The sequence below is a fragment of the Silene latifolia genome, chromosome Y (assembly GCF_048544455.1).
Source record: "Silene latifolia isolate original U9 population chromosome Y, ASM4854445v1, whole genome shotgun sequence".
Taxonomy (NCBI): domain Eukaryota; kingdom Viridiplantae; phylum Streptophyta; class Magnoliopsida; order Caryophyllales; family Caryophyllaceae; genus Silene; species Silene latifolia.
In genome coordinates this window covers 377,994,772-378,066,860 of record NC_133538.1, presented here as the reverse complement: position 1 = coordinate 378,066,860, position 72,089 = coordinate 377,994,772, and the positions used below count along the sequence as shown (strand labels likewise).

At 39.6% G+C, this 72,089-nt stretch overlaps 1 protein-coding gene and 2 long non-coding RNA genes across 3 annotated transcripts; 2 read left to right on the top strand and 1 right to left on the bottom strand.

Moving 5' to 3' along the window:
* The first annotated feature begins 24,913 nt into the window (after positions 1 to 24,913).
* LOC141634119 (uncharacterized) lies at positions 24,914 to 32,353 on the top strand. Its single transcript, XR_012538842.1, has 3 exons — positions 24,914 to 25,199; positions 30,929 to 31,212; positions 32,052 to 32,353. It is a non-coding gene; the product is annotated as an uncharacterized LOC141634119 (long non-coding RNA).
* Positions 32,354 to 33,342: 989 nt separating this feature from the next.
* On the bottom strand, positions 33,343 to 35,475 carry LOC141634120 (uncharacterized). The gene is made up of 2 exons (XR_012538843.1): positions 34,489 to 35,475; positions 33,343 to 33,504 (listed from the first exon to the last, which is right to left on the bottom strand). It is a non-coding gene; the product is annotated as an uncharacterized LOC141634120 (long non-coding RNA).
* Positions 35,476 to 37,882: 2,407 nt separating this feature from the next.
* LOC141631914 (uncharacterized) lies at positions 37,883 to 40,714 on the top strand. The gene is made up of 3 exons (XM_074444521.1): positions 37,883 to 38,453; positions 39,768 to 40,037; positions 40,395 to 40,714. The coding sequence occupies exons 1-3, from the start codon at positions 37,883 to 37,885 to the stop codon at positions 40,712 to 40,714; spliced, it is 1,161 nt and encodes a 386-aa protein (XP_074300622.1).
* Positions 40,715 to 72,089: the final 31,375 nt, after the last annotated feature.

Sequence of the window (72,089 nt, the reverse complement as noted above, 5' to 3'; positions counted from 1 at the left end):
TCCAATTCTCCTTACGAATAGTCAATTAAAACGAATCTCGTTCTTAATCAACCCTAACTATTAAACAACCCTAACAATCCAGTTCAAAGTTTATTTCAACAGCAACAATATAATTTAGAGAATTCGATAGAGAATAAATAGCGCATACAATCCAGTTGCACTTTAGATATTTATGTGAATCGCTTCTAAGTACTAATATCAACGTATCCCGTTCAATACTAATTCTTAGATGTTAATAGTGTAAAGTTAATCAATAAATCATATTCAATTAACAATACTAACAATAGAATGAAAAAATCGACTACTAGTTGCGCACCTAGCAATTATCAATCAACATTCATATAATTAAAAGCTAAGAAATTCACAATAATCAAGAAGAGAAATTAAAACATTCAAACTCACAACCGGATTAGAGTGCTTAAATCGCTTGAATCCAAGATGAAAGATTAGTTAGACATCGTCTGCCAATAATAATAATAATAGGGTTTTTGTCTCTCCAAGTTGTGTCAAAATCTTCTAAAGCTCTAATAATAAGTTATATAGTAATTAGGTAAGATAACTAGATTAAGAAATACAGTATTACTACTACTAATAATAATCGGAACAAACCGAGTAAAATAAATAAACAAGCACGAGTCTAACTATGCTGAATTACGCGACCAAAGCACAAACAGGTGTCAAATGTAGGTCGCGCCTCAGTCGCGCCTCGGCCGCGCCTCTGTTGAACGTGTGTCGCGCATCGCTGCTGCCTACTCCTTTTCTCTTTGTCGTATACACGCATGAATAGTGCGACCTACCACCAACACTTGCGCACACATCTCAAGGTATCTTAATAGGTTTTCGGGCCTACTTATCCTCAAGCTTAGCTTCCGTCTTTGTCACACAAAACCGACCCACAAGCTCTTCTTCATCGTTTCCAAGCTTCATCTTCAATATTTGGATCCAAATTCCGCCAACATTACAACTTCAAGCATTGTACCATTATAATTCATTAAGGACCGCCTTTGTCACTTGAACTTCACTAAATCGACCCTCTTAATACATACTAAAACCGTCTCATCAACTTCCCCACACTTAGATCTTTACTCGTCCTCGAGTAAACTCAAAGGACCCAATAAAATCAAACCAACACCGATCCACAGAAGTAAGGGAAAAATCAACAAGACCCACAACGAAACTTATAAAGATGGGTCTCTAGTATTGTAAAGGGACATCAATTTTTTTTCATTTTGCCTAGGTCTCTCATTTTGCCTAGAGTGCCCGCCCTTGCGGGTTTTCACTCTAGCTTATCATTTTTTTTTCAATCTCACCTCTACTCTTAGTGGCACGCAACTCGATTCTTCATTTTGCCCGAAGCGCCCATTCGGGTTTTCACTCCGTCCTCAGCCACATCAAAATCTTGCCTAGGCGCCCTTCCGGGTTTTCACCTAGCCGGGATCCATTCTTTTTTTTTCACTTTTTTTCATTTTTAATTTTTTTTCAATTTTTTTTGGAATAGAAATAACTGAAATAAAGCATACCACACAAGTACAATGAATTACAATCAGAACGATTCTCCTCCCCACACTTGAATGAAACATTGTCCTCAATGTTGCATAGGACACAATAAAAAAAGAAGGAGAAAACACACCTTACGGAAAATATCATCCAGACGACTTCACAAGTACATCTATCCTTCTGCAAACCACATAAGCATGTCAACCACTCACCACACCTCCTCCCCACACTTGACCATTAGCATCCACCATAAAGCACAAGAACAACATGGCCAACAAAATAAGAGTAATCAAAGAATACAAACGCCCCTTATTACTCCAAATCTAACCAAAGACCAAATAACACAAGTGAAACAAAAATAAGACACCATCGTATTTGGTCTAACCTATACTCCTCTACTCCAAACCACAACTCCATCCAATCGTAATAATGAGGTGCCCACAACATCACACCGCGATTACACCTCACCTTAGCCACTAATCTACCCAACCATCCTTCGTTGTCTCCCATCTTATGTTGCCAAACACCAGAAGTCAAGGCAGTTTCGATTTTTTTCCTTTTTTTTCCCTTTTTTTTTATTTTCGATTTTTCGGTTTTTTTTTTTTTTCTTTTTTTTGCAGAAATAACAATCTACGGGTTGCCTCCCGGGAGCGCTTTATTTAACGTCGTTGGCTCGACATCTCGCGTAATGGTAAAACCACACGACTTAAGCTGAGATAGAAAGCTTACCGTAACTCACCAATTGATGACCATGGAGAATGAGTGAAATGTCAAGTCACGTGCAGAACAATTTAATTCCCTTAGTAACCTATCAAACATGTCAATAATAGTTTAAGAGCAGTCGAAGCCATATATGTACAAAAGAGGTATAAACATTTAACAAATAATTTTCTTTACCTCTATATGATGAGGTTGATATAGGGATAGTCAAGTAAGGAATGAGGATAATATAAAATTTTTGAGGGACTAACACAGATTGAGTCTCAAAAGGTGGAATGGGTGATTCCTTCTTGTGAATATAAGATTCATTAACTACCTTGTCCTCTCCTTCCCCCACATTTTTTATCAAACTCCATGCTAATGGATTCAACAAGTGTAGGAAGGTCATCTTTCATATTATGAAAAACAAGTATCTCCTCTTCTTCCACCCCGCTCACTATGGTCTCTTCATATGACACAAACACCCCCTCTTTCTCATGCTCAACAATCACATTTGAAAAATCATCAATGATCTAAACATCACTCAAATCACTTTGCATCAATAAATTATCAACATGTGTCATCTCAATATTAGTGCAAGATGAGTCAACAAGCATAGAAACAAGGAAAGGGGGTGAAGAATGTATCACATCATATTCATCTTCCTCATTATCCAAAAAACCATCATCATCACTGTCAACATCACATTCTTTATAAGAGTGCTTCACTTCAGGTTCAATGGGAAGGGGGTCATAAAACTTATCAACATGCTCAGTTTGCCACTTAATATGATAAGAATCAAGTTCTTCTTGTGTCACAAGCATATCAAAGTGGTTAGTCACTTGTTCAGCACGGTCTTCTAAATCTTGACTAACTAGGTTAGTCTCACATGGAGAAGGTGTAACATTAGCACAAGAAGAATCCACATCAGCCATTAAGACACGTATCATGTCTTCAGTAGACATAAGTGAGTTGTCATGATAATTCAAAGCACCAGAATAAAGGGGCTGGGGTTGTATAGGAAGTGAATTGTATCGCGCCCATTTTTCAGTGTCATGAGCCAAATATTGAAAAAGTTCCCACTTTTCCTCATAGCTCAACCGATTAATGAAATTTCCCCCACTTAAAGAATTCACATTGTCAAGAGTCTCCTTATTTAGACCATTATAGATCACATGACAAAGCTCCCATCTTTGATAAGAATGACGACATTTTATAACATATTCATAGAGACTATTGAAATAATTATAAAACAGTTCATGCTCATATTGGGGAAAATATTTAGTAGCCATCTACCTATCAAGTAAACTAAGACAAAAGTAACGAACTAAACCTCTCTACACTAATACACAAAAATTAACTATTGCCTTCCCCGGCAACGGCGCCAAATTTGACGGGCTAAAAGTCGTATGCCTATCAAATGTAAATTTATAATCACTTACTTACTAAACTACTAAAACAGTAATATAGCTAAAGTAAGGGTCGAACCCACAAGGAAGGACTAAGTCAATTAAAGTGTCTAAAAGTATCGAGTAAAGTAACTAGTTTAGGGGGGGATTTGATTTGTTTGATTAACTAAAGAACTAAGACTAAGAAAATAATAAAATAGATGAATTCAAATGGTTTAAGAGGTCTTAGACCCAAGCATATATATCCACACTCAATAACAATTGATCATTGTAAGACGGTTTCAACTAGTAATCTTGATTACTCTATCGTGAATGTAAAATTCCAATTCTCCTTACGAATAGTCAATTAAAACGAATCCCGTTCTTAATCAACCCTAACTATTAAACAACCCTAACAATCCAGTTCAAGGTTTAATTCAACAACAGCAATATAATTTAGATAATTCGATAGAGAATAACTAGCGCATACAATCCAGTTGCACTTTAGATATTTATGTGAATCGCTTCTAAGTACTAATATCAACGTATTCCGTTCAATACTAATTCTTAGATGTTACTAGTGTAAAGTTAATCAATAAATCATATTCAATTAATAATAGTAACAATAGAATGAAGAAATCGACTACTAGTTGCACACCTAGCAATTATCAATCAACATTCATATAATTAAGAGCTAAGCAATTCACAATAATCAAGAAGAAAAATTAAAACATTCAAACTCACAACCGGATTATAGTGCTTCAATCGCTTGAATCCAAGATGAAAGATTAGTTACACATCGTCTGCCAAAAACAATAATAGGGTTTTTGTCTCTCCAAGTTGTGTCAAAATCTTCTAAAGCTCTAATAATAAGTTATATAGTAATTAGGTACGATAACTAGATTAGGAAATACAGTATTACTACTACTAATAATAATCGGAATAAACCGAGTAAAATAAATAAACAAGCACGAGTCTAACTAGGCTGAATTGCGCGACCAAAGCACAAACAGGTGTCAAATGTAGGTCGCACCTCGGTCGCGCCTCTGTTGAACGTGTGTCGCGCATCGCTGATGCCTGCTCCTTTTCTCTTTGTCGTATACGTGCATGAATAGTGCGACCTACGACCAACGCTTGTGCACACATCTAAAGGTATCTTTATAGGTTTCCGGGCATACTTATCCTCAAGCTTAGCTTCCGTCTTTGTCACACAAAACCGACCCACAAGCTCTTCTTCATCGTTTCCAAGCTTCATCTTCAATATTTGGATCCAAGTTCCGCCAACATTACAACTTCAAGCATTGTACCATTATAATTCATTAAGGACCGCCTTTGTCACTTGAACTTCACTAATTCGACCCTCTTAATACATACTAAAACCGTCTCATTAACTTCCCCACACTTAGATCTTTACTCGTCCTCGAGTACACTCAAAGGACCCAATAAAATCAAACCAACACCGATCCACAAAAGTATGGGAAAAATCAACAAGACCCAGCACGAAACTTATAAAGATGGGTCTCTAGTATTGTAAAGGGACATCAAATTTTTTTCATTTTGCCTAGGTCTCTCATTTTGCCTAGAGTGCCCGCCCTTGCAGGTGTTCACTCTAGCTTATCATTTTTTTTTCAATCTCACCTCTACTCTCAGTGGCACGCAACTCGATTCTTCATTTTACCCGGAGCGCCCTTTCGGGTTTTCACTCCGTCCTCGGCCACATCCCAATCTTGCCTAGGTGCCTTTCCGGGTTTTCACCTAGCCGGGATCCATTCTTTTTCTTTTTCACTTTTTTTCATTTTCAATTTTTTTTTTCAATTTTTTTTCATTTTTTTTGGAATAGAAATAACTGAAATAAAGCATACCACACAAGTACAATGAATTATAATCGGAACGATTCTCCTCCCCACACTTGAATGAAACATTGTCCTCAATGTTGCATAGGATACAATAAAAAAAGAAGGAGAAAACACACCTCATGGAAAATAGCATCCAGACGACTTCACAAATACATCCATCCTTCTGCAAACCACATAAGCATGTCAACCACTTACCACACCTCCTCCCCACACTTGGCCATTAGCATCCACCATAAAGCACAAGAACAACATGGCCAACAAAATAAGAGTAATCAAAGAACACAAACGCTCCTTATTACTCCAAACCTAGCCAAAGACCAAATAACACAAGTGAAACAAAAATAAGACACCATCGTATTTGGTCTAACCTATACTCCTCTACTCCAAACCACAACTCCATCCAATCGTAATAATGAGGTGCCCACAACATCACACCGCGATTACACCTCACCTTAGCCACTAACCTACCCAACCATCCTTCGTTGTCTCCCATCTTATTTTGCCAAACACCAGAAGTCAAGGCAGTTCCGATTTTTTTCCTTTTTTTTCCCTTTTTTTTTCGATTTTTTGGTTTTTTTTTTCTTTTTTTTTCTTTTTTTTTTTTTGCAGAAATAACAATCTACGGGTTACCTCCCGGGAGCGCTTTTATTTAACGTCGTTGGCTCGACATCTCGCGTAATGGTAAAACCACACGACTTAAGCTGAGATAGAAAGCTTACCGTAACTCACCAATTGACCATGGAGAATGAGTGAAATGTCAAGTCACGTGTAGAACAATTTAATGCCCTTAGTAACCTATCAAACATGTTAGCCCACAAAAACGAGAAGTGACAATAATAGTTTAAAAGCAGTCGAAGCCATACATGTACAAAAGAGGTATAAACATTTAACAAATAATTTTCTTTACCTCTATATGATGAGGTTGATATAGGGATAGTCAAGTAAGGAATGAGGATAATATAATATTTTTGAGGGACTAACACAGATTGAGTCTCAAAAGGTGGAATGGGCGATTCCTTCTTGTGAATATATGACTCGTTAACTACCTTGTCCTCTCCTTCCCCCACCTTTTTTTTTATCAAACTCCATGCTAATGAATTCAACAAGTGTAGGAAGGTCATCTTTCATATTATTAAAAACAAGTATCTCCTCTTCTTCCACCCCGCTCACTATGGTCTCTTCATATGACACAAACACCCCCTCTTTCTCATGCTCAACAATCATATTTGAAAAATCATCAATGATCTAAACATCACTCAAATCACTTTGCATCAATGAATTATCAACATGTGTCATCTCAATATTAGTGCAAGATGAGTCAACAAGCATAGAAGCAAGGAAAGGGGGTGAGGAATGTATCACATCATATTCATCTTCCTCATCATCCAAAAAACCATCATCATCACTGTCAACATCACATTCTTTATAAGAGTGCTTCACTTCAGGTTCAAGGGGAAGGGGGTCATAAAACTTATCAACATGCTCAGTTTGCCACTTAATATGATAAGAATCAAGTTCTTCTTGTGTCACATGCATATCAAAGTGGTTAGTCACTTGTTCAGCACGGTCTTCTAAATCTTGACTAACTAGGTTAGTCTCACATGGAGAAGGTGTAATATTAGCACAAGAAGAATCCACATCAGCCATTAAAGCACGTATCATGTCTTCAGTGGACATAAGTGAGTTATCATGATAATTCAAAGCACCAGAATAAAGGGGCTGGGGTTGTATAGGAAGTGAATTGTATCGCGCCCATTTTTCAGTGTCATGAGCCAAATATTGAAAAAGTTCCCACTTTTCCTCATAGCTCAACCCATTAATGAAATTTCCCCCACTTAAAGAATTCACATTGTCAAGAGTCTCCTTATTTAGACCATTATAGATCACATGACAAAGCTCCCATCTTTGATAATAATGACGACACCTTATAACATATTCATAGAGCCTATTGAAATAATTATAAAACAATTCATGCTCATATTGGGGAAAATATTTAGTAGCCATCTACCTATCAAGTAAACTAAGACAAAAGTAACGAACTAAAACTCTCTACACTAATACACAAAAATTAACTATTGCCTTCCCCGACAACGGCGCCAAATTTGACGGGCTAAAAGTCGTATGCCTATCAAATGTAAATTTATAATCACTTACTTACTAAACTACTAAAACAGTAATATAGCGAAAGTAAGGGTCGAACCCACAAGGAAGGACTAAGTCAATTAAAGTGTCTAAAAGTATCGAGTAAAGTAACTAGTTTAGGGGGGGATTTGATTTGTTTGATTAACTAAATAACTAAGACTAAGCAAATAATAAAATAGATGAATTCAAATGGTTTAAGAGGTCTTAGACCCAAGCATATATATCCACACTCAATAACAATTGATCATTGTAAGACGGTTTCAACTACTAATCTTGATTACTCTATCGTGAATGTAAAATTCCAATTCTCCTTACGAATAGTCAATTAAAACGAATCCTGTTCTTAATCAACCCTAACTATTAAACAACCCTAACAATCCAGTTCAAGGTTTAATTCAACGACAGCAATATAATTTAGAGAATTCGGTAGAGATTAACTAGCGCATACAATCCAATTGCACTTTAGATATTTATGTGAATCTCTTCTAAGTACTAATATCAACGTATCCCGTTCAATACTAATTCTTAGATGTTACTAGTGTAAAGTTAATCAATAAATCATATTCAATTAATAATACTAACAATATAATGAAGAAATCGACTACTAGTTGCGCACCTAGCAATTATCAATCAACATTCATATAATTAAGAGCTAAGCAATTCACAATAATCAAGAAGAGAAATTAAAACATTCAAACTCACAACTGGATTATAGTGCTTCAATCGCTTGAATCCAAGATGACAGATTAGTTACACATCGTCTGCCAATAACAATAATAGGGTTTTTGTCTCTCCAAGTTGTGTCATAATCTTCTAAAGCTCTAATAAAAAGTTATATAGTAATTAGGTAAGATAACTAGATTAGGAAATACAGTATTACTACTACTAATAATAATCGGAATAAATCGAGTAAAATAAATAAACAAGCACGAGTCTAACTATGCTGAATTGCGCGACCAAAGCAGAAACAGGTGTCAAATGTAGGTCGCGCCTCTGTTGAACGTGTGTCGCGCATCGCTGCTGCCTGCTCGCTCCTTTTCTCTTTGTCATATACGCGCATGAATAGTGCGACCTACGACCAACGCTTGCGCACACATCTCAAGGTATCTTCATAGGTTTCCGGGCATACTTATGCTCAAGCTTAGCTTTCGTCTTTGTCACACAAAACCGACCCACAAGTTCTTCTTCATCGTTTCCAAGCTTCATCTTCAATATTTGGATCCAAGTTCCGCCAACATTACAACTTCAAACATTGTACCATTATAATTAATTAAGGACCGCCTTTATCACTTGAACTTCACTAATTCGATCCTCTTGATACATACTAAAACCGTCTCATCAGAAGGATTGGAGAAGAAGACTGTTTAAAGAAGACGGTGGGCCCCAAATGATATCTTAACCGGAAAACTCCCGGTCAAAAAAGAACTCCAAGTTTAGTCTTAAATGAGGGGGGTTATTGTTAGGTTTATTGTGGGTTAAACTAGAGTTGGGATTAATATGAGAATACGACATATTGTATGGATTATTCTTGATAAATTTTCCTTATTATTATCGGTTTTTTATAACCTATGCAGCGGTCCTTCCCAAAATACTCTAATCTTTGTTTTAACTATTAATATTCCCTACTATTAAACCCATTCACTTATTTTACAATTAGACCTGTCAAAACTCGACCCAACCCGAAAATCCGATCCGTTCGACTCGTTTTTTAGGGTTACAAACCCAATTTTTTTCGACCCGTGACCTGTTTGACCCAAACCCGAAATGACCCATTTTTTAGGGTCGAGATCCGACCCGAACGGGTCGACCCGTTGAGTCTAAGGTAAATCAAGAATTTTATTAAAATATTAATATTTATATATTATATTTGAAAAAATAGTTTAAAAAATTAGATTTTTTATTACTTAAAATTTCAAACACAACTAAAAAGTCGATTTTATTTAACTTTTATAATTTTTAATAATAAAACAATTATTAAAGACAATTATTTTAATAATTATGTCAATATAATTAATGTAAACGTTGAATATGATTAAAATATTAATTTTCAATATGTTTTATATTTTAAAAAATATTTTTTTAATTAAAAAAATCGTTTAAAAAGCCGTTAGAAATTATTTTCTGACCCGTATTCTGACCCTAACCCGACCCGTGACTCGTATGACCTGACCCGTATTCTGACCCGACCCGCCCAACCCGTTTTACATATCTAATTACAATAGTGTGACCGGTGACCTGATAAGCGGATCACTTTTATTTTAAACCCTTTTAACCTATCATTTTCTTATATTTCTCTTTAATATTTTTACTACTTCTCTCTCTCTCTCTTTCTCTCTCTCTCTCTTTCTCTTTCTCTCTCTCCTTTTCCCCTTCTTCTCTAAGACGCCATGCCTAAACCTTCTTCCCTCTTTATTTTTTTCTCATTGATAAGCTGAACTTGACCATTTTTGTTACTCATGGATCAGTTCTTCAATTCATCTTGTATTACTCGCATTTCTTCCCTCTCTATTCTACACTCACCCCTCATAAAACTCTCAAAATTGTTTGGCCATGTAACACCCCCATTTATTTAGGAGCCTTTAGCAAGATATTCCCAATAAATAGGAATGTTACCATCTCGGTTTCCCGAGGCAATGAATAACAAAGGTAAACAAATTCAAAGTACTTTATTAAAATATAATGAAAGGTTTTATTACAACTTTGCCATGTGACTGACATAAAATAATAATTACAAGTTTATGCAGTGGAAAAAAATATAATCTATGCATGATATAAATATCGTTTGAAACTAAGTGATCTAGACTCCTGTAGGTCCGAAAGCTCACACGCCCAAACTCCCCATATCCAGCTAACACAACACCTGTTATTTAAATCTCCTCCCCATTAACTGGAAATATTAAATGGTTCACCACAGGACGCCATCAATTAAAGCAGACATCAATTTTATTTTGACACGGAACCAAACACACACGTCAGCCAAAGGGTTGAGTAGAATAAGTAAACAACATTAAATAACAAGAATAATATGATAATGCATGATATGATATGGTATGATATGATATGATATGATATGATATGATATGATATGATATGATATGCAAATGCAGCTGAGCTCATCACTCGAAATACCCGTTCATCCCGCCAATCTCTGGCCCGGGGTATCTAGCATCCCAACACAAGGCTGAGGTATCCATCATCCCAACACAAGGTTGAGGTATCCATCATCTCAGTATAAAACTGAGGTATCCAATGCAAAAGTCATGCAAATATAAAAATCATCTCAGACATATCCAATGCAATGATATGCCAATTATACAACCAACAATAACCATCCTGTAATCATCCCAGACACTAAGGCTGAGGAAACCATTGCAAATGATATGCTTATGATAAACAACCACTCAATATATAGTACCAATAAATTACACAATTCCACAACTATTCTCAACCACGAAACAATGATCAAATAATAAGACAAGTTGAGTAGTTATCCTACCTTTTCGTAATTCTTCCAAAATAAAACAATTAAAGATCAAGTAGAAGTGGTCCTCAACGAATTCTCCACCTAAGCATCATATAATATGCATATAATTACTAATCTATCAATACAATAAAGATTAAGACAAGAATCTACCCCAAAATCACCCAAATCACCCTCAAATCGCGCGGTCAAACCCTCGATCAAGGTGGTCAACGCCTGGACAACGTCGGTCAACAGCGGGGTCAAGGGTAGTCAACGGTCCACGTTGGTCAAAGGTCAAACTTACATATGTAAACAATTGATTAAAGCGGGATTAGAAACATACGGTAGATGAAAGATAAAAAGGCTTCTTATCTCTCTAGTCTTCCTCTCTTCCCCTCTCTATGTTTTGTGTTTTGTAATTGTGAGCAATAGAATATAAGGTGATAGGTGATAGGAGTATATATACAGGGATAGGGTTGAGCTAGGTCAGTTTAGGATTAATATAATAATATTAGAATCAATTTAAGAAAAAGTGGAATTAGGAAAGTAATTAACGTGTGTCCTACTCAAAGAGTTCAGCTTTGCGCACTAATTTTCAAACAGCTGTCATTTCTTCGTTACTTATGGGAATTAAGCTTGTGACCATGTGTTGGAAACTTAAAACCATAGAATTTCACCTCCAATTTGAATACCCTCATCGGAGCTCTAAAACTCTAGATATAACTATTTGAAAATGCCTCTAAAACAAGCGATCACATTTCGAACTTATAACACATTTGTTCAAGTTCCTTTTTATTCTTTCATAGTCTACACTACACTTGAACATACACAAAGGGTCCTATAACCTAAGAATATGAGGGGTATTACAATCTTCCCTCCTTAAAATGAATTTCATCCTCGAAGTTCGCATATACTACCAACCACTCAAAACCGACAACATGCAAGCCATCAACATGCTATCGTCACTAACCCACATTATAACATTACTTACGCATACCACCCAAATTTATATTACATTAACTTCAGTAGTGATACATTCTACCTCCCTTAAAACAAACTTCGTCCCGAAGTTTCCCATCCACCTCGACACCAATATAATCCTAAATACTAACAGCCCTTTTGGTTTCGTGGTTCTTACTGCTACCATCCAAAATACCCATAAGCTTCGTGGTCTTATCCAATTCTCCCCCAAATAATCACAGGCTACGTGCGCTTACAACCACTTACTAAGACAACCAAATAAAAATTAAAAATGTAGTGTAATATTACATCCTATCACACTTAAAATTAAGGTTACGTTCGCGTAACCTCAAAGACTATCCAACACTCACCAAGATCCTCCATAGTTCTTTCCATGACTACCAACTCGTTTATACTCTAACGAAATACTCTCCCTAGCATTTCCCTTTATCGCACTGCCAACAAGAGAATATAACATATCTTGCATTCCTTAAAACCTCTCGACACCTCATGATCTATAACCTATGCAAACCACACCACTCCAATTGGTACCATACCACTAATCCTTAACTCAACCCCACACCTAAGCTATAACAAAAGCCAACAAAATCTCTCATGTTTACATTCATGCCTTACACCACCATTTCAACATTGCCCTGTAAGTCCTTTGCCTTCTTTCGTCAATCTTAATCATAACCTTATCCATACTTTACCAACTCATATCACCTTATTCCCTTAAATACCATAAGTAAACCCCTAAACAACAAACTAACCACCAACGAGCATTTCAGCTTTTATTACTTCATTTACATTCCATAAATAAATACAACTTTTCTAGAATCGTTCCAACATCACATATATTTGGTCATCTCACGTTAAATCCTTTCACTCCCCAAAATGTCTCTCTAACTCCATCTTACAAATCTTAAATAATTTCCTACTCATATACTAGCCTTTACTTCCTTATAGTCCTACTACATAGCTCATACCATCATTTGCACTAAGTTCCATCCACACTCCTTTTTCCTCAATTTCACGTACTCATAACACTTTCTTATACAGTGTCAATCTTTCAAATATTAACATTCTTATCCTTTTTAATCTCAATGCACCATATGAATAAACAACAATCAATGTCAACAATCCATAAGGTCACATTAATCTTCATATTTACCTTACTCCTATTAAACCACCTAACAACTCAAGTAATTACTCTAACTATTTAATCTTCAAGGGTCGACTATTTTCTCTCTGCTCCTTATCTAAACACTACAATGCATAATAATAGTTTTTCCCCAAACATACTTCAATTATTTTCTCCCTTATCTAACATATCATTCAAATTTACATTCATGCACTATCCAATCCTCTTTTACCACCATAACATTCAATTAACCATCAACGCTTCATCTTTAGTTACCACACCCATCATTAACAACTCCAAAAAGCCAAATTCTTTACGTCATCCTGTTAACTCTCAACGAACATAAACCCTAAAGTTGTCTCTTAACAACCCAAATTTTTAAGCACGCCAACCATCTAAAATTCCATACCTTGGCATAAAATAAATTAAGTTCATTAAGTAAAATTCCTTTCCATCCTATTATAACATATCCCTCTCACAAACTTTAATTCTTTTTAATTCCTCACCCTTACCACATAACATTAAATTGATATCTTTATTACTAAATAACAATAACTAAACATGGTTTCGGGGTAACACATTCCGCATATCACTAGACATGAAAATTTCTAATTCACTTAACATGCTCATCCACACATTTAAAACATCCAATTAACTATATTAAACATATTCTTACTCATATGTAAATCCATTCGATAATAAATAAATTCACGAGATAGTTCATATGATAATCCAATCGTGCAAAATTAGACACCACAATTAATCACATCACACGGCCCTAGGCCAATTTCACTGTCATCAAAATGTACTTACCTCAATCTCGCATCCTGCAGCAAGGTTAGAAATTTCTGAACTAAAACAACTATTGACCCTTATAGAAATACAATCTCCTTTCTAACTACCTCACTCTCTTTTATCCTTTCCCGAGGTGACCGGTTTAAAACTGAGAGGGCCATGGTCCAAATTAAGGGCCTTATTAACCGCACTAAGAAGGGCACCTAACAGTTTCTACCCGGGGTTCATTTTATTTAGACACATCCTAAGTTCATTATTGCCCGAGGATCGTTCTCTCGGATACCATTTTGTAACACCCCCATATATTTAGGAGCCTTTAGCAAGACATTCCCAATAAATAGGACTGTTACCATCTCGGTTTCCCGAGGTAGTGAATAACAAAGGTAAACAAATCCAAAGTACTTTATTAAAATATAATAAAGGTTTTATTACAACTTTACCATCTGACTGAGATAAAATAATAATTACAAGTTTACGCATCGGAAATAAATATAATCTATGCATACTATAAATATCGTCTGAAAATAAGTGATCTAAACTCCTACGGGTCCGAAAGCTCACACGCCCAAGCTCCCCATATCCAGCTAACTTAATACCTGTTATTTAAATCTGCTCCCCATTTAACTAGAAATATTAAATGGTTCACCATAGGACGCCATCAATTAAAGCAGACATCAATTTTATTTTGACACGGAAGCAAACACACACGTCAACCAAAAGGTTGAGTAGAATAACTAAACAACAATAAATAACAAGAATAATATGATAAAGCATGATATGATATGAAATGATATGATATGATATGCAAATGCAGCTCACCCGAAACACCCGTTCATCCCGCCAATCCCTGGCGCGGGGTATCCATCATCCCAACACAAGGTTGAGGTATCCATCATCCCAACATAAGGTTGAGGTATCCATCATCCCAGTATAAAACTAAGGTATCTAATCCAAATGCCATGCTAACATAAAAATCATCTCAGACACGAGGCTGAGGTATCCAATGCAATGATATGCCAATTATACAACAACCAACAATAACCATCCTGTAATCATCCTAGACACTAAGGCTGGGGAAACCATTGCAAATGATATGCTTATGATAAACAACCACTCAATATCCAGTAACAATTCAATAAATTACACAATTCCACAACTATTCTCAACCACGAAACAATCATCAAATAATAAGACAAGTTAAGTAGTTATCTTACCTTTTCGCAATTCTTCCAAAATAAAACAATTAAAGATCAAGTTGAAGCGGTCCTTAATGAATTCTCCACCTAAGCATCATATAATATGCATACAATTACTAATATATCAATACAATAACGATTAAGACAAGAATCTAACCCAAAATCACTCTCAAACCGCACGGTCAAACCCTCGGTCAAGGTGGTCAACGTTGGTCAATAGCGGGGTCAAGGGTGGTCAACGATCCACGGTGGTCATGGGTCAGACATACATATGTAAACAATTGATTTGAGCGGGATTATAAGCATACGGTAGATGAAATATGAAAAGGCTTCTTATCTCTCTAGTCTTCCTCTTTTCCCCTCTCTATGTTTTGTGTTTTGTAATTGTGGGTAATAGAATATAAGGTGATAGGTTATGGGAGTACATACATACATACATACATACATATATATATATATATATATATATATATATATATATATATATATATATATATATATATATATATATATATATATATATATATTATATAGAGATTGAATCATGTGAGGCACCCTTCTTAGGGTGAGGTAGTATTTGCACCAATCTTAAACCGTCAGATTAAAAAATTACAGATGCACCAGATGATGCCACGTGTCCCATACAAAACCCCAACAAACACACATTTCCCCCTTTCAATTTCATTCATTCAATGACAGTCGACACAATCACTGTCATTCTCTCTTTCTCTCTCTTTACTCAATCTCCTTCTTCAACTCGGTTCTTCAGCTCGTCAATCTAATTTATTTTCCGATCTAGGCAATTTCGATTCATTCTAATTTCGATCATCTTAATTTTCCGATCCAGGTAATTTCTATTCATCCTAATTTCGATGAATTCAACCTCGATGCATAATTTCACTTCTCGATTTCTTCTTCTTTTTCACTATGAGCATAGTTTTTGATGTTCTAGTGAATTTGCATATTGTTGATTTTCCAGAAATATACTATGATGATGCATTGACGTAGCTGATTGATAGTTTATGCAATTCGATTTCATCGATGTTCAGTTAGTTATGTATTTGTTGTTGATTTAATTTGCTTCTAATTAAGTTTTTAGGTTATGACGTCTTACAAATTACAATAGTTTTTGATTCCGAAGGAAATGAATTATGAATACAAAAGTAGGCGAAAGAGTGAATGTTTGTTAAATTAATTTATGATGTTTTTGAGAATTCTGGATTACGAGTAATTGAGAAGCGGTTCTCGAGTGTTCACGAAAATTGTTACGTTTAGATGTTTAGCTGTGTTCATCCAGAACTTTAAGATGACAAACTCAAAGCTATCTGTTTCGATTTCTTGGATGAATTTTTCGTTTTCTTGGATAGTGTTTGTACAAATGCTGATATAAGTGGGGATATGTTACGTAGAAGTTATGACAATTTGACTGTACAAATTTATGAAGATGCCGAAAATATGTTTTGATCAACTTAGTTTCATATTAATTGATTTGAGTTTTCGTCTGATGTGCTTTATTGGTTCTTGTCCTCTTGATCATTCATCTGATGTTTCTACAATATACCATCTCTGGTCGCAAATTGCTGGAGTCGTAATCTTGAACATTTCCTTCATAGGCAGAGTCTTTGAGGTACTGATGTCGTTTTTATTCAGCTACTTACTTGAACTCATTGCTTACATTTTACGGAGTAATTGCCAATTTGTTATACATGATTTACTTTTAGATGTCAGCCAATGCGATTAAACGGCAGTCATGTTAAGTTGTACATAGTTTGAAGTGGTGGTGCATTCTGTATGGAGGTTGGACTTGCCCCTAGTTTGCAAATGAAGTAATTCTGAATCTAGCAATTCTCCAGGCTGTAATGTCTATGGATATGGAGGTTGGACTTCCCCTACGTTCAGTATCAATTTAATTATTTGGCTCTAACAAGAGATCCGGTCCTGGAGGTTCTAGTTCAGCTTCATTTGGCCAGATACTTATCAATTCATGTTGCTTTTCTTTTCCATGTTCATTCACTTGATATCGAACTTCTATCCCTGGACCTGGCTGATCGATCTAGACCATTTACAGATTGCAGGACTGACAAATAACTCCTATATGGCAGAGTCACATGAAGTACGTGCTTGTATCCGAAAGCATCCTGCTCTGGGCGATTTTGTGCTTGATGTGGCAAAGGTATGTGTAACATTAGAACTCGCTATGTCATTTTCTAAAGCTCGTCAATCCCTTTGGGTTTAATTTATTACTCTAATATTCTAGAGGAGGTTGGATCATATGTTGTATGTTAGCCGAAGACCACAAAGAATCGACAATGGCATTTGCACATGTGGTTGGTGCACAGGTCATATCCCAGTTGGTAGGATCAAATTCTAGCATGGGCAATCTGGCTACTAATTTAACCGGTCAGTTACGCTGATACTTCCTCCAATTCACAAATTTTACATTTTTCTTTGATTGGTTGATTCATAAATACCTACTGTTTTTCGTAACCACCCTTTATTTGTTTAACAATCTTATTGTTCTAATTTAAAGTTTAAGTGGGCTACTTGCCTTTTTGCTGCGCTTTTGCACCATTTATACAGACATTTGATACATTTATACCGTATAGTGCCTTGAAGAACCATGGAAAGCTCAATATTGCAATGGAGGGATCATACATAACTCAGAATGTTATAATGGTACTCAAGGTTGGACAGTGTATGGACAAGGGAAGATTGAACACAGAGTATCGAAAAATTGGAACAACTTCATTGTCGCTCTTAATAGAACTCAGCCATCTGATAGCCCTTCTCAACAACTTAATCTTACTCAATGAATGTATTGCGCTTTTTCAGGTGATTTCGACTTACAAACTTTTCTTTTTATTAAGTCATCCGTTAATATTCTACTACTAGAAAGTATTTGTCACATACTGAGTGTAGATGTCAGTTAGTTTAGCTAGTTATGCGGGGTGATACTTATTACTTGGGTTCAATTATGTTTAAGGTTCTGAAATCAATGACTTGTTTCATGTGAATTTTTCAGCATGGATTCAAGTAGGTGAAGGGAGTGACATAGTGTCAGTCATCTTCAGAGGCCAGAATGGTGTGGCCCTCCATGGCGGAACAGTAATTGCTGAGAAAGGATGTTGGAGCATGCTTAAAGGTGGTGTCATCTCTACTTTCTCCGGTCTAGCTGATCTAACATTCAAGGTAACCTAGCATACGTGTCCCGTTTCTCGTTCTACTGGTCACTGTGACGTATTTTTGATGTGATCATAAAATTGTATCTACGACATTGCAGACTGAGAACACAACTGCTGAAGTCTGGATTGATAGTGTCGCACTGTGGCCATTCAATAGGACACAGTGGAGATCTCATCACCAGGAAACTATTACAAAGGTAATCAAAAGGCTAATAAACACCAGTTTACCAGAAATTTACAGTTCCTGAGATTAATTCTGATACTTTTGTAGGTGAGAAAACGCAAGATAAAATTCCATGTAACAGATTCAAACAATGTCTTAGATTCATATTAAATGCAAAATGTCTTCTATTGGACTTACGAAACTTGTCTTTTGTTTCTTATGTTATTGTAAATGTTTACAAAGATGTTTTCAAATGTACATCAAATCGCTAGTGTTTCGATAGGTTTGTATTTGTTAATACATAAATAATTTTTTTGACTAATATCATCTATTAGCTCAAAAGGTAGAGCATTGTGCTATAGCGCAAGATGTGAGTTCGAGTCTCATATAGATGAACAAATATAAATATAGGATTTTTATTTACTTTGTTAATGCTAATATACGTCAACAGCCACTCAATAGGTTCTTAGATTTACAAAATAAGGTTAAGGTTCACAAAATAAGGTCTAAGTTTCACAAAATAAGGTCCAAGTTTCACAAATCAGGTCTAAACTCAGGTGAGGCAGACTACTTCGCCATAATTAACAGCGCCCTACCTGACTTCAACCATTTATAACAAAGTTTCACAAAATCAACTTATAGTTTCACAATATAAGCTCAAGGATTCACAAAACAAGATTTAGGATTCACAAAATAAGAAATACGAGATGCCGCTACTCGCTACTCTGAACATTATTTTCAAACCAAGTATTAAGCACTTACAGATTCATTACTCACTCCGTCATTGATTTAGTGTTTCACTAAATCAGGTATAGACACAATGATTTCAGTTTGATAAGCTCTAAGATTCACAAAACAAGGTCTAGACTTCAGAAAATAAGAACAAGAGCAAAATAGATAATTTCAACCATTTATGACCACGTTTCACAATATTATCTTTTAGTTTCACAATATAAGCTCTAAGATTCACAAAACAAGGTCTAAGATTCACAAAACATGCTCTAGGATTCACAAAATAAGAACAAGAGCAAATTAGGTGATTTCAACCAATTTATGACCAAGTTTCACAATATTACCTTCTAATTTCACAAAACAAGCCGTAGGATTCACAAAACAAGGACTAGGCTTCACAAAATAAGAACAAGAGCAAAATAGATAATTTCAACCATTTATGACCACGTTTCACAATATTATCTTTTAGTTTCACAATATAAGCTCTAAGATTCACAAAACAAGGTCTAGGCTTCACAAAATAAGAACAAGAGCAAAATAGATAATTTCAACCATTTATGACCACGCTTCACAATATTACCTTTTAGTTTCACAATATAAGCTCTAAGATTCACAAGACAAGGTCTAAGATTCATAAAACATGCTCTAGGATTCACAAAATAAGGACAAGAGCAAAATAGGTGATTTCAACCAATTATGACCAAGTTTCACAATATTACCTTCTAATTTCACAAAACAAGCCGTAGGATTCACAAAACAAGGTTTAGGCTTCACAAAATAAGAACAAGAGCAAAATAGATAATTTCAACCATTTATGACCACGTTTCACAATATTGTCTTTTAGTTTCACAATATAAGCTCTAAGATTCACAAAACAAGGTCTAGGCTTTACAAAATAAAAATAAGAACAAAATAGATAATTTCAACCATTTATGACCACGTTTCACAATATTACCTTTTAGTTTCACAATATAAGCTCTAAGATTCACAAAATAAGGTCTAAGATTCACAAAATAAGAAAAGAGAAATATAGGTGATTTCAACCACTTATGACCAAGTTTCACAATATTACGTTCTAGTTTCACAAAACAAACTCTAAGATTCACAAAACAATGTATCAGATTCACAAAATAAGAAAAGAGGATTGTCCTTGAGTTCACGTCTCAGTCATTGCATTCTTTAGTTAGTTTTATGATTTTGTGGTTCCTGGTGATTTTCAGAAGCATTTGCTTGATTTGCAAGTCATGATATCATCTTAGTTTTAATGGATACTTGTAGCGAATAAGTGAAATCCACTCAACTTGAGTCTTTTATACTTTTATACGTGTCTCATTTTTAGCTACTACTCTCCAATTATTGTCATTTCACCATTTTCAGCTTCTTCCTACCAAACTGGTTTAGAATACATACTATCTCTACTCCACTGTGTATACGGTCGTCTTGGAAGCCATTTTATTACCAGCTCTGCAAAATTGGACACTTTCTGCCATTTACCAGATTACATACTGTCTCTACCAGAAATGTTTTGCTATCATGGACACTTAACTTCTTGCATACTATAAAAGTGGCGGTGTTTTCATCATTCTTGTAAGAAACTCCTTAAACCGGGATGTTAAGCTTGGCAAAGACTTTTCATTGTTGCATATCTAAAGGCTATTAGCTTAAGGTTCCCCTTATTTGATCTTTGTTATGTACTCGTATATCTTAACGGCTATTAGCTCAAATGGGAGAGCATGTGCAAATCTTGCACACGATTTGCACAAAGGTATGAGTTCGAATCTCATATAGCCTAGTTAATTTAAGAATCTAGTGTATTAAACTTAAATACAATAACATTGAGAATGAGTTAGCCAAATTCGTACTCAGATGTGCAAAATTGAGGATGAGTAGAAGAAGCTCAAACTTAGATGTGCACAAACGGCGTGCATAAGCCAAAACGTCGTGCAGAGCCACTAAAGGAGCAAAGGATTACAATTTTGAGTCCTTTGTAAAGTCAATGTTAGAAATTATCTAAATTGGGTGCAATTGGACATGACAGAAAAGGCCATATCAGATTTAGACTAGCCATCTCCTCCGACACAGCATACCCTTCAACCACCATCCCAAAAGTCCACTAGAGAAATACCAATTAGGCTTTGAAAACTTGATGTGATCAATAACCAACATGGGAGTCGAACCCACACCTTGTGCATTGCACAACGCTCTGCCATTTGAGCTAATTGGTTTTAAAATAATTAAATCACTCCACTAGTTTTCATCATGTGAGTTGTTCCCTTATCTTTTTCCACCTTCATGTTGAGGAACAAAATTAATTGCGGTTTTTTTGAATATGTGCTACTTTAGTTCATTCCATCTTGAAAGAATGTGAAAGAAAATCATACCCCCATTTATTTTAACCACTTATGATGACCAAGTTTCACAAAATAAGGTTTGAGATTCACCAAATAAGGAAAAGAGCAAAAAACGTGATTTTAACCACTTATGATGACCAAGTTTCACAAAACAAGCTCTAAGATTCATCGAACAAGGTCCGAGATTCACAAAACAAAGTCTGAGATTCACCGAATAAAGAAAAGAGCAAAATAGGTGATTTTAACCACTTATGATGATCAAGTTTCACAAAACAAGCCCTAAAATTCACTGAATAAAGTATGAGATTCACCAAATAAGGAAAAGAGCAAAAAAGTAACAGCAAAAAATTCTACTTTAAAGTTCCTGAAATAGAAACTAAGCTGTAAAACATTAAACATAGAATGCCCTCATTCTATGTGATTCACAACACAAGGACTGAGATTCCTAACACTTATGGTGACCAAGTTCTAGAAAATTATCTTACAAGTTCACAAAACAAGCTCTAGGATTCACAACACAAGGACTGAGATTCACAAAATAAGGCAAAGAACAAAATAGGTGATTCCTAACACCTATAATGACCAAGTTTTAGAAAATTATCTTACAGGTTCACAAAACAAGCTATAGGATTCACAATATAAGGACCAAGATTCACAAAATCAGAAGAAGAGCAAAACAGGTTATCTCTTATCACTTATAACAAAATTTAAGAATATTAGCTTCTAAGTTCACAAATTAAGCTCTAAGATTAACAGAATAAGGTCTGACATTCACATAATAAGGTTTGAGATTAACAGAATAAGGTCTGAGATTCACAAAACGAGGTCTGAGATTCACCAAATAAGGAAAAGGGCAAAATAGGCGACTTTAACCACTTATGATGACCAAGTTTCACAAAACAAGCCCCACGATTCACTGAACAAGGTCTGAGATTCACAAAACAAGAACTAAGATTCACAAAATAAGGCAAAGAGCAAAATAGGTGATTCCTAACACTTATGGTGACCAAGTTTTAGAAAATGATCTTACAGGTTCACAAAACAAGCTCTAGGATTCACAACACAAGGACTGAGATTCACAAAAATAAGGCAAAGAGCAAAATAGGTGATTCCTAACACTTATGGTGACCAAGTTCTAGAAAATTATCTTACAAGTTCACAAAACAAGCTCTAGGATTCACAACACAAGGACTGAGATTCACAAAATAAGGCAAAGAACAAAATAGGTGATTCATAACACCTATAATGACCAAGTTTTAGAAAATTATCTTATAGGTTCACAAAACAAGCTATAGGATTCACAACATAAGGACCGAGATTCACAAAATCAGGAGAAGAGCAAAACAGGTTATCTCTTATCACTTATAACAAAATTTAAGAATATTAGCTTCTAAGTTCACAAATTAAGCTCTAAGATTAACAGAATAAGGTCTGACATTCACATAATAAGGTTTGAGATTAACAGAATAAGGTCTGAGATTCACAAAACGAGGTCTGAGATTCACCAAATAAGGAAAAGGGCAAAATAGGCGACTTTAACCACTTATGATGACCAAGTTTCACAAAACTGTTTGTTTTAATGGATTGGCCGTTAAGCGACCAGCCTGGAATTTTATCAATAGAAGTAAACCTGAAAATTTGATAATCAACCACCACTTTGTTTGTCCGAATATGACCTTACCGACATCAAATCAAATTCGAATTAACATGTTACACAATCCATACAATCCTTCTACTCAACCATTTTTAGCAGCTTTTTCAGTTTTGCTTTATTATTGATTATGTAGGTAGAATACAATAACAACAGCAGCAGCGTAAGACCCAAAATGGTCACCAAAATCGGCTTAACCCTCCTCTTTCAAAGCTGTACCCATCGTGTAAGTTTTACCAGACCCTGTCTGCAACATGTTACAAGTTTGAGCATCTCGTGTTGAAAATACTTGGGTCAAAGCAACATCAGGGTCATGCTTAGTGCTTCAATGTCACACATTAAAGAGAACATACCTGGCCATAGGCAAGAACAGTTGCATTGTAACCTTGAAATAAACCATCGACAAGTGGAGCAACGCACTCCTTGAACATAGAAGATGACGGAGAGCTAGTACTCCCATAGACATGATCAAAAGTGAAGGAATGTGTACCGATTTGTACCAGCATAGAAGACACAAAAGGCATAAACTAACAATTATCATCCTTGTATCTGCCTAACTCTGCATTTCATATCTAGATAACATAACATGTGGTGTCTGAAAGAGCTATGCTAACATCCGATTCTATAAAGTAGGAATAGACAATAGAGAATCTCATTCCGTGCTGCATGTAAAAGAATCCATATAGCTTAAACAGGCATAAAGTCGATACAATCAATAAATCCATTTGTTTGTCCGAATATGACCTTCAGACATCAAATCAAATTGAATTAACATGTTACACAATCCATACAATCCTTCTACTCAACCATTTTTAGCAGCTTTTTCAGTTTTGCTTTATTATTGATTATGTAGGTAGAATACAATAACAACAGCAGCAGCGTAAGACCCAAAATGGTCATCAAAATCGGCTTAACTACTCAAATAGAAACAAAATGGTTCACAAAAATTCAATTATTCTACTGTAGTATCTTAAAATTAGGGAAGTCGGTATGAGATGAATATCCAAATGGACAACATATTACTGAAATTGATAGTATAGAAAAGCAATAGACAAAACTTATAGATGCTATATGTCGATAAGTAGTAAGGCGCACCTTTGATGTTCTAGCTATTACTCGATGAATGCGTCGTGAGCAAAGAGGAGGGAACAAAGGCAGAGTAAACGGCGGCGAGAGGCGAGAGGCGATGGCGATTTGGTGGTTGTTGAATTGATGCAATTGGAAAATCGCTACAATTGATCTGAAAATCGCTCAATTGATCAAATTGATCGAAAAAACGCCGGAATTGATCAAATTGATCGAAAAAACTCTGGAATAGATAAAACTGATTGGAAAATCGCTATAATTGATCGGAAAATCGCTGCAATCTACGAACAATTGCTTCAACTGATTAGGTTATGGAGATTGATTTGGGAAAGATGGCTCTGAGGAGTTTTGATGATGAAGAAAGAACGTTGTTTGTAATAATGTAATTGGGTCAATTTTGATCTTAGCCCAGTAGCGCACAATATATCACAGTCCACTCAACATGTATCATTTTGGTGAGACCGGCCGCCTCGCCATAATGAGGTGCCTCACCGGATCCGGCCTATATATATATATATAGGATCTCGAACGAACCTATTGTTCGGTGCGAACTTACGAACTAAACAAAAACCCTCCAGATCAAATAATAAAGGGCCCAGATTAGACGCTCGTTTAACTCTTTCAAACCCCAACTCCAACTCTAACACTCACCCGATACTCTGACTCTGACTCTCACAACTCACAAACCTTTCCATTCTCTCTCGCCCCTGACATCCACCTCTTTCCCCGATTGATGTCCTCCGACCACTGTCATCCTCCGACCACCGTCCTCCGACGACCACCATCAGCAGCCGACAGTGCTCTTTTTTTCGCACTCTTTTGCCCAAACCACAACTTTGATCGAGTTTTGCTCAAATTCATTGCACCAATCCTCCAATTTCAATCAAATTTCATGTAAGTTCCTTTAATTTTGTAATTATTCTCATATTTTTATTAATTATTTCCACAGTTTTAAAATTTCCCCCAAATTTGACTTAACCCTAATTATTCTCATAGTTTTCAGTATTTACTCAATTTTTTTTCTCATTTTTCCTGTTTTTATTTTGATTAATTAAATATATTTATGCGTTAATTGTGAATTGTTGGAGTGTGATTGGATTTTTGCTGCTTATCGTTAATTGACGATTCGTGTAATTGTGGACTCGTATTGGAATGATTTTAGTTTGATGTATACCTAGTATTAGATTAGCATGAATTATTTAAGGTTGCTCGCATTTTTATTCAAATTGCCCATCTCTTGAAACTAGAGGGAATTAATGACTACATGTTATCTGAATATTGGCATTTAACATGTATATTATTCATTTGTTTTTATGTAGTTGTTTTCTTGGTTCAAGTTTATGAGGTAGTCTTACGAAACTACTCAAGTTCTGAAACAGTTATAAAGAGTGAATCTTAAACAGAGAATGTGGATACTAAACCTATGTTAATTTCAATCTTTGTCATAGCCTGTCTTATAGTGTCGTTAAAGGATCTCACTAGAGTACTCGTTTCTGGAATCCATTGCATCTAGAAGAAATCTGTACTGTTTTCTCTTCTATTTGTGAGAAACATAGGTATATTAGGTAATCATCTGTAAAATGAAACAGTATTTGCTCACACTTAATTATACAAGTTTCCATACTTGCTGCCAGATAACTCGAATAAAAGCAGCTTGTAGAATCAGACAACATAATCATAAAGTCATGAAATGAGGATGGGGTTTGTACGGTTTAGCCTCTATGATTTAAAAGAGAGCGGTTTTCAACAACGGAAATTTCCCATGGTACCCTCGAACTTTGGCAGATTACACATGGTACCCCTCAAATTAACTTTGTACATAAGGTACCCATTAGTTTGACTTTTTCTTTCCCAAAATGGCCATTGACAAACGGCTGTTAAGTTTTCTTAACGTCAGTTACAATTTCACTTTTTGGTGGGAAAGTTAGTTTGAACTATACACTTTTTGCCCATGGTACCCCTGTGTTTCAAACTTTTGCCCAATGTACCCAATTTCTAGAACAGAACAAAAATAACGGCTATATTGATGTAGCCGTTGGAATCTGTTGCTTTAAAAGCCAAATCTCCCTCATTTACAATTAAAACAAGTATCAATACATAAGGAAACTCAATAATGTCTTATACATCTAATGCAAGTTCTTATTCAAGAGGAATTGAAGTAGAAAACAAACAATGCCCAAGATGCAAAAAAAGATCAAACATAAGGTCCTCGGGGCCCTCTGCAAGAAATCAAAATGAAGCTATATTACAAGTGTGATGATTGTGGTTGGTTTCAATGGTGCCAAGCTAAAATAGTAGAAGACAATCAACATGAAGAAGAAGAAATACAACAAATGCATAATCTACATGAAGTGACGAAGAAAGCGGAAGGAACAAGTCGAGATGCTTAATCATTGAAGGCAAAAATGGATGATATGTCAAAGCTACTACAACTTAGCATAAAAATAGCCATTTTTATGTACATGTTCTTGTTATATGTCATGATGAACCAAAGAAGTGGATAAGAAACTATGTAATATGCAAAAGCGTAATAGAATCAAATGCAATTAGTAATATTAAAACTTGCAATGCTAGCATTGATCATTGTTGTTAATTATACAAAGGTTGTTCCTGTGATTTATAAATCACCAAAATGTTCTTTTTCGTGTGATATATAAATCACCAAAAGTCTGCAAATACGATTAATAAACCGCACAAAATATACCCATGTGATTTACCAAATAAGCAAAAATGGCAATCGACTTAGTTAACAACCTAACTTAGCAAAAAAATGAGTGTCTTTTCGAAACATACTTAACCCTTGCTTGTTGAAGCTCCATCTTTCCTGGCCCTCTTCTTTCGACCGCCACCACCCCCACTAGCCTTCCTTCTGTTTTTTCTTTGTTGGACCTCCTTTACAAGACCTTGCATTGTGTCCAACAGTTTTGCATATTGAGCATGTGATTGTTGTTGATCTTTTACCTTTCTTCTTGGGCTCGTCTGGTTTCCTCTTTCTTTGCCTTGCAGGTCTTCCTATGCTCCTCTCTCGGAATAGGGGTAAAACTTGAGGGAATTGGAAGGTTGGCCATGCATCCTTATCAGGTAAAGGATGCATATGTTCTCCATAGGTGAGCTTGTAACATTGACCCCTATAGAATCCATGCACATAGTCCTTTGGTTGCTCCCTATTGTCAAAAATAGCTCTACATGCATGCTTACATGGGATTCCGTTATCCGCCACCCCCACATAAGCATGTCCCCTTAAGAATGTCCACTTTGGATGAGGTTTAGTACCCTCAAGCACCTCAAACTCCCCACCACCTGCTTTAATAACCATACACTGGTTACTCCCATGGATGTTGTACTCTAATATCTCCTTAGCATAAGGTGTAGGTTCATGCATTTGCAAGCCATCTGCCACTTCCATCCTTTCGACCATCTTTGCCATGAAATCGGTTCCGATTCCTTCCATAAGGGTCATCACGGAGGCTTCTCCCTTAAATCATTTATTAATGCATTGAATGACTCCACAAAATTAGAGGTGTTATGGTCACAAGCAATGTTTGGGTCAAAGCGTGATTTTGACCATTGTTCCTCAACACTTAACAAATAATCGTGAACAGACCTTTGGACAACTTATTTATCTCCTCAATTGCTTTGTGAAATGCATGAGTTGAGGTTGCATTGGTCGCCCTCCAAAACAGTCATGGAATGCAGGCCCTCCCCATTTGAGCTTGAAGTTGGAATATAAATGTTGTGCACAAATCCTCTTGGTGGTCGAGGAAACTCTTTTCAAGTGCCCTCTCAACTCCCTTCATCCCGTCACCGATAAATGTCCAATCCCATTTGGAACATCCAACACTCGAAATGCCAACCTTAGATTTACGAAAAAATAAGTCCAAGACTCGGTGTTCTCCTTCCCCACATTGCATATGCAATACAATACTGATTATTGTTGGCATCTACACTTATAGCAGATAACAACATCCCCTTATACCTCCCCTTCAGATGACACCCATCAACACCAATGATGGGCCTACAACCTCTCAAAAACCCAAGTATCCATGAATGAAAACTCACAAACATAGCTTTGAAGTGGACTGGACCACCAGTTTGACCACCGGTCTGTCCGTTTGAGGGTTATGCCAGGTAATTAAAGCCCAAGAACCTGGATTAGTCTGTTTTATCACCTCTCCATAAGCCGCCAAGCTATTGTAACTCTCCTCAAATCCCCCATACACCATTTCACTCTGAAAGAATTCGACCTTATACATTGTCCTTAGGCATACATCAATGCCATAACCCTTCATTAACAAATCGCATCGACTTAGCGGCATCTCGGGATGAGCTCTTAATTCGGTTTCTAGCTTTTTAGCCATCCGAACAGTGTGGCCATAGGATTCCTTTTCAAGTTAAAGCACTCCTTATGGTTCCCTGTTAGAGTCTTAATAGCCCGTGTCGAGAGTCGTGCAAACATGAGCTATGAAGCTTCCAAGTACACAACTTCCCACCGCATTGTTTGTATATCTTCTTTTATCGATTTTAACACTATCACACTTTGAAGCCCTCTTGTACACGATGAATCGAGAGCACCGAAAGAAACTCCCCTTAGACATGAACATTAGCCATGGCTTTAACACAATCTGACCCCATCTAGCTGGTGTATACATCCTTCCATTCTTGTACATTTTCAAACTCGCTCATTATCTTCTTCATCCTCTTCATTAACTCCAACGGTGAGCCCAACATCAAATGGATGAACAGTCTCATTATCATCCAACTCCTCAATGTCTTGCTCTTCAACCATTGACGTCATCATCATTGTCTCACTACTATCCTCACCATCACCGCAATAATAGTCCTCATCACTCTCATCATCTTGTCATCATTGTCATCCTCCACCCCCATAAAAGAATGGTTCCCTCTATTCCTTCTAGGCATGTCTTCAACAACATCAACTTCAGTAGGGATCCTCTGCTTAGTCTTTGGCACATATACCCCTTTCCTCTTGGCAGAAGTTTTAGGTATCTTTTTATTTGATGTTGGTGACTCCTTCTTCGGGACCGACTTAGAAACAGGTTGTGATGGTTGTGAATGGAATCTATCAGAAGTGGGACATTGTGATGATTGAGTTGTTTGTGTTACAGGTTCAGGAGAGTTGGGTGTAGGTTGTGGAGGAGATTTACTTGTAGGTTGTTGAGGAGATTTACTTGTAGGTTGTTGAGGAGATTTAGTTGTAGGTTGTGGAGGAGATCTAGGTGTAGGTTGTGGAGGAGATTGTTGATCAGCAATTTCTTGGGAGGTGTAAATTCTTACATACTCAGTGTCATTAGTATCAACATCCACCACAGGCACTTCAATGCTCAAAGGTTCCACTTCTATTGCCTCCTCCGCCTTCTAGCTCTCTCTTCTTCTTCCCTCTGTTTTTTTCTCTTCTACCTCTCTTTGTACCTTTTTCGGTCCCTCACCCAACCTAAACAAACTAATAGGATGCTCGGTGTGCTCCAAACAAACCTTAATAACATTTCTCCTTCAAAATGAGCAAACATGCTCAACAAATCATTATCATTTCTTATATATATTTTTTCGACCCCCACCATTTTTATAAAACAGTCGTAAACCGATGGTATGAGTACATTCTCGCTTCAAACTCACATCCCCAAGCTCACCAATCACATCCGAATTGCATTAAATCAACATCATATCTTTGGATAATCAAAGCACTTACCGTCATAGTTAAATTCCAACCATATTGCAGGATCCATCCTATAATTACACACAATGATGAAAGTAAGAAAAAATATAACTCAAACCCTAATTTCGTGATTTTTTTTTACAAATACTAACATGCAACACATATTATCGCTTCCTATAACTTAATGAATCTAAATAAATAATTTCTATGAAGTTAATTGAAATTTAAAGATAGTTGTTAAAGATCTTACCTTTGCACTTTGAAAGGACGAAAATCACCAGATGAAGCTTGAAAGAGGAGATTGATTACTTTCGGATATTGGGGTAAAATTAGGGATTTTCTTTTGGGGTTAGGGTTTCACAAATTTTCGGGAAAATTTGGGGAAAATTAGGGATTTTCTTTGGGAATATTAAGAGGTTTTATTTAGGTTGATGATAGATGAATATAGGTTAGAATAAAGACAAATAAGGGTGTGGGTTGGTTATGTTTTTGCCGCCAAAAAGAACTACATTAACGGCGTTATGACGGCAACCATAGTAAGGGCATTTGGGGAAGGAGAAAGTCAAACTGATGGGCACCATATGTAGAAAGCTAAAAGAAGGGGTACCATGTGTAATCCGCCAAAGTTCGAGGGTACCATGGGAAAAAACCGTTTCAACAATTATGGGAGCCCTTGTAGAGAATTGTACGAAGTATATATTAAAAGTTGCCTATCTAGACATTAGAGCTTATGATAGTTTATATGGGTATCACCTAAACTAAACAAGTTCGCTAAATGAGGCAGTCCTTATTTATTATTTAAAATTAGCTATAGGTCAATGCAATGTTAAAATTTCATCATGACTCATTCACAACCACCTCTTTGTGATTTCAACTTAAGAATATAATGTTCAAATGTTGTACGGTTAGCCTTTTCAATTGAAATGCTAAATCACATTGTTATGTACAGGATTGTGTCCCTAAGGACAGTGTAGTGGAATTTGAGCCACCACCATCTCCCGACTCAAGTTATAGTCACACGTTTCGTGAAGAAGATGAATTTACCAAAGATACAACAGTCTTAGGTAGGCAAAAACCGAGCAAAGTGTCTTTATCAAGACCACAACATGTTGTTCTCAACCACCTATTTATGGATAAAAGGTGGGCAGCTTCCCAATCCATGGTTGCTCTTGGTTTAACCCATAGATTCAAGTTCAATTTCATCACTGTTGTACTGTATAAGCCCTTAAGAAGGTAAGAACAAACTTATCTGTGTTATTTAGTAACTGCTTGATGGTTTGCTTTTGCTTCTCATACTTGATTTACGTTTCCATGTAAAATAGAGCTCTTTCCTATGAACTAGTGGAAGTACAACGGTTTATAGTGAACACATGTTCGTAGCAACCTCAACCCTTATTATTTGTTGTTTTTAAAGTTTAAGTTCATAATTTTTTTCAAAGTTTATAGCTTTTTGTTCAGTCAGTGCATTTGTACCAAGCAAACATACGTCAACCAGATATCTAGAGATTCTGTATTAATTTCCCATTGTAGCAGTAATATATTCCTTCTTGGAACAGAAACATGACTACCCTACCTTGATAAAAACATTATTTTTGCTAATAAGCGGCAATCTTCATTAAGTTGTACCATAAACATGACCCGCGTCTTTGTGTTATTCTTTGTTGAATGAAAGAGTATATATAACTTTCATTTTATTTTCCAGAATTTGCCCTCTTATCCCTATTAATGAAAGTATATTATGATCCTACTTTTAAAATGGGAGAAGAACAACATAAAGGTAACGTCTTAAAGCATCCGGCCTTTACCTTGCAAGCTAGATACACTCCATTACCTTGCTAGATACAGACATTTACCTTGCTAGATACACATCTTTAGCAAGCTAGATACACTCCTTTACCTTGCTAGATACAAAACTTTACCTTTACCTTGCTAGATACCGACCTTTACCTCGCTAGATACATATATCTGTTAAGCTAGATACACTCCTTTAGATTGGTTGATGCACATGATATATTTTAGTTATTGCAGAAGTAAAATGTTTTAATTTCATGGTATTCTTTTTTTCTATGCAGGTGTTTTCTTATAGTGTTTTTACAAGATGAAAGAAATTTAGTTGTATAGATTTTGTGGATATCGACGATAGTATTTTGGATATTTTGGAATCGTCAACAATTGTTTGTAATCCAAATATTGTCAGAGACATTGTTTTTGTTTTTACAAGTCCAACTTACTTAAAAGAGTTGTACAAACAAGTTTGCTGACTGCAATAGGTTAGGAAAAGCATTGTATTACATGCATACCCTTAATTGAACAATATTATCCTCTAGATACGCCCCCTCTAGAAGTGTAAATACATTTTTCAAATCCCCGCCTATAGCATATGTGCATATCATCACAATATTTTATCTTCAGATACGTTCTTATAGTTGCAACTTGCAAGTTACACATCTCTAACTTGCTAGATACACAGTTTTTTCGCAATGCTAAATCACATGGTATATTTTTCTTTGAGCATGGCTAGTGATTACTAGACAAAAATTATGATTTGGGACAAAGGTACTTACTAGCCATTTAAATGAAAACACTCCTTTTAAGCCCTAAATTTAGGATACTCGGCCCTCGGGTTTGATCACAATGCTGCTAGATCACTCCTTTAAATTTCTAAAAACATATCTTTAGCTAGCTAAATACACTCATTTAAGTTACTAGATACATTCTTTAAGTTCCTAGATACTCTTCTGTAAATTACTAGATACATACCCTTAACTAACTAGATACACTCCTTTAAATTATTAGATACATACCTTTAAGGTATTAGATACATACACTCCTTTGAGTTACTAAATACATATATTTAGCTAGCTAGATCCAATTTTTTATATTACTAGATACATACCTTTAAATTGCTAGATACATATTTGTAACTAACTAGATGCACTTCAAGCTTTTAGATACAAACCTCCAACTTACTAGATACTCTGACATTTCAAGTTTTTAGATACAAACCTCCAATCTTTTGTATTTTTTCTATTCTATCAATTCAAAACAAACTTTGTTCAGACAATCGTGGATATTTTAATTGCGGCAACTTAATTGGAATTTTAACCAAACTTTCATCTATTTTATCAAATTTTCAATAATTTAACAATTTTACCCTCATTTCCTTTTTTTAGAACTATTTTCAACTCTTCAAGTCCAATTCATTGGTTGATGATCATAAATTTAGACACTTAGTTCAAGATAACTATGGAGTACTTTTTTTTGTATTTTAGAGTTGATTGCTTTTGATCGTAATAGGTGTATCCAGTGTCGAAGGCCTAGTGTTACACTGTTACCTTATGATCAAAACATAACGAAGACGACTTGGAAGCAATTAGCAATGATAAGGTAACATCTTACATTTGTATAATATGCATATACAAGTATTTTTATTGTAAAAAAAAAAAAGTGATGCACCTTTTGGACGGTGCTAACCACCCAACTGTCCAATTCTTACTACCATCATCCCAATAGCGTATGGATCCTCTCCAGTTATTGAAATAACTGGAGGGTCCAGTACCTTCCTTTATCAAGTGACACGTGGGCAAAGGCTAAATAAAGGGTTGTGATGAACTTATTAGCCCCCACAGCACAATTACCTATTAGCTCTATCTTCCCCTTTCTCACAATTCTCACCATTTACAACCAATTAAAGAACCAAGCTTACACCACTGCTCCCCGAAAATGCCATCGAGTGACGACGTTCGAACCATCACCACATACAATACCAACGATTCAACGAACACCACCATGAGCCACTTGCACCACCTTAAACTCACCTACTCGGCTGCCCAAAAATACCAATGCACCTTGACACCCCCCACAAACACCCACCCCTGAGAGCCACGGCAAATTCACCGGACCGTCGCCTCGACCGGACCGTCGTCCTCTGCAAAAGAGATAAAAAGCAGCAACATGCAAACAATAATGGTGGTGGACCCACACTGCCACGCACTAACCGCCTCGGATATCAGGGTCGTTGGTTTGATAACCACCAACCAAAATAAATAAGGTTGCCGCCGGTATTAAAATTGTTGGCCCAAATAAAGAAACTCGTCGGAGGAGTTCTAGGTAATTGGCCGTCGAAATTATGGTCAATTTTTAATGAAACATAGAAAAGAGGGAGAGTTGAAAGGCGTGGGAGAGATAGAAGAATCATGGCCGTCCATATCTTTCCTTTACACGTGTCATCCGATTACTACAGGAACTGGACCTCCAGTTATTATAATAACTGGAGAGAATCTGGACTCATCCCAATAATTCTCTAAAATTAACCCATCATAATTAGCAACATAACTAAACAAACACAAATTCTTGTTTGTGACGGCACATATCCGTCACAAATAAGTGACGGATACCATTTTACCTCACAAAGTACCCACTTTTTCTCTCTCTGCAACACTATTCATGTGGTCCCCTTTCTCCACTAACCCATTTTGTTACCATTTTATCTCACAAAATATCCGCCACAAATGGTAACCCGTCACAAAGGAGACCAATTGCTAAACAAAAGTGATGCATCTTCTGGTGCAAATTTTATTGAAAGAGTTTTAGGTTCTATATATATAAAACAAACCCATCATTCAAAGTATTATCAACATTTGGTAATCCTATATAATTATTACCATCCCATGGCCCACTTCTCCAATAAATCACACCATTATTTCATGTCAAAACTTGTGGTAATCCTGCTGTTCCAATCCCAACTGTAAAGTTCCCCACAGAAGGATCATTTACATTTTTCCATGACTTAAAACACAGAGATGGTTGGAGGGAGAACCTCCCGAATACACATATTAATAACTCTAGATACGTATCGGTTCTCCAGCTGCACAAATTGATTTGTGTATCTAGAGTATTAATGCGTGTATCTGGTATATTTATTTGTGTATCCACCCGACCACTCCCAACATCGGACCATTCATTAACTAACACCAGACCTACCACCAACATCACCATTGCCTCACAACAACCACACAAAAGTAACCACATCAATGTCGCCCCTTCTACCTTCACTCACCACAACTTTATACATCACCACCATTGTCGACGACGACAGCCAAACCAGCGTGGACAACTTTTCAAACAACAAACCAAGATCACAACACCACACAATCTTCCAGCCAAGACCATCCTAGATCCATCATTACCCAAGTCCACTCAAAACTCGGCCATTACGCACCTCATACACAACGACGAAGACAAATGGAATTAGTTTTTTCTTATTTTACCTATAAATTAATAGATCTGGTATATTCAAATCAATTTTGTGATAACTTTGCCAAAAAAGGAAACAAAATGAGAGAGGCCTGTCATGATTTTGGGATACTGAGGATGAAGACTTCGCCGGAGGTCACAGGGGTGGCTGACGTCTGAATCATCAGGGGTAGCGACAAGATGACGATGGTAGGTAAATACGAGGTATGAGGGGAGGTGTGAGGTTGACTTTGGACTGAGAAAGAGACGGTGTGATTGTAAGGATATATATAGGGATAGGATTGAAGTAGGCCAGTTTAGGAATAATATAATAATATTAGAATCAATTTAGAAAAGAGTGAAATTAGGAAAGTAATTAACGCGTGTCCTACTTAGCGAGTTCAGCTTTGCGCACTAATTTTCAAACAACTGCCATTTCTTCGTTACTTATCGGAATTAAGCTTGTGACCATGCGTTGGAAAGTGAAGACCATAAGCTTTCACCTCTAATTTGAATACCCTCACCGGAGCAATAAAACTCTAGATATAACTATTTGAAAATGCCTCCAAAACAAGCGATCACATTTCCAACTTATAACACATTTGTTTAAGTTCCTTATTATTCTTTCATAGTCTACACTACACTTGGACACAAAGGGTTCTATAACCTTAGAATATGAGAGTTATTACAGTTTTCCTTCCTTAAAATGAACTTCTTCCTCGAAGTTCGCGCATACTACCAACCACTCAAAACCAGCACCATGCAAGCCATCAACATGCTATCGTCACTAACCCACATTATAACATTACTTACGCATATCGCCCAAATTTATATTACATTTAGTAGTATTATAGGCCATTCTTCAATCATCAATCAATTTCATCTTCAGGTTCAGTATCAATTTCATTGTTGTTTGCTTGATCTTTGTTTAATTTGTGATTTTTTATTGTTTTCATGATGTGGGTAATATGGTATTTCATGATTTTATTAATGGATTTGCTAGAATTTATTTAAAGTTTGTTTCTTTTGATGATTTTTGTTGTTTGTTTATTTCATGATCAAGTTTGATCAAATGGGATTTCAGTAGGCTAATGTGGTATTTCATGATCTTAATATGTTTTGTGCTTATGATATATTGAATGATATATTGATATGTGAGTAATTGATTGAGGTTTTAATTACTGAACTATAGGTAGCAGCACAGCTTAAGGACTGAAAATGAAGTCCTTGATTTTTGTTGGAGGGTTTAGAATAAGGTTGAGGCCATTGACATTCAACTTTCCTTTACCGATTTCGCTAACAAGCCTATGGATCTTGCATCGGGTTTACTTCTCAACTTACATTAGTACCATTATTGTTTGGGCCAAATCTTGCATATTGATCCATGGAGAGTAATTGGCCTAAGGAGCAAGGTAAGCCAACAAGCTCAAGAACAACGCAAAAGGACTCCATGAGTGAATAATCCCAACACGAGAGGAAGGAGGATCAAAGGTCACAGCCTCAAGGGTAGCTGGTCACAAGAAGTAGAGTGAAGGCCCACTACGTAGACCACGACTACCTTGAGAAGCAAGCAAGCTAAACCCTACTAGGGTTTAACCCTATATAAGATAGAAATAAGAAGAAATAGATCATTCATTCATACACAGAAAGCCTCACGCATAATACTAGCAATTTAGCCATCTAATTCTCTTGTACTCGTGACCTATATCACACATTATTGCTAGTGAAATCTTGGAAGGATACCATCTCCTTCGTGCGGTCGTTTCTCACATTGGATTTTCCGCGTCACCAAATCTCTTGTGTCAATCTCCATTTTACGTTCATTATTACTTACATCACAATCAATCAAACGCATACAAAACCACGCGATTAAGATATAAGACCGATTTAACCCTAAATTAACTAACTCGGTAAAAAATACCAAAACAGTTTGGCGCCCACAGTGGGGTATAGTGGCTGTCATCGTTAATCGTATTACGAGTAGTAAAACACCATGTCGGGAAATAAGCAAAACATCGTACCAAGATCCGAGGGGAGCCAGTCGCCACACTTGGCGTTAGGTCCACCGCCAGTAGCAGTAGTGCAGGCCTCAGCATCAAGGCCTCCGCCAAAAGCTAATCTTTCACCCAAAACCAGTCGTACAAAGGTTTCCAAAGAGATGGAAGTCCAAACAAGAACTGAGAGGGAAACATAGCTTGTTCAGCAAGAGCAGGATACTCGCTCAGAAAGTCACGTCAGACATCAGACTCCCCCACCACCTAATCCAACCCAAATTATAATCAGTGGGAACAGATAGACGCCTTGCCGCAGCAAAGGTTACCCCAACACCCATGACAATCAAGAATCAGAATCCAATAGCAAGTCGCCAGGACGAGGCATCAAGTAGTAGGGAACAAACACGCTCATTCCCCACGGATCTGGTTACCAGGCTAGATCTATCAGGGACACCGCCAGAAAGAGGAATAATTCCACGCGGGCTAGGATATACGTCACCTGATGGCTGGCCGGCAACAAGCAGTATGGAACAAAGGGCAGGTATAGTCCCAACTAGTAATTTTGTTATCACTAATAAGACACCTGGTGTAGAATTTGTCAGTAGACAGGAAACAAGCTGACAACCAGGATCCTTAATGACGACGACCCCCAGTTCACCGAGCACCAGAGTCCCATGACGATTTGGCCAGGGGGCAGTATCCAGAATCAGCAACCTACCCACGATCCCCGTGTTGCCTATGAAAGCGTTAGAGACCGCCAATATCTGGAAATCAAAGACATGCTAAGCAGGATCCCAGGGATGTCAGCTCCCCTGAAGAAGGCAACCCCTGACAGCTATGCAGATTCTCCATTCATAGATGCCATATCACTGGTTACTATGCTAAAGGGATTCAGTGCTCCCACAATGACACTCTGCGACGGCACAACAGACCCCTTTGATCATGTCAGCCAGTATAAACTAAAAATGATGGTGATAACAACGGTTGGACATCTGAAAGAAGCCTGCATGTGTAAAGGATTTGGGTCAACACTGTCTGGAGCAGCTCTACAATGGTTCGTTGGTTTGCCAAATAGGTCCATATCTACCTTCGTTGACTTGGTAAACACATTCACTCAGCAGTTTGCCAGCAATAGGAAACCTGAGAAGCATACCAGCGACCTCTACAGGGTGGTTCAAGGGTTCGACGAAAAGATCAGAGATTTCATCACCAGATTCAACAAAGAAAAGGTGGCGATACGGGGATGTGATTGTTAGGTTTATTTACCTATTATTAGACTCCTCTAATAGTGAACTAATTAACTTCTTAATTATTTGTTCTTTAGATCTAGTGCATGCATAATAAAATAAGAGCTTTATAAGAAAAACAATGTCCTTTACATTGCATATTGGTTCGAAATTTTGGGCACAAATAAGGTCACCTTCCTTATTTGTTCTTGAGCTTAAAATGTTGGTTGATCCTCCAAAAATTCCAATGTAGAGATTCTCCTCTTGATTGCACCCAAGATTAACCCTTATCTCTACTAAATAATATTTTCTAGATATTTATTTAGTAGTCTACCTTAAAATTGATTACTAATAATCATATATTACATTAATAATATTAGTAATCTCATTGAACAATTTGGATCATCATTTCTCAAGTTTTAGAGAAAGATGAACTATAAAATGTAAGAGTGAAAAAATTTTGCATGTGAGAAGAATGAATACAACTAAAAGGAGAGAACAAAATCTCCTCTTTTGTACATAGAAAACCGGTGGAGGGAGTATGTCCAAGGATGGCATCTTTTCTTTTTGCTTTTTATCTTCACAAGAAATAGTAGGTCTTAGTCTAGTTAGACTAGGTATGATTATGTTGTTTTTATCACATAAAATAAAACAACCACAATCCATTACTACTCCCTCCATTTCGGTTACCAAGTATAAAATGGACTACCATTTTATTTTGTCAATTTGTCACTTGTCACACAATATGTCACATGTAGTATGTTACATGTTATTAATTAAGTAATACATATTTATCACATAAATATCATTTTATACATTAATTAAATTATATACAACAAATTGACTAGTGATACTTGATCACATAAATAAAATGGGTCTTATAACTATAATTCAAAACATCTTGTAATTATAATTAGCCATTCATTCTTATCTCTATTGTTTCTCAAACGATAAACAATTTTAGTAATAAAATATTTTTATTACTAAAATAAATCTTATTTAATACCATTACAATAAGTTATCAATATTCTCTCTCACAAGTGAATTGTTCAATTTTAAGGAATTGATCACCTTGTATCGTCATACAATTAATCAATTTTACTGATTAGGGCATCATCCTTTAGGTGTGACCTTAAGGGATCAACTGACCCCCACCGTCATACGACAGTAACGTCAAACTCTAGCAAGCCAATCGTTACCGATTACTGTTGATCAGTTGACTATATAATGAATCATCCCTAACGTATTCTTAATATGAGATTTCATTATGATATTAAATCATGTGATCGCACTATTGTTGAGGACACATATTCCAACAGTGATGTGCAAACAGCGGTAGAAGCATTCAGACAGGGACTCCATCAGGATTCAGACCTGTACAAAGATTTGACCAGGCATCCCTGCCGAACCTTTGAAGATGTCCAAGCCAAGGCAACAGCAACAATGAGTTTGGAAGAAGATGTATTAGATAAAAGAAGCCTACCAAGTGTGGAAAGGACAAGCAAGAAATCTGCGCGAGAGAAGGAGGAAAGACCCAAACCTTATAGTAGGATAGTGAATAAAGTGGAAGATAGGGAAGATACTCAATCACTTCCTAGATTGAGTGAGTACGGATTCACGACGGGGGTGGCAAGACTTTTGCGAGCATTAAGGGAGTTAGAAGATAAGGTGAAGTAGTCCAGGCCATCAGCAGAAGGGCAGGCATATAGAAAGGATAGCAAGAAGAAGTGTGAGTTCCATGATGACTTTTGGCATAACAAAGAATACTACTACACTCAACGGAGGGAGGTCAAACGCCAGTATAATTTAGGAAGCCTGAGCCACCTATTACCACGTAGGGGTAAACAGTAAGACAAGGTGGGTTCAACGAGTCAGACTCAGCCTTCGGCACCACCCGCCTGCACTAAGGTTATAAACGTGATAACAGGCGGCTCAGACCTAAGTGGTTTAACATATTCAGCTGTAAAAAGGCACGCCACTGAAGTCAAGGGTAACAGGGGAGATTCCTCTTGCAAGGTCACTCACAGCAACCTTCCAGCTATTACCTTCGACGAGGTGGACATCTATGATAGCCAGGAACACCATAACGCGCTTATCATAACACTTTCAATGGCAAACTGCACAGTGAAGAAAGTTTTGGTGGATACTGGAAGTTCAGTCAACCTGGTCATGCTAGAAAAAAAACATGGGATTCAGCGAGAAAGACCTACAGAAGAAGACTATATATTCTACTGGTGGGATTCAGTGGGGACACAACGCATTCACTTGGAGAGATCATAATCCTAACCTATGCGGGAGGAATCAATAAGCAAGTAAAGTACCTAGTCATTGATGGCCCATCAACTTACAATGTCACCCTTGGCAGACTGTGGCTACACCTAATGAAGTCAGTCCCCTTAATATACCACCAGTGTGTGAAGTTCCCCACACCTTCGTGAGTAGAAGAAATATGTGGAGACCAGGAGGAAGCCAGAGAATGCTATAAAAGGCACTAAAATGCACATCTAGTCCCCCAGCATAGCAATTACAGAAATAGTGTGTCTACGCTGACTATGTTGAGCCGCCTGCAGAAGGATTAGACAAAGTCAGCCTAGACAAGCTACATCAGAGAGAACAGTGTTGGTGGGGATTGAGTGTGCAGGGAACATCCGGCAGCAGCTGGTTGATTTCCTTAAAACTAACATGGATTGCTTTGCCTGGTCCCACGATGACATGGTAGGAATAAATCCGTCCATCATAACACACAAGCTAAGTGCAGATACAAAATGCCAGCTAGTGCAGTAGAGGAGATGGAAGTTTGCAGCGGAAAGGAATCAAGTTATTAACTAGAAGATGGACAACCTGCTGGCAGTAGGCAAAATAAGAGAAGTCAAGTATCCAGAATGACTGTCAAATGTGGTGGTGGTGGTGGTGCCTAAGAAGAATCGAAAAAAGAGAGTCTATGTGGACTTCACAGATCTGAACAAGGCATGTCCAAAAGATCCTATCCCACTACCACATATTGATGCCATGGTCGATGCTACAGCAAGACATGAGATGTTGACATTCCTGGACGCCTGGAGTGGTTACAATCAAATCAAGATGGATCCAGGAGATCAGGAGAAGACAACATTCATGTTAGAATGAGGAATCTAGTATTATAACGTGATGCCCTTTGGGTTTAAGAACGCAGGATCAACCTACCAAAGGTTGGTGAAAACAATGTTCAAAGAGCAAATAGGGAAGACAATGGAGGTGTACATCGATGACATGTTAGTAAAGTCAAATAAAGCTGATAAACACATGGAGCACCTGGCAGATACCTTGGACACCCTAAGGGAATACAAGATGAAGCTAAACCCATCCAAATGTACCTTCGGGGTGTCATCGAGAAAGTTCTTGGGGTACACTAGTGACACAGGGGTAAATAGAAGCCAACACAAAACATATAAAAGCAGTACTCCAACTGGAGTCACCAAAAAGGCCCAAAGACGTACAACGGCTAGCAGGGAAGGTATCAACTTTAAGTAGATTCATCTCCAGATCTTCAGACAGATGTAGGCTATTCTACGATATTGTTAGGAAGAGCCAGAAATTTGAGTGGACCGAAGAGCACGAGAAAGCAGTCAGAGAGTTGAAAAGCTACCTTAGTTTGCCACCACTATTGTCAAAACCAGAGCAGGGAGAACCTCTATTCCTATGCCTATCGGTCACAGAAGTAGCAGTCAGCGCAGTTCTAGTCAGGGAGCAGGACAAGGTGCAGCAACCCGTTTACTACGTAAGCAAGTCTCTCCTACCTACAGAGACCAGGTACACATCTCTCGAAAAATTAGTACTGGCACTTGTCACTGCATCTTATAAGCTGCGCCCCTATTTTGAGTCCTAAATTATACATGGTGTAATACCACAGTTTTATGGGTCTTGTTACTCGACCGAATAGGGCTAACTCGGCCGAGTAAAGTGTTGCGTGTTTTCTGGTCGGGCTACTGTTCAAGAACACTCAGCCGAGTAGGGGGTACTCGGCCGAGTACTCTTGGTACTCGACCGAGTAACCGGTTTGACAGGTTTTATTTCTGCGGTTTGATTAAGGATGATTAAAGGTTATATAAATTGTGCTTTACAGTTTACTTTCAGTTTTACCAAAACCTATTTACATTCTATTCTTCTCTAATCATCCTTAATCACTCCCAAGGCAGTTGATCGTTCGTGAGTCTTTCATTCATCTCTTTTGCGTCGGATTCGTCGGTAAGTCACTAGTTTCATATCTGTTGTTTAGAGTTGTCTTTTAGGGTTTTGCCCTAATATTGGATTGGGGGAAAGGGTTGTTTGGCATGATTGTGATTAGATTATTGTGATTATTGTTAGGTGAAGGATTCGTAGAGGAACGTTTGTAGCTTCCGCTGTATACTCGTGATTCGGATCAGTGATAAGGTAGGGTTTCCCTACTCCGTTGCCTAGTTAATTGATTTAAGATAAATTATTGTGTTGATGGCATAATTGGTATCGTAATTGGAATTGTCTGTCTTGGTTGTTGGAGTTATTGTTGTTTGTCTATGTTTGTGAGGTGCGTCCTCGGCTGAGTGGAGTCATTTTCGTGAATGACTTCACGCCCTTGATTCGCCCTTAAGGGTTCCTGTCACAAAGGGGGATGTGCACATTATTGGACATGGGTTGTTGCTCATTGCGATGAGCGGGGCTTAGGTGGGCATGGCTGCGGTCCTCCACCGGCGGTGAGGATTACCTGTCGCGTTGGGTAATCTGGCAGGGTTACACACTTAAGTGTGTAGCCGGATATGTGATATGATTGAAGTTGGAGAATGGTTGTTCAGTGTTTGCGTTGGTTGTTTCTTTGCGATTAACTTATCTTAATTATTCAGTTGACTGACCCCGTTGTGTTTTGTAAAACTATGGTGATCCATTCGGGGATGGTGAGCAGATTGTGACAGGTGATGATTACATTTAGCTGCGGGGACAAGGATGGGATGTCATCACTTTGAGTCTAGCTTCCGCTGTCATGAGTTTAGATACTTTTTTTTGGTTGTATTGAGATTTATATACTTTTACTTTGGTTTTCAGTTGAGACGATGTAATCACTAAACTTTATACTTTAATAATTGTTCTTGAATGGTTACTTTTGATATACTTACCTCGAGCAACCGAGATGGTATTATCTTCAGATGTTAGGGTGGTCCTTGGTAAGGCACCTTGGTATGTGGGGGTGTTATAAAGTGGTATTAGAGCGACGATTTTGGCACCTAAAACCAATGAACCAAATGAACATAGGCACTCTAATTAAAATTAACCCAGATAGGAGTTGTTTAGAGCTACCGCAAAGGTTTGGGAGACGTCCTGAAGTCGCATTTAGGCCGTTACAACTTTGAGCCGGTCACCAAGGGGGTGTCTTGGGAATCGTTGTATGTTGAAGTAATGTGTGTTGTATATATATATATATATATATATCTGTGTGTGTGTGTGTGTGTGTGTGTGTGTGTTTCTTGTGAAGTTGTTGGATGGAATAAGAAAATGATTGTATATATTGAGCATTGTGGTACTTTAGCATGGTTATATATGTTATTACTTGGCTTTCGGAGGGTAGTATCATGTTTAGAAATAGTATATGCATGGTTATGTATGTTTTGCGTCAAAGTATAGCTCGTTTTTGGCATGATTCGGCCGAGAAGGGTGGGTAATCGACCGAGTAGGGGATACTCGGCCGAGTAACAAAGCACTCGACCAAGTGTTGGTTCGTGAGTTTTAAACAGTAGCTTCTGGTTGTGATCACTCGGCCGAGTAAGAGGGGCACTCGACCGAGTGAGGCATACTCGACCGAGTACCTTGTGTACTCGACCGAGTATGTTTTATGTGTTTTGGAGGTCAGCTACTGGAGTAGGATACTCGGCCGAGTGGTTTCGATACTCGACAGAGTAGTCCTTACTCGACCGAGTATTTCACATTAATCGGCGGATGCTTTGTTTATTTTGAGCCGTAGGCTATGTGCTTACATTTTCTTGGTTATATCAGCTCAAAATGCCGTCAAAGAGGCCAGCTGCATACATCCAAGCTACTGAGATGAGTCTTGATGAGATCGCCAGAATAATTGAGCAGCAAGATGCGCTCATGGAGGCACTAAAGAACGTGGGTAAGGGAGGTGAGAAACCTATGGATGCATCTCAGCTGAGCACCACTATTTCTCGCTTGCACCCCTCTACTTATGAGGGCACCGGTGAGCCAAGCTGCTTGATAATTGGCACCATGAGATGGAGAGTTTTCTAGAGGTTGAGAAGTGTCCGGCGGATATGATGGTGGAACAGGCTGTGTTCTACCATAGGGACGAGGCTGGAGTATGGTGGTAGAATGTGAGGGACACTACTACAGATACAGGCTATAACAACGGTCAAAAACCGTTGTTATATAAAAAAGCGGACGTTGTTAAAGCGTCCGTTGTAGAAGGTTTTAACAACGGTTAGTTTTCTTAAGGAAACCGTTGTTAAAACTATTAACAACGGTTTTATGTATAAAAACCCGTTGTGGAAAGTGTGACTCAATTTTGGGGGGAAAGTTATAACAACGGGTTTTAATATACAAAACCGTTGTTATAACTAAAGACAACGGGTTGTTTTAAAATAACCGTTGTTGTTTGTTCTTAAAAAATAAAAAAATAATAAATTAAATATTACTAGATGCATGCATAATTACTACTGTTAGAATTCCGATGCATGCATTATTACTGACATCACTGTACATATGAACGGATAATATGGAATGAGAAGGGTTAGTAATAAGATTTGAAGCAGCATTATTGAGAGATATGATGATGATTATGGCACAACTTCCTAACATATATATTAATTAAAAAGCAACTCAACCCACACATTGCTTAGTATAAATACATTGCATATCTCAACTAACATTTCCATTATCTCAATATATTCATCTCCAAACCCTAACTGCTAAAACAAACTCTACTTAATCTTTCAAAACAAACTCAAAAAACTCCAACAAAATGAATGATTTCATCCTTAAGACTCTTACCATGATCGAGAACAACAACAACTTCATCCGCCGGTTCCTCCATATTGAGGAAAGTTTCAGGAGCTACCTTGCGGATGCTCGATCCGCACTGAAGCACGCCAAAGAAGATGGTTTGACGGAGCGTGATTGCGGCTATATGACGATATAGCAATGCTGAACGGAACCTCCAAATAGCCAAGGAGGAGAGGACGGATACGATAGAGAAGAATAAGATCCTCTATGAAAATATAAGAATTGCATTTTTACATATGTAATTTTTTTTTTAATTTATGTATTTATAAATTAATATATATATATATATATATTAATTATGTTTATCTTACTTCTTCATCTTGCTTCTTCATTGTTTTACTAACTAATTATGCGAACAATACTTAAACAAATAACATAATGGTCGATACAAACACATACATGCAAAAGAAATAAATAGAAAAAGAAAATAATGACGATGAAACTAATAATGACGGCGAGATTTACCGATAAATACGAACGTAATAGACGATGAAATCACGGTGACGGCGAGAAGATAAAGCGACGATGAGAAAGAGAGAAAGAGAGAAAGAGAGAAAGAGAGAAAGAGAGTGTGTATGTGTTTTGTTTTTGTTTGTCTGCTGTGTTTGTGTTTGTGTATTAATAAAGGTTGTGTTTTGTGGCTGCAGCAGACTTCTGTTTGTGTGGTTTATAGTATGGAAGGTATTGACAACGGTTATTAAACAACAACCGTTGTGAAATATGTTTTAACAACGGTTGTAAAAAACACCCGTTGTTAAATAAGTTTTAACAACGGGTTTCAAAAATAACCGTTGTTATTACTTTTCACTAACTTTGCGCCAATTTTGCGCCAAATTATTAACAACGGTTGTGCATGTGTGACCCGTTGTTAAAACTAATAACAACGGTTTTTATAACCATACCCGTTGTAATTTATTTTAGTAAAATTCGCGCCATACATTCTACAACGTCTATTGTGATTTTCGTGAATAATCGTTGTTAAAGGGGCGTTGTAGTTGCCTGGATTTGTAGTAGTGGGAGGAAGCTCGGGTTTACTATAGGGAACGGGGACAAGATGCTATTCCTTGGACAGGGTTCAAGAGTGCTATGAGAGAACACTTCGTGTTGGAGCACATTCGCCACAAGCTAAGAGCTGAGTCCGATTCCTTCTCCATGGTTGATAACATGACCGTCATGGAGCACTATCATTGGTTTAAGAGTTGTCACGGTACGCGGAGGATATGCAGATGGGTCAACAGAGTTTGGATCTTCGCTTTGAGAAGGGGTTGGCACCGAAGATCATGGATATACTACCAGCTGGGGTACTCACAGATCTGAAATAGGTATATGCAAGAGCAGGGCACGCTGAGAGGCTGGTGGATTTAGCCAAGGAGGCTAAGGAAAGGAATGCTGAGAAAAGAAAGGCTGAGAGTGAAGGTGGCAACTAGTCGGGTCACAGGAAGGGCAACCACAATCATGCTAGAACCTTTTCTGGCGGATCTAGTTATACAAGGGGATCTCGAGCTTGGGGACGAGGAGGCGGCCAGAGTACTAGTGATAACTCCAACCTTACCTGTTTCAACTGTGGTGGAGTGGGTCATAAGAGGCATGAGTGTACCAGTGCTAGAGGTGGAGGGGGTTTTCCAGGGACATATCAGGGAAACTTTTCACATGCTCCAAGCCAGCGCTTTGCTAGTAACAGGCCAGCTGGGTCGTGGGGTAATCGCGGAGGGCAGAAAAACAACAATGGCGGCTACAACCGTAATAATGAAGGATCCTATCAGCGTTCGAACAACAGTGCGGCGCAGAACTCGGCAGCCAAGCCGACTACTTTGGCTACCATGGTTGAGGGTGGAGGTCAGAAAAGCAGTGGGAAACTCTTTATGATGGGCAAACAGGAAGTAGAGAATGATGCTCACGTTGATACCAATACTTTTCTTGTTCATAACACGCCATCTTTTGTTCTGTTTGATTCGGTGGCAACCCACTCTTTTGTGTCTAGGAGTCATGCCATAACTATGGGTTTGGGAGAATATAAACTGGTTAAAGATAATGTGTTTATACCTTCGGGGGAGTCAATGTCATGTTCTAAGTTGTATAGGGATGTGTCCATGGTGGTGGGGGAAGTAGACTTACCGGTCAACTTGTTAGAGTTTCCTATGGATGTGTTTGAGGTTATTTGTCGGGATGGACTGGCTGGGCAAGTATGATGCTAAGATTGATTATCGCCAAAAGAGGGTGTCTTTAAAGGGACCTAAGGGAGTCAAGGTATCATATAGAGGGTTCATAGTAAAACCTAAGGTGAAGTTGATCGCGGTAATGACATTAAAGTCATATTTGAGGAATAAGTGTCCTTTAATCCTTTGCCATGTGAGGGATATGCGTGTGGAGGAGCCGTCAGCAGCTGACATACCAGTTGTTGGGGAGTTTGATGATGTTTTTCCAGATGAGATACCGGGGTTACCTCCTAAGAGGGACATCGACTTCAGTGTTGAGCTCAAACCGGGGACATGACCTATTTCTAAAGCACCGTACCGGATGGGACCTAAAGAGTTAGAAGAGTTGAAGAAGCAGCTGGATGAGTTGTTAGATAAGGGGTACATACGACCTAGTGTATCACCTTGGGGTGCACCAGTTTTTTTTGTGAAAAAGAAAGACAGAAGTATAAGGCTACGCATCGACTATAGAGAGTTGAACCATGTCACCTTGAAGAACATGTATCCTTTGCCAGGAACCACGAAACAGTGTCTTAAATTTTTTACAAAACCCGCGCCACATAGAGCCAGGTCCCCAAAAACATATGCTAATAAAAAGAAAAATAAATAGAGGCTTAGTCCACGATTATCCTCTCAGCTTCAGCTGTCCCCTCCCCAACTGTAGCTGACTCTTTTTTTCGGGAATAGGACCTGATCTAGCAACTTCCTTAGCAGGGACCTCCTCAGTAGCAGTATAATGCACATAGCCAGTCTCCTCCATCGCAACTTATTCAGCCCTCACTAGAGAGTTGACTTCACCAGCCTCAGGCATCTAAAGACTGAGGTCAGGGGCAACAAGGAAAAGGGTTTTCAGCTGCCTCTCTTATGCTTCTAGGGTATCGGATAGTGAGGGACCCCTCTATCGCTGCTCGCGTTCCATTGACTTTGCCCTGCTAGGTAGCATGGGCAACAATGTTGGTAGCCAGTTCAACCAAGTCCTTGATCCTTGCTCCAGCCCGAGAAAAGCCATCAATGAACTCCCTAAATACCTCCTGATTGAGAGCCAGCTGCTCTGCGTCTTCCTTCCGCTGCTTCTTGGCGTCAGCCAACTCCACTTTCAAACTAATCACCTGCGCCCTGAGATCATCTCGTTACTGGTGCAAGTCAGCACATGTGGCAGTCAACTCCTTATTTTTGGAGTTGGTAGCCAAGCTCTTGGCCCGAGTCCTCTTCATCACCTTCCTGGTATAGAGAGTAGATTGCAGGGTCAGGGAAGCAAAGACGACAACAGCTCATAAAAAGGAAGCAAGTATGAAAATTGACTTTGCTGAAATATTGAACTTACAGGTCATAAAGGAAGAAGTTGAAATATTGGAACGAAGGAGAGAGAGAAAATTTGAAGAACTTAATTTTACAGAAGACGAATATAAAGTAGCAGGGGAGAAAGAGAAAGATGGAGTATTAAAAAAAATTAATGGGCCCATGCTAAAATAACCAGATACAACAAGTTAACAATACACCAATTCTATTAACACAAAATCTCATTGAAGACGGCGATATCCGTCACAAGCTTGTGACGGATACCATTTTCTCTCACAAAATACCCATGAGAGGTGAGTGGGAAAGCACATGGGGGGTGCCCTACCTTGTCCCCTCTCCCTTTTTGTGAGAGGTCTTCAGCTTGTGACGGGATTAGCCAGTCACAAGCAAGACGCTTTGTTCTATTAAAAGGGAAGGTGGATAATAGTAGGGTATATTGGTAGTAAAAACAAAGTTAAGAGTATTTTGAGAAGTACCACCATAGTTCAGAGTATTCCCATTAAATAAGCCAAAAATTAAATGATGATGATGATGATGATGTGGGTTGAGATTAATTTGCAGCGGATGGGGGTTTGGTTGTGTGGGGTGTGCCTTAGAACCCATACCTTACCTAAGAGGTGGCGGCATAGTCGGGATGACATTGTGGCGTCTCCGATTTGTGATGATGGCCATGTCCATTTTTTTTATTTCTAGTATTCCCCGACCTACTGTTCCGTCTCCGTCGGTTTTCTCGTCTGATGTTGGGGTTGAGCCGGTTGGTTGGACCGTCTCTTTGCTTGATCGTTTGCTTTCTTTATGGTTACGCACTGTGAAATCTATCCCTCCTAAGTGTCGCCTTGGGTTTGCTCGGGTTTTAAAAGGGGCTTTGGATGATGTGGGTGGCTCTCCTGGTGACCTCTTCTGTTGGATTCATTTGATTGTGTTGCCCCTTTGTATACTTAAGACCTTTTCCCCGAGGAGTAATCTTGAGTGTAGGACCGCTATCAGACGTCAGCGCCAGGAGGAGAGTATTGCCAGTGCTATTCTTGCTTGGGGTGTGCCTGGTGGCAGTTTGCAGCTCTTACGGGCGACTTTGGATGAAGTTCCCCCTTCCTTTCTTGTGAAGGAGGATCTTGATTTGAGTGAGCTTAACCTTCGGCAGTGTGGGAGGAAGATTTATGATGGTCATTATACTGCTGCTGTGCGGGTGCTTTCTTCATCAGGTATTGCCCCTTACTCTGATGCTACTCTTGTGGCTTTGCGAGAGAAGCACCTTGTCGCCCCACCTGCTTCATTGCCTCCTTTGCCTATGGATCATCATCCTTTTGTTGCCTCTTCGGCAGTGGTTTTGGATATGATTCGGAGTTTCCCACGTGGCACTTCTTGTGGGAGGGATGGGTTTCGTGCCCAGCACCTTATGGACTGTTTGAGTGGCGTTGCTGTGGCTATCTCTGATGATTTGATCGCTTATATTACTATAGGGTGGTTAATCTTTTTCTTGAGGGCCGGTGTCCTCTAGCTCTTGGTTAGTATATTGCCAGCGCCCCTCTCACGCCGCTTGTTAAACCAGGTGGTGGTGTTCGTCCTATTGCTGTTGACACTGTCTGGAGACGTCTTGTCTCTAAGGTTGGTGATTTTTTGGTTGGTTTTTCTTAGTCTTCTTATTTTGCTGGTCTTCAGTTTGGGGTTGGGGTGTCCGGTGGAGGAGAGGCTATCTTGCATGACTTAAATCGGCTCATTGAGGCCTGTGGTGCTGATATGGGACTTTCTATGTTGCTGGTTGATTTCCAGAATGCTTTCAACCTTGTTGATCGTGCGACCATGCTTCAGAAAGTCCGCCGCCGTTGCCCGGTTCTTTCCCATTAGGTGGAGTTTTGTTACTCTGGCCCGGCCCGTCTTTATTATGGGGAGCATTGCTTGTGGTCTTGTCAGGGTGTCCAAAAGGGTGATCCTTTGGGCCCTCCTTTTCGCTTTGGTTTTGCATCCCTTAGTGTGCAAAATTCGGGACTCTTTTGACCTTACTATGCAGGCATGGTACTTGGATGATGGCACCATTGTTGGGGACACTTTGGAGGTGGGGAGGGTTTTGGATTTGATTATGGAGGATGGCCCTCGTTTTGGACTCCATCTTAATGTCGCTAAGACATAGGTCTTTTGGCCTATTGAGGATCCTCAGAGTCGGCTTCCCGGTATCTTCCCTCCTTCTATTGCTCGGCCCTTGCGTGGTGTCTGTGTTTTGGGTGGACCTGTCAGTACTTGTCCTATTTTTAGCAGTGAGCTTATGGCGAAGAGAGTGACTAAGACCATTGAGCTTATGGACTTGGTCGCGAGGATTGTGGACCCGCAATGTGAGTTGCTTCTGCTTAGAGCTTGTGCTGGTATTTCTAAGCTCGATTTCTCTCTTCGTACTTGCTCCTCTTGTGTTTTTGGTTCGGTCCATCTTCCTTTCGATGCCGCCCTTCGTTCTAGCTTGGAACGTATTGTCACCGCGTTTGGACCTGGTTTTGGGGATTGTCAGTGGCGCCTTGCTACTTTCTCTTTTCATCTTGGTGGGCTTGGTGTTTATGCGGCAGGAGATGTTTTACATTATGCTTTTCTGGCGTCCCGTTTGTAGTCTGCAGATTTGCAGGCTAAGCTCCTACGGCCTTCTGGTATTATAGATGCTGGTCCTACTTTTGACGATGCCTTGCGGGTGTTTTCTGAGACTACAGGTTCTGCTTTCTTACATGATCCTAGTGAGATCGCTGCCCCTAAACTTATGAAGAAATTGGCAGATATATATTTCGCGACGGTTGCTGCTGCTTCAGAATTTATTTTCTCTTTGACACCGCGTCAGCTGGCGGTGTGGAAGTCTCAACAGGGTGCCCACTCCTCTGATTGGTTGCATGCGGTTCCTATCTCTGGGTTGGGTTAGACTATGAACGGGAGGACTTACCGTAGTGTGCTTGGATATCGACTGGGTGTTCCGTTATTCACGGTATCTAGGCCTTGTCCTGCTTGCTCTCGGGTTTTTGCTGATGATGTTTATGGGGACCACGCGGTTTCTTATACTGGTACTGTGGGTGTTAAGCATCGGCATAACCTCGTTCGTGACAATTTATTCGACATCTGCTATAGGTTTGGTATTTCTACGGGTAAGGAGGTTGATATCGGTTTGGTTGACGGACATGGTGGCTCTCTTCGTCCTGTGGATTTGCTGCTTTATTCCTGGGACAGAGGGCGTGATGTGTGTGTCGATTTGACAGGGTCTTCTCCCTTGACTCAGACTGGGATGACCGATTTTGTGCCCGAGCGGGTTGTCGCTGATGCTACTCAGCGTAAGTGTGCTAAGTATGGGGATTTATGCACTGCAGCTGGTTATGGTTTCCTTCCCTTCTCTTTCTCTTCGTTTGGAGAGCTGGGTTCGGATGCTGTTGCCTTGCTCAAGCGGATCCAGAAATTCTCGGTATCACAGAATGCGGGGGCTCGGGTTGCCGCTTATAATTTTACTAGACTTAGCTTTGCTATTGGTAAGGGGGTGGGGGCCCAGATTGTTTCTCGGCTCCCCACCAATTTCATGTAAACTTTTATTTTTCTATCTATGAAAGCTGCGCGCATCCTTTTATAAAAATAAAAAAAAATAAAAAAAATAAAAAAATAATAATTACAATAATAATAATAATAATAATAATAATAATAATAATAATAATAATAAAGGGTTATTTTATGGGAATAATCCAAGGTATACCTCGTCTTCTCGTATTAATCCAAACTATACTTTAACTCGGAATAATGTGAACTATACACTAATTTTTCTCACAATGAACCGGGTAACCGGCTTCTTGTTTGTCAGGTCAAACTTGTTAAAAAAAATTCCAGTTGACAAGCATACTTTCGAAACATCAATTCATTAAACTTTAGAAACTAAAATTAACCACAAACCCAGAAGACAATATCATATCATCATCAACACTAAAAAGAACACCCAAAATCTCAGTCACCAACGAAAGCACATTTCCCTCAAATCCTGTCAACACACTAATTCAAGAGCTCAGTAAACAAAGACTGAAATCTAACGCAAACACATCTCACAAAATTATCAAAACCAAAATGGGCAACTACCATCTCAATCAAAAGAGATCAAAACATACCAATATCAAACACCCTTTAAAACAATTTGATTACGATGTGTCATACGCCATAACATGTTGCAAGTGGAGAAAACTTTTGAGGTCTGTGCAGGAATGGGCGATTACGAACAAGCATCTTAACCCTTTAAAACAATTCGATTTAAAATTAAATAAGGAACAATCTTTTAACATTTCTTTCAATTTTAATTTCTAGGTATTTCTGACTTTTTTGTTATGTGAATTGGATAGTTTTTAGTTTTGTGTTTAAGAGATGAGTTTACTAATAACATCAGGAGGATAAACAACATGGTTATACCAACTTCAATTCAACTTCAAGTAAAAGAAATGGCCATTGTTGTTGCTTCGAGCTCGAGTTTTGAGTTTTGATGACCGCCGCCCTCGATGTAGAAGATATTCTGTTCATTGTGTTTCTCAGGATGAGGTTAAGAGTAGCAATAAGAAGATAAAGATGGTGTTGGGCATAGTGAAAACGATGGTTCATGGGTTAATTTAGGTAATGTTGATGCTGATTGGTTTGGTAATTCTCAGGAGAAATAAGGGATTGGAGACTAAATTTAAGGTTTTAGGATCAATAATAAACCCAGATCTTCAATAATAAACTTAGGTCTTGATAAACCCGATTTCTGGTACTTGATCGGTGATGAGGATTGTTGATGATGACGGAAGGAGATTTAAAAAAAAAAAAATTGGGGTCACCGGCTGGCTTACTTGATTTTGTAGGTTAAAAATGAGCTGGGTGCAATAAGAGTAAAGGAGGACAATAATATGGATTATTTTGAGTTAAATTAAAGTTTGGATTACTATGAGAATATGCCTAATAGTTTGGATTATTCCCATAAAATAACCCTAATAATAAAGACTTTCTCTCTCTAGTCGGTTAGAGAGATTTTCCTCTCAAGACGAAGTGGACGCCATTGTTACGCTGCTTTTTCACCATGGCTCAAGGGAGGGGTCGCCCACCTAAATCGCGTCTTTCTGCAGATTCCTTACATGATCTCGACTCTATTGGTACCGATTTCTCTCTTTCTCGTGCAAATTTCTCCGTGGGTCGTTCTAGTCTTCGTAGATCTAGGACGGTTAATGATGAAATTATTCGTACTTTACCTACTTCTATGGCTTCCACAAATCTTGTATCACCTAATTCTATGATAATCTCACCTAATTCCGGTGTTATACAAAATGGGCTAAATTCATCTAATTCGCATAAAATAGGGGACGCCATTGTTGAACCTATTATTTCTTCTACTGTTCATGCTATTCCTGCTGTTTCTACTTCTTTGAGTATTGATTTGATGGATAATACTGTTGCTAGTACTATTGTGCCTCCTATTACTGCTATCCCTAACTCTAACCCTAGAAACAATAGGGGTAGAAATTAGGAAGAAGTGACTAAGAGTAAACACAAGGGCATGGATTTGTACTTTAATGAAACTAGTGCCATTTCTACTGAAATTGATATTCATATGGAAGAAATCCAAGAGGAGATTGTTAAGTGGAAATTTACCCTAATGGGAAACATTCTTGGTGCAAAACCCTCCTTCAAAATTGTTTGGGAATTTGTTCAAAAACACTGGAACTGGGCCCTTCCCTTGGTACAATACTTTAGGAAGGGATGACTTAGTTTCAAGTTTGAGTCTGAAGAGGCTATGAATGCAGTTTTAAGGGACGAGCCTTGGAAAATTGGGGCCAACTCACTGATCCTCAAACAATGGACTCCATACTTTTCCTGTATCATGGAAAGTGTTGCCATTATTCCCACCTAGATATTATTCCCGGATTTGGATTGATTCCATACTTAGTAGGACGACAAACAAGATTTGAAAGCCATTATTTGCGGACCTCCACACTACTTGCAAGGCTAGGCTCTCCTTTGCAAGAATCCTGGTTGTTTTGGTAAATTTCTACCAATTTAGGGTTAAAGTGATCTTAGTGCCTAATCAATATTACGATTTGTTGTTGATTGTATTTTGTATGTATGTTTGAATTGTATGTAAACAAAAATAAAGGACACAAGCAATTTTGGTTACGCGGAAAACCCGATATGGGAAACAACCGCGGGGGAAGACAGAATCCCACCAATATTTGTACTATAATTCGGTGGAGAATACAATGTGGACAATATTGCTATATTGTGGAAGCTAGGGTTCTTCTCTGTATTCTTAGATGATCTCTAGGTCTTGCATTTATGTCCCTTATGTAGTGATGCTCTTCCTCCTAGGGTTCTTTGCTTTCTCATCAAGTATTCCTAATTTGGCATAAGATTGGACTTTCCTTATTCAGAATAAGGTAATAGGAAGGATTTCCTTATTTTACCCATGAATATGCGAGTGTGTAGACACCTCGTTTCTGCACCTCCCGCAAACCACCCGGTGATGATTGGGCCGCATGTTTGATTCGCGGAACGATTTGTGACAGTTCGTAAGATTATCGTCAAGTGTTTGCTCAAATATTAATGTCAACCTCTTAGTTGTCATCTACGTCCTGATACGGTCGTTTTGGCAGTAATTAGAGTACATTCGGAGTCCGGGTCAAAAACCGTCTCCATTTTCTGATAACTGTTAAATCCCGAGTCAGAATGTTCTGGAATGTTCCGGATATTTCTATTCCATATCTTACAAATTTTATCTTTTGGCAAATAATATCCCGCAATATTTAGGAGATAATCGAATTATTTCCGTCCTACCATAACTCAAACGCGGAAATCTTTCTTCAGCAGGAGGAAACCTCCTGGGAACAGACGCAGCAGGTGCTGCGCCTCTTCCAAGGGACGCAGTGGCTGCTGCGCCTCTTCCCAGGCCCTTCTTTGCATGATTTACGTATCTTTTTCATATCTTTCCGAGATTCACTTCCAAAGAGTCTCCGAAACCCTATTCCTTCACGTGATTAGTATAAATAGGAGCTTTCGTTCCTCATATTTCTCACGCGAGTGTCCGCCCTTCTCTTCTCCCTTTGCATTCTAGACTTCGTTCTTACTAATTGGCGCCTACGTGCTTGGACTTCCGACCACGTAAGCTCGGATCTTTCCGGGTACCAGCCTCTCCGTTGCATGACCGACCAATTTGACCAACTACACTCAATCAATCTAATTAATCAATTTGTTTCAATCGTTTTCCTCTTACGAGGGCACTCTTTCCTTGCATTCGCGTCGAGCATTCACTAGTCGATATCTTAGTTCATCTCGTTCCGTCAACATGTAAGTCTGAGGGTGTATAATCCTTATTTATTTATTGTATTTTATTTTTCGTATCATCCATTGTAAGGTTTATGTCGAAAGCACCGTTAAAATCGATTTCTAAAACCGTCTTTCAAACCTCTTTTTTACGGATTTCCAGTAGACAGACGTCGAGAAAAGACGCAGCAACTGCTGCGCCTCTTCGAAGGAGCGCAGTTCCTGCTGCGCCTCTTCGTGAGGCTGCCGCAATTCCTGCTTCTTTTCTTCTTCTTCGTCCTCTGTAAATTTCGTCTTGCTTTTATTTGTTTTGTTTCTTTAATTCTTCGTCATAATCATCATCAATAATTCATATGTATATTATATCATATTAATCATCATCTTTAACATGTTTCAAATCCGACTTAAATCCCAAATAATTCATATTTGCGGGTTTTCGTCACTAAATTCAAACCCGGATTTTAGAGATTCAATTTGTTCATATTGAGTTTCTGGAATTCGTCATTGACATAGTTTTCATCTGTTCCTTCACGTGTTCGTCATTAATTTGTCATTAATTCATCATGTTTAGTTTGTTCTATTCACCGATGTCGCTAATTAATCATTCATTAACATCGCCCCTTCATGTAATTAATCCGTTTGCATCCGTCTCATTCATGTTCTACTGTTTTTATGACTAATTCATATGCTAAATAACCTGTTAAATCACTTTCATCCGAGTAATTATATCAATCGATCCATTAAATCACCAATCGACATTAACGATTTGCAGTTCCGGCTTCACAGCCAGAACTCACCCTTGGAACAGACGCAGCAGCTGCTGCGCCTCTTCCAGAGGGCGCAGTCTCTGCTGCGCCTGTTCCAGGATGAGTTCTGCCTCCGAACTCCTTTTCTGCCTTGACGTAATTAATTAGGCTACGTATTAATTAACTAATAATCGTATTATCACCTAATTCCTGTTCGTTAGTTTATTTTATTTTGTTTTTATTCTTTTATTTCTTTTATCAAATCATCCGTTTTAAAGGTATTTTCGACATAAATCGCCCATCCAATGTAATTATTGTAATTTTCATTATTGTATTTTTCATTATTGTATTTCTTTTATTGTTTGTATGTTTCACATGTAATCAACATTAACTCCTACTTTGACATTAATTGTATGCTAATTACGTGTCAACCGACTTAGTCTAATTCTCACCTGCTAGGATTAATCTAATGGATGTTGCATTGCATGCATATAGCCGACGATATATCAAGTACGAATAACTTCCCTAATCATTAGTAGAGCCGCTATCGAGGCGGGCGGGATTAGGTGTTCGATCAAAAGAGCTTCCTAATACGTACCCTCACCCCTTACTCCAGATCTCCGTGAGCACCCGTGTTCATTGGCATCCACGAGAGTCATTCTAGACATAGAATGCTAAGGGTAACGATTGCTTAGTGTTCATGTCACTACTTTGTGTCTTGACATGACACGAGGTATTCGAACGGTTCCAATTTCCCATAAAAATTGGTGGCGACTCCATACAAAATGCAAACGCTTGTTCCCGCTTTCTCACCAAGCGCCCCCGTGGGCGGCCCGCTGTCCACAGTTTGGCGACTCCGCTGGGGATAATACACTTACGTGTAGCAAGGGTGAAACTTGAACAAGGTTAGGGAATAAGTTTGTACAAGACAATTGTCGGTTTTCATAACTCGGTCTTCCTAGACCGTTTTATTCGGCCTTCCTAGGCCCAACCCAACCCATTCGACCAATCGTCCCGTCTAAACGGTCCTAATTCTTATTTGGGCCTAAGGATGGATAGCGATTGACGTCATCCATACCATGATGCTTACTCTTGTTTGTATCAAGGGCCTTCACTACTTGAGGAAATGGACTAGGAATCGGCCTTACTCTTGTTTGGCACGAGCCTCTCCACAGACTTCGGGTTTGATGGTTCGGTATGGCAACCCACCTTTTAAACCAAATCCCTTTTAAATGCACTCAGCATCCCGTTATAATGCTTGTATAGATGTGTAAACCTTACGTGATCACCATTTCTAAACAAAACCATGACGAATTTTCAAAAAAATCAAAATCCTCATTTTCAAAGCAAAATTTCGAAAAAAATAGGGCCTTCAATTAGCGCAAAAATCCGGTCAAGACTCTGTCCGTTTGTCGCGTCAAAATTCGGGCCACAAGCCCATTTCAAACCTCACTTCGAGTCCACTCCTACAACTACACTACAGTTGACTAGGACACACATTTTCAAAGACCTTGTCTTTCTTCAAAACTCACTCAACACAAGTGGCACACACCCACTTCACGAGTCAAAGCTTTTCCTCTTTTAGCAAGTGTGATAGAATGGTCGATCGTGTTTTGATTCGTCGCCGATCTCTTATCCAGTTTCCAAGATGCCTGGGTCAAGTGATGAAACAAACCTTGACAAATTCAAGAAAGTAATGATCGAATCCTAGCCGCGATAACCCAAATGCAAATCACTCAAGAACAAACCTATGACCGCCTTGAACTTATCGAAGGCCGTATCTTTGATGTAGAGGGAAGGTTGCCTCCCCTTAAAGGTGAAGTACTACAATTTTCCGACGAGTCCAAAGATGAGAATCCTGCCCTAAGGGCAACCGCTTGGTGAGAAGAGACTCCAATACCTAGAGGAGCAATTGATGTACCTTAAGGGGGATGACATTTACAGGGAAAACAATCGCAAGTATGAAGCCGTCAATTCCAAATTACCCACTAACTTTAGCATGACGGATATCCCTAAGTTTAAAGGACATGAGAACCCTTTGAACCACATCCGCGCCTTCAAGGACTACATGTCTATCAAAGGCATCAAACCCGAGATGTTCTTAAGGATCTTTCCTTCATCTCTCGACACCATCCCGAAGCAATGGTTCTACACTTTAGATCACAAAAAGGTCGCTACTTGGGAAGACGCCGCAATCGAGTTCTCAAAACAATACGCGGATAATGCCGAGATCCAAGTCAATATGCGTACTCTAGAGGTTCTTACCCAAAATGACAAAGAAGGATTCACCGACTTCCTAAGTAGGTGGAGGAAGACTAGTACTCAACTAGTTGAGCGCCCGGATGAGGCTACTCTTGTGGAAAAGTTCGTGGATAATCTCAAACCCATATATGCCAGTCACTTGAGATATCAAAACATCAAGACTTTCAAGGACTTAACCGTACTAGGGACACGAATTGAAGATGACATCCGTAAAGGACTCTTGTCCAAAACGGTAGGTCGAGGATATCAAGGGTCCACAAGTCGTTCATACGGCTCCACTAGCAAGACCGACGAAGTTAACCTTCTCGAGCCATCCAAGAAAACTAGCCCACCAAGGAAGTTCACAAACCTTGGGGACACGTACTCCAACGCTCTAAAAGGGCTAATGAAGCAAGGTAAACTCCAACCCATTGGACCTACTCCCGAACCCGAAAAGAAGTCCAAATTCTGGGATGAAAACTCCTACTGTGAATACCATAGGGGCAAGGGGCACGACACAGAAAAATGCTACAAATTGAAACACGTGCTTCAAGATATGATCGAAGATGGTCGACTTCCAATTCCACCAGGGGGTAAGCCCAACAACACTCAGAATCCTCTTGGAGTTCTAGTGATTACAAGTGACGAATCTACCTTAGATTGCTCACACCTAATTTCTCCCACCGAAAACGAAATTCATGCAATTGAGAAAGAAAGGCTCTACTCTACCATCTCCCCTACCACTTCCGACTTCATCGCATGGGCAAGGAGTGTAGATAGACAAGTGTGGGAATTAGAAAACATGGTAACGGCCTTAAGCCATCCCAATACAATACCTAAGGAACGTGTACCATTGATCTTCTCTCAAAATGCCACTATGCAAGAAGTAGTCGCCGTGGTCGATAAGCTAGTCGATCAAATCATACAACTAGAAAGTGATATCATGAGAATGAAGGAACTAGCTGCAATCAATGGGGTTTGGGCCGATGACGATGAAGACGAATACCTCATTGAAAACTCCTTGGTCAAGGAAATAGTCCAAAATGGTGAAGACCAAGATGTGGATCACCTAACTCGTTCGGGTCGCCCATATCAAAGCACTACTCAAAACGGTCCAACCAATGTCATCACACCAAAAGATAACGAAGATGACCCCACTGACCATTTGCTCAAGCAATTACAAAAGACCAAGGCTGATCTTTCAGTCTGGCAACTAGTGGCAAGCTCATTTCCGCATCGCCAAGCTTTACTGCAAGCTTTGGCCAAGCTAAATATAGCACATAACTCCACTCCTGAAGATGTAGTCAACTTGGTCTTCCAAGAATCACCGAGGCTAAGTAATCCTATTACTTTCTCAGATGAGGACTTGCCACCTTTTGGCGCTAGTCACAACCTTGCTCTATACATCACTGTCATTTGTCTAAAGAAGAACGTGCCAATGACTTTGGTAGATGATGGCTCCGCGGTCAACGTCATACCTCTCAAAACGGCATACAAACTAGGCATGAAGGAGTCGGATTGGACTCCTACAAATCAAGGTGTACGTGCATATGACGGTACACGACGAAAAGTGGTTGGACTTGCTAGCCTAACCATAGCCACGGGACCAATCGAACGAAAAGTTAACTTCCAAATAGTGGACATCGAAGCTTCATTCAACATACTTCTGGGAAGGCCTTGGATTCACGCTTCCAAAGCGGTAACATCCACCCTTCATCAAAAGATCAAGATCCCACTAAATGGCAAAGTTGTGACGATCACTTCGTCACCCATCAAGGCAATAATTGAAAAGCAATCAAACAATCAAGTCCTTGCGGATCCCATATACGAACTTGGGGGCTTCCAAAGTGTGAATGTCATAGAAAGTGAGTTGGCACCTTTATACTATAATCCCTACTCTAACTTAGTGGTCAACCACATCCTCAAATCTCAGGGATACTTCCCCGGAATGCCTTTGAACCCAATTCGGAAGAACACCTTCGCACCATACAAGAAAGGCAACTCGACAAGGATACCACTTGGACTAGGATACAAACCCACAAAAGAAGAAGTTCTCGAAATGCTAAGCCAAGTCCAAAATCGCAAGCACGTGGGAGTCCAAATGAGACCGTATCTCCCCACTTTAAATGGATACTTTGTCCAAGAAGGAAGTTCAGAACTCTTTCATGGATTTCCCGAACCTTGGCATTATCTTGAGAGGAAGTTAGCCGGAATCGAGATCTTTCACGATTGCTACTTCATTCCTCCCGAAACGGTTCCTACCGTCAAAACCCGTCAAGCACCTTGCTTCGACAAACAAGCTGTTAGCCTATTGTTTGGAGAAGACCGATTCATTAGGGCCGCGCAGGATGAGATCATTACTATGATACTTCAGGACGATCGCTTCAACCCCACCGCATTGATCACAGAAATCGACACAAAGCAGCAGAAAGGATGGAGAAAATCTATCAAGTGGACCAACAACCAAGGAAGACTCTTCAAGCTCACTACTGGAGAAGGAGAGATGTTCAAAGGAGAACCAGAAGACGACGAGTTCGAATCAGAGTCGGAGTCGGAGTCTAGAGAAGTCATTAGAGAGTCTACTCTTGTTGTCATCCCCACTCCCTTCGTTTCTCCTAGCTTAGCCTCGAGTAGTCACGGTAATTCGGGGAATGCCCCAATTACTGTTCCTTTACCGCCACTGACCATGGATCAGTTGGCTCATTTGTTTCAACTTTACTCAAATCTTAATATGAATAAATCAGGTTCTGCTTACTCTCTGTGTTCTTTCGAGTGCAATTCTGTTTATGATGATACTGAGGATGACCAAGACCCAGACTTGACCGAAATACCTCCCTACGTAGCCAAAGAAATATTACAAGAAGGGGAAGGGGGACCAGTAATAGAAGATACCGAACCCATCAACGTAGGAACCGAATTAGAACCCAAAGAAGTTAGGATAGGGACTACCTTGAGCTCTACCGAAAGGGCCGATTTCATAGACCTCCTAAATGAATTCAAAGACGTTTTCGCTTGGTCCTACAAAGACATGCCAGGGATCGACAGGGATATCGCCGAACATAGGATTCCGATTAAGCGGGTTTCAAGCTTGTGAAATGAAGCTTTAACGAATGAGAACAGAATGGGCTCTAAAAATTAAGGAAGAAGTTGATAAGCAATTCAAAGCCGGGTTCATCAAAGTTTCCGAGTACTCTGACTGGGTAGCCAACATAGTACCTGTGCCCAAAAAGGACGGGAGAATCCGTGTTTGTGTTGACTTCAGAGACTTAAACAAAGCAAGTCCAAAAGATGACTTCCCTCTACCTCACATTGACATATTAGTGGACAATACTGCAGACCACGCATTACTATCCTTCATGGATGGATATGCGGGTTATAACCAAATCAAGATGGCCATGGAAGATATGCACAAGACCGCATTCGTCACCCAATGGGGAACATATTGCTATACAGTAATGCCATTCGGATTGATCAACGCCGGAGCTACATACCAACGCACCGCAACTACACTCCTTCATGACATGATGCACAAAGAAGTTGAGGTATATGTAGATGACATGATCGTCAAATCCAAGGAAAGAGAGGGACACATTGCAAACCTTCGCAAGTTCTTCGCAAGACTACGAAAGTACAACATGAGACTCAATCCTCAGAAATGCACATTCGGGGTAACATCCGGAAAACTCCTGGGATATGTCGTCAGCCAACGCGGTATAGAAATAGATCCCTCAAAAATCAAAGCTCTGATCGAAATGCCACAACCTCAACAGAAAAAGAAGTCGAGGATTCTGGGAAAGGTACAATATATAAGCCGATTCATATCGAAACTTACCATGATTTGCGAGCCTATCTTCAAGAAACTCAAGAAAACAGACCACACCATGTGGGATGATGATTGTCAAAAGGCGTTTGACCGAATCAAGGAGATATTGGCTAAACCACCAGTGCTCATGCCACCACAACGAGATCAACCTCTTGGTTTATATCTCACAAGAATGGAAAGCGCCATGGGTGCTATCTTTGGCTCAAACTGTAGGAAGTGAAGAAAGTGCTATTTACTATCTAAGTAAGAAGTTCTTGGAATATGAGTGCAAACACTCGCAACTCGAAAAGACATGCCTCGCTCTTGTGTGGGCAACGAAGAAGCTACGTCACTACATGCTTAGCTACTCCGTCAAGATATACTCCAAAATGGATCCAGTCAAATACCTCTTCGAGAAATCCGTCCTCAACGGACGTCTTGCAAGGTGGACTCTGATGTTCTCAGAATTCGACCTCAAATACGTGCCACTGAAAGTTATAAAAGGTCGCGCCGTCGCCGAATTCTTCGCAGAAAATCCTATCAATGACGCACAGACCATAGACACTTGGTCATTTCCCGACGAGGATATACTTCAAACAGACGTAGACTCTTGGGATCTATACTTTGATGGAGCATCAAATTTAAGAGGATTCGGAATAGGAGTGTTGCTCATTTCTCCTGAAGGTGAGCATACACCGATTGCTGTCAAACTCGACTTCGAGGTGACAAACAACGCTGCAGAGTATGAAGCTTGCCTCATCGGACTACAGGCGGCAGTAAGCTTAGGCATCAAAAACCTCCAAGTACATGGGGATTCATCACTGATCATCAACCAAATTACAGGATCCTGGAAAATCCGAAGCGAAAGCCTCGCACCCTATCAAGCTAGGATAGACCAAGTGGCTCAATTCTTTGATCACGTAACCTACTTACACCTACCTCGAGAGGAAAATCAATTTGCAGACGCTCTTGCGAAACTTGCATCTCTAATAAATATGCCAAAAATGCCTTTGTGTATCGAACGACGATCAGAACCGGCTTATGTCCACCAAATAACCGATGAAGAAGAAATCGCACAGGAACCCTGGTTCCAAGCAATCCTGAATTTCAAGCTTAATGGTACCTATCCACCGGATATGGACAAAAGGGGGCAACGTGCTATACGCCTATTAGCTTCCCAATACATCCTGATGCAAGGAGAGTTGTACAAAAGAACACCTCTTGGTGTAGTCCTACGTTGCCTCGATCATTCACAGGCACGAAAGGTGATGGAAGAAGTCCACGACGGAGAATGCGGTCCTCACATGAGTGGGCCTATGATGGCAAAGAAAATCACACGCTTAGGGTATTATTGGACCACCATGGAATCTGATTGCATCAAATACGTGAGACACTACCACAATTGTCAAATCTTCGGGAATGTGCAACATGTCCCTCCTTCGTTGCTATACACGATGACATCTCCTTGGCCATTCTCCGCATGGGGAATTGACATAATCGGGAAGATAACCCCAGCCGGAACAGGAGGTCACTGTTTCATTCTAGTAGCAATTGACTATTTCACCAAGTGGGTAGAAGCGGCTTCCTACACTGCTCTTACGGCTAAAAATGTGGCAAAATTCATACAAAACAACATCATATATCGATATGGTTGCCCACATGAGATCATCAGCGATAACGGGTCACACTTCCAAGCTGAAACCGAGCAATTGCTAGCCAAATACAAAATTAAGCATCACCACTCTTCGCCCTACAGACCACAGACTAACGGCGCGGTAGAGGCGGCAAACAAGAACGTTGTCACAATTCTCAAGAAAATGACTGACAACTATAGAGATTGGCCAAGCAAGATACCCTTTGCTTTATGGGGATATCGTACATCGGTTAGGACGCCCACTGGGGCTACTCCTTTCTATTTGACCTACGGCATGAAAGCCGTACAACCAGTCGAGCTAGAAATACCATCCTTGCGTATTCTACTAGAAAGTCAAATCCCTGAAGCCGATTGGAAGAGGGATAGATATGAAGAACTCATCCTCCTGGATGAACGTAGGCTACGCGCCTTACATAATGTCCAAACATATCAAGCCCGTATCAAACGAGCTTTCAACAAAAGAGTTAGGCCAAGAAACATCAAAGAAGGAGACTTAGTACTCAAATCGGTTAGAGCTCTTTTACCTGTCGACCCAAGGGGAAAATTCAAACCTAATTGGGCCGGACCATATCTAGTCAAATCCATACTCCCAGGGGGTGCGGTTAGAATCACAGACCTAGATGGGAATGAGTTTTCAAACCCCACAAACCTTGACCAACTGAAACGATACTATGCCTAGAATAGGACAAAAACGCGCCTCGCGTGAACCCATGTGTCGCTCTTGTGGCACTAAATAAACGGCCCCTGGCCAAGCTGAAATAAGCTAAGTGTCACCATGCTCTTGCATTTTGACAAGATTGTCATCCTCATATCATCAAATAAACTGAATTCGCACCTTGAGAACAAGCAAAAGCTCATGCTTATTTTCTATGTTCACTACAAGCTCTTGCTTCGAACAATTATTCTTTTACATTTACTCGAACTACGCGCAAGGGTTTGATTTCGCTTTTCTAAGTGAATACGTAGGCAATCCTTCACCGGATTCAACCCAATATACCTAAAATGTAAATAGAAAGACATTTGCATTGCATTTGAAATTCGACAAGAATAATAAAAGAAAATCACAGCGGTTTCTTAACCATTTAACCTTTTTATTTCATTCATTTTCTAATAATAATAATACGACAAATAATAAAAATAGAATAGGCTAGGATTCTAAAAATCCCTCCTTTTATTACAACAATAATAATAAATAATCAAATAATAAATAAGGACTCGGGCTATTCCTCCATCTTCCCCTTGCCCTTGTCATTCTTGTCATATTTCTTGTCACGACCTCGAGCCGGGCGCTCTTGCACCACTTCAGACCTAATCACCAACGGTCTTTCTCGAGGCCTGACTCTTCCATTCTTGCCAACCACCATTTCCGCAACAGGAGTAGTCTTTGATTTCTTCGAAGGATGAATGACCTGAAATCCAGCTTCTTCTTCTCCTTCTGTCAGATGCTTCTCCTTCTCTTTCTCTCCCTCGCGCACCTTGTAGTCAACAGGCTCGCGTTTCCTCAGTCTCTCGCGTTCTTCCGAAGTTGCAGCCTTTCTCCACCTCAGATAGGAATCCGACACCCACAAAGCATTGGCGGAGAAGCTCAAGAACCACATGTTCCTTTGGGCCCATTTAATAGCCCACTCTCTTCGGCTCTCGGTGGTAAGCGCTCCAGCAATCTGCGGAATAGTATCAAGCCTCGGGATAGTCTGCTTCAAACCAACTTGCCTCATCAACCTTTCCGGAAAGATGCATACCATGAACTCCAATCCCGGAATGCGCACGGACCTAGTAGGATCCAAAGAAGACACTCCAGTAACAGACTTGAGGTGCCACCACGGTACGACCCACCTAATCAACGGGCCATCATCATTCTTCAGCTTGTTCTTCCAATAGTCACAGACCCGAGTGAAGTCCACCATGTACAACCGCGTCCTCATCGCAATCATACGGGAATGATAGGAAAGTGCATGAACCGGGGCTCGAGCGGTCGGAGCCGTTCCATAAGCCAAACCTACCAAAAGCAGGTATTAGACACCAAAAAAAAAAAAAAAAAAAAAAAAACAAAAAAGAAAAAAGAAAAAGAAAAAAAACGAAAGAAAAAAAAACGACGAAAAACAAAAAAAAGAAAAAAAAAGGGTGTCTTTTACCTGTAAGATAACGGGACTCCCCAAAAATGGAAGATCGCGGTTGGATTTCCTATTATCCAAACCCAAGATAATCTCCCCTACGCACAAGCAAGCTGGGCTCCTGCGCAGCTCCATTTGCTCGATAAGACCCAAAAGACGGGGATCACCTCGCAAATCTTCATCCACGTGTCCATGGAAGACATACACATGCAGCAAACAAAAGCCAAATGCTCTCCTCCTAGCAACATAAGAGACAGTGGGGTCAACCCTGTTGATGAATCGGTCTACAAAGTCCAGCATTCTCACGCCTTTCGGGGTAACCAAGCGATCCACCTCAAGTCTAGTCAATCCGAGCAGGTCTCTGAATTTTGTCTTATACCCTTGTGAAGTGGAAGGAATGGCAGGTAGATGCTCGGGGTCCCACCCACCAATAGCAGCAATTTCTTCCGGAAAAGGACAAATATCACCACCTGGGAACGCGAAAACATGATAATTTGGGTCCCAGTAGTCAAGGCAAGCATCCAAGAACGGTTTTACAACCTTAATGAGTTTCAAACTCAATAGAGACCCAAGGTTATGAGCACCCATGTCGTGCTTCTCAACATTCGAGAATTCATTAGTCCATTCCTTCAAGCGGATCTCCAAAGTATTCATAATGACAATTTTCTCTTGAAAATTTATTTTGGGAGTTTTTATGTGGATTAACGGAGAAGAGACGGAAGAATTATATGATTTAAAGCTTCGTCGACGCTTCTATTTATACTAATTGCTGTTTCCAAAAATCCGCGGAAGAGACAAGCTTGGGAACAGCGCAGCTCCTCTGCTGCGCCTATTCAAAGCGACGCACTCATCTTTGCGCCTCTTCCCCAGACTAACTTTCTGCGATTTCCGCGTTTGGATCTTTCCTAATTCTATAACGAATAATTTCCTATTCCTACGAGATTTTATTTTGGTAAATACGAGCAATTTACCATGTTTCAAATTTCCTAAGTTCACGCATTTCGAGGCGACGTCGACACATTCGCCATTTTTCATCGCACTTAATTCTTCTTTTGTTATTATTTTAATTCATTTATTAATTTCATTTTTTATTTGTAGGAAGTAAATTTCTTTTTAGGAAATAATTTTCTTTTGTTTCAACATTTTCATTTCTACACTTGTAGATTTCTCTTTTTTCTTTTTTTTTAGGGGGTAACCCTCCCTACTGTCCGGTCATTTCCGACAAAATTTTTACATTTTTGCATTTTTGTCCTTTTGAGTCTCATTTTTGCGCTAATTAAGGCCATATGTGTATAAAATGTATGCTTTGGCGTGATTTCTATGTGAATTTCAGCAGCATGACGGCGCAAACCGTTGTCTACCAAAACCTGTTCAAGAACTAACCTGCAGGTACAAGCAACACAACCCAGCAGCAAAGGCACTCAGGCCATCATATATACAAATGTACAAGCAAACTGGGGGCTTGCGCCCCGAATCAAATCCAAAGTCCAGGCAAACTGGGGGCTTGCGCCCCAAACAAGTCCAAAAAATGTTCAAAATCAAATGTACGAGCCTACAGAACTACGCAGACTACTGCGGGGCACCCTCCAACTCAGCAACCCTCGCCGTAAGAGCAGCAATCTCGGCGTCCCGAAACTCGAGCTCCCTCGACAAGCGAGCCGTCTCCTCCCGAGACTGGGTCAGCTCTCGCTCCAGCTCACGACCAGCCTGTGGACGACAAGAAATTGGCTCATGTCAATCAACTCAAACAAAGACTGAAAACCAAAAAATATCAAAAGAAATCAAATGAGGCTCATACCTGATGACCTCGACCACCGACGAGTGCCTCGATGGCGGTAGCTCGTAGCCGGTTGGCCACCCTCCATAGTGCCACGAACCGAGATGGCGCGACCTACATGTCAAAAGAAATTCTCAGTAAAGTGAACAAGTTCGAATCAAATGTGTTCTTACACGAAAGGTATATAAGCTGGAGGCTCACCCTCCGAATCAGATGCTGCCAGTCGTCTAGGCCAGCATCCGTCACAGCTACGTCGAAGTCACGCAACTCGGAGATCGTCGTCCTCCCAGTCGCGTCAGTGTACTCAAGGGTCTCGGGATACACTGGGGGCTCGATGCCCGCCGCCTCAACCTCCTGCAAAGACAAATAGCTCTCATTAGTCGACGATCTTTCGTCGTAATTCCCGAAATCAAACCAAAGAAAATAAAAGATACTCACCACTACTGGCCAGTACACCAACCTCCCGTAAAGGAACGCCGAGTAGTCCTCGCCAGGCAGAAGAAGGTCGTCGCCACTGGCACCAGCCAAGTCCGCCTCCCTCTCGGCCTCGAAGGCTCCCGAACATCGTCCTCGGAGGGTCAATGGGAACCGTCAACGCGCCCGAGAGCACTGACGAGCCAAACGCTCGCCCGGATACCACACAGGACCCATCGACGTCCACAACAAGGCCAGACTCGGGCTCCTAGGTCTAAGGACCTCAAAGAACAAAAGGAGGCGCTCCAGCGTACTCCGCCCAAGGTCTGGGCACCCACTGCGACAAGATAAGGCAAAGATCATTTCTATGATCAATTAAAAGCAAAGGACAAGAAATATAAATGAATACGAGTGGGATACTCGTTGCTCGGTGAAGGGCGTTCACTTCCCGCCGGTAGACATTGTGAGAAGAGCGCTTGCTCTTCGTCCGGCACATCACCCAATCCCTCACCACGGGATAGGCCTTCTCCAATGGCTCTGTCCTCTTGGGCGCGAGACTCGGGAAGTAAGAGTACACCCATGCCTATAAAACAAAATAATCAATAACGATCTTTCGTAATTCGATAAAGAAAAGAATTTACTTTGGTCTAAAGGAAGGTTCATACCTCCAACAGTAGTCCAGGTCCGACAGCGCCAGGAGAAGTCCCCTTCTCCATCAACTCCGGACGAACCATGGCCCTCATGAAGCGGATGAGGACCGCAAAACCAGCAGTGACCCAGTCCCAACGTCCTAGGGAACTCAGGTCAGAAAGAAAGGGGAGAAGCTTCGTCGATAGCCTCTCGCCCTTGTCTCCGAGGTAAATCGAAGACAAGAACCACCAAAGCCACAGACGAGCTCTCTGCTCAGCTGTACAAGGAGGAGGAGCAGTCTCCCTCCCATCAATCGTCACCAGCTCCGGGGTCTTCCCCGCGAAGTAGTCTCGGATGTAGGTACTGGGTACCAAACCCAAGATCGCAACACCTTCGGCGATAAGTTCCCCCGATCAACCTCCTCGCCTCGGCCGAATCCGCCCTCATAGCAGTCTCTGGCCACACCATCTCCTCGGTCCCCACACGGGACGGGAAATCATGCCGTAATCCTCCGAGTAACTCCCACCTCACCAAAAGGCGGGTGAAACGTGGAAGTCGTATCCCAAAATCGATCCAAGAAAGCGCGGACCAGGCTAAGGTTAGCCCGCAACTTCCTCTTCACGATATCCCTCCGGACCGAACAGGAGAGGACCAAACGCTCCACGCTCGATCATGGCCCTCTCCTCCGCCGATGACCGCTCATAGTGCTCCCATCGCGTCGTATAACCCGAGAACGACCTGATGTTCCCGGCCTCCTATTATGATTTGAAACAAAGCTATCTTTAGTTTTGAATGAAAGTTGCAAGAAGTTTGGACAAAAAGAATGAAAGAGAATAGGTAATGAGTAGTGAATTCTTATTTACCAAGCTCTTCACCGTCCTGTAGGACAGGTGACCCTCCGCAGCCCACACAAGGTGCCTACTCTCCCAGGTCTCAGCCCACGCAGGAGCTCCCCTCAGCTGACGACCTCCTCGCCTGACGTTGGCCCGTCTCGGGGCCTCCTCCTCCTCCTCGACGGCCTCCTCCTCGTGAGCCTCGTTTCCAGTAGCCATCACCGCGTCGGTGAAGACCTGCTCCAAGGCCTCCTCAACAGCAGCGTCTACCTCCATGGGAGTCCTCCCAGAAGTAGAAGCCTCATCACCTGAAACATTAAAGTAAATTTAGGCCGCGTCACATGACGACAAGCCTTGATTAAGGAGTTTTCGAGCCCTCGGAGCCCTGAAAACGCCCTTTCCGGCCATCTTTGGTCATATTCCCGCCAACCCAATCACTCATGTGATAAATTGGGTCAAGTCAAGTCCAAGTCAAAGCCTAGTTCCGGGTTCAAGCCGAAATTCGGCAGCATTTCGTTATAACGGCGATTATGCCCTAGAAAGGTGCCCCGAAAAAGTCGTCACAAACCGAAATTCCGAGATGGTAGGAAGTTTACCCATCATCCAAGGATCCCAAATATCAAATTTCATCGCCAATGGGCAATCCTAAGGCTATTTTCGAAGCATTTTACGGTTCAGCTGTGAAACCATCTCAAAATCCGCTCAAGGGCTCAAAATTCGATGAAAATTCAAAGCAAATACATGGTTATGTTCCTAACATTGCCTACTATCCATTTCTAGCATCAATTTGGCAAAGCAAATCCATTTGGGGGAAAAGCCCCAAATTTTCGATCAAAAGGGTCGAAAACCCTAATTCTCGCGGCTCAAAATTCGACAAATGTAGATGATTAATGCAAGATTAAGACACATACCTCGATTAGTCATGTTTAATGCAAGCTTTTGAATCCAACCTCAATGGAAATGGTGAAGATTTGAGAGAGAAATTGAAAGAATTGAGTTTCGAAATAATGAAATATAACCCGTCTGATTTCGCGTTTTTACGCGGAAATAGCCAAATTGGGGAAAAGACGAAAAGATGCTGCCGCGCCTCTTCCAAGAGACGCAGCTCATGCTGCGCCTCTTCCTTGTGTTCCCTCCATACGAATGTTCAAAAATTCGTTATGAGTTCGTTATTAGTGGGCCCATCTTTGGGTGCGCCTCTTCTTCAATGCTATTATGTTCTTTTGGTCCGTTTCGACGATTTTCTTTCGTTCCGGTCCGCATTTTATCCCGCTCGGCAGTATTTTGCAGTATTGTCCCAGATCATTTTATCCCGCGCAGCAATATTTTGCAGTATCGCCCAACTCATTTTATCCGGCGCAGTAGTATTTTGCAGTACTGCTCACTCAAGATTTCTTTCACGACGATCAAGATGTTCCTAGTCGTCTGTCCCCGACGCAGTAGTATTTTGCAGTACTGCTCATTCAAGATTCTTCCGCGACGATCCAGATGTTCCTAATCGTCAATATATCTCCCAACAAGAGTTTGTTTGAGACCGACGCAAGCAGATTCAACCTCAAATTTCGCCAGAGTTCGCTTGAGACCGACGCGGCGGATTCCCAGCATTTCTACCGACGTCCTGCGCTTTCAATATTTCTTGTTTCCCGCGAAGT

Coding starts and splice junctions, on each gene's coding strand:
- LOC141631914 (XM_074444521.1), top strand. CDS start 37,883: ATGACGATTTGGCCAGGGGGCAGTATCCAGAATCAGCAACCTACCCAC. Junction 38,454..39,767: donor AAAGGTGGCGATACGGGGAT/GTGATTGTTAGG, acceptor ATGTGCAAACAG/CGGTAGAAGCATTCAGACAG. Junction 40,038..40,394: donor TCAATCACTTCCTAGATTGA/GTGAGTACGGAT, acceptor TAACATATTCAG/CTGTAAAAAGGCACGCCACT.